The sequence below is a fragment of the Pteronotus mesoamericanus genome, unplaced genomic scaffold, assembly GCF_021234165.1.
Source record: "Pteronotus mesoamericanus isolate MK-2021 breed Mesoamerican mustached bat unplaced genomic scaffold, CSHL_Meso_final contig_26, whole genome shotgun sequence".
Taxonomy (NCBI): Eukaryota; Metazoa; Chordata; class Mammalia; order Chiroptera; family Mormoopidae; genus Pteronotus; species Pteronotus mesoamericanus.
Window position 1 is genome coordinate 12,366,238 of NW_026555109.1, and position 72,089 is coordinate 12,438,326.

The window sequence follows — 72,089 nt, forward strand, 5'->3', positions numbered from 1 at the left end:
TTTTATGATTGTCACACCATAAAAGTCCTAGAGGAGAACATAGGCAGGAAACTCTCAGATATCCCACAGAGCAATATTTTCACAGATATGTCCCCTAGAGCAAGGGACATAAAGGAAAGAATAAACAAATGGGACTTCATCAAAATAAGAAGCTTCTGCACGGCTAAAGAAAACATCAGCAAAATGAAAAGGGAGCCAACCATATGGGAAAATATATTTGCCAATGATACCTCAGAAAGAGGTTTGATCTTCAAAATATGTAAAGAACATACATGACTCCACTACAGGAAGACAAACAATCCAATTAAAAAATGGGCAAAGGATCTGAACAGACACTTCTCCAAGGAGGACATACACAGGACCCAGAGACATAGGAAAAGATGCTCAGCCTCACTAGCCATCAGAGAAATGCAAATTAAAACCACAATGAGATACCACTTCACACCAGTCAGAATGGCCATCATTAACAAATCAGCAAACAAGTGCTGGTGAGATTGTGGAGAAAAGGAAACTTTTGAACTCTGTTAGTGGGAATGCAGATTGGTGCAGTCACTGTGGAAAACAGTTTGGAATTTCCTCAAAAAGCTAAAAATGGAACTGCCTTTTGACCCAGTGATTCCACTGCTGGGATTATACCCTAAGAATTCTGAAACACCAATTCAAAAGAACCTATGTACCCCAATGTTCATAGCAGCACAATTGAAAATAGACAAGCACTGGAAGCAATATAAGTACCCATCAATAAATGAGTGGATCAAAAAACTATGGTACATTTACACAATGGAATACTACGCAGCAGAAAGAAAGAAAGAGCTACTACTTTTTGTAACAGCATGGATGGAACTGGAGAGCATTATGTTAAGTGAAATAAACCAGGGGCAAAAGACAAATACCATATGATCTCACCTGTAAGTGGAACCTAATCAACAAAACAAACAAGCATGAAAAATATAACCAGCAACACTGAAAGAAAAAACAAGCAGACAGTAACGAGAGGAGAGGAGGGAGGGGTAATGGGGAAAAGAAGGGAAAGGGTCAAATCAAGGAACATGTATAAAGGACCCATGGACAAGACGCAAGTGGGGAAGGATTGAGGGTGGGAGGCAGGGGTGGGTGGGCCAGGGGAAAGTGGTGGTGGGAGAATGGAGACAAATGTATTTGAACAATAAAAAAATAAAAATAAATTATAACAATGTATTATTTTACACTCAACTGCAGACAGCTAATCTGAAGGTGTTCCTTGCACTATGCCTACACGTCTTTCTATAATTCCTCCCAGTGTTCCTGATCCAACACTCACAGTCAACTGGAAAATCTCACAGCTCATCAGTCTGACAGGCTGTGACTACTCAAAGACAGCTAGTACATCTCCCCAAAGTTTTATCTTTTTAGTCTAAATATTTCATATCCTTTAAACATTCCTCATGTGAAACAGTCCCTAATCAAGTTTGTTCATGCCCCCATTAAAGTGGTGTCCATATTCAAATAACAAAATCAAAATAATAATAAACTAGCATTTAATGAGCACTGGCCATGTGTGAGATTGTATTCTAAGTGATTTTCGTTTTCTTTGAATATATGATCCCTTCTCTAAACTGAATTGTGTTCCTTCATACCTGTATGTTGATGCTCTAATCCACAATGTGACTACATGTTGAGATGGGGCCTTTAAGAGGCAACTAATGTTAAATAAGATCATAAGGGTGAGTCCCTGATTCAACAGAATTAGTGTCCTTACAAGAAGAGACACCAGAGACCTCTTCCTGGATATGGGGACACAGTGAGAAGGGGACCATCTGCACTCTTCAGCAGGAACTAAATTGACCTGCACCTTGAGTCTTCGAGACTTCAAAACTGTAGGAAAATAAGTTTGTGTTATTAAAGCCACCCAACTTATGATGTTTTGTTATGGCAGCCTGAGCACACAAAGACAGCCCCCTTTAATCTTAAAAGCAATCTCAAAAGTAGTTACTTTTATAATCCCCATATGACAAATAGGGAAACTAAGGAACAGAGAGGCTAAATTACTCAAGATCCTCACACAATTAGGGAAGAGTAGAAGTGGAATTCGAATCCAGGTAAATTGACTCTAGAATTCAAACTCTAAAATTCCATGTTGTATATACTGTCTCTTATCTCTAAACAAAATCTGTCTAGTCAAGATTAAAGATGGGCATCTCCCTTGGTCTAGAGTTAATACCTTTATTAATGCAGCTCAAGTTGCATTAGTTCTTTTGGCAACAACATTGCATAATGAACATACTTAACATTTATTCTGTTAAAACCTTTAAATTTTATTTCACATAAGCTTTAGTTAAGCCATAATTTCCCCACACTTGAAATTCAATTGGAGTTTTTGTTAGCAAATGTACTTACTACAATTGAATTCAATCCAATTATAGAATTGCCCTACATGTCAACATATCAACATCTTTTGGGATCCTGGTTCAAATTCCCCTTCAAACTCTGTGCTGCTACTCACAAATTAAATAAGCCTATTTTATATAAAGAAACTGTGCCTTATAACCCATGAAGTGCTGTGCATATTTGTCATTATCATTAAATATTTCCATCCAAGTCATTGATTAATATTCCTGTCTCAGAGCCACCAGGAACCCTGGATACAAAACAGAAAACTACCTTCTCTCTTAGCATTTTTTGCAACTTTTAAAACTCATTTTCCCCTTTGTTAGATATAATTTTGTGTGCCCTACCTTTCTTCTTCCTTTACTGAAGTAAAAGAATATCAGCATTATTTTTTAATAAAAACTTACTTTTCTTTAAAAGAGAAAACTTAGTTATACATGTGACATATAATAAATTGCACCATGCTTGCATAACACACAGTACATAAAACAAAGATTTTATTGCTCTTTGCTTTCTATTTTTGCATTACAAAAACAGTATGTACATGTTTTTGTTTCCAAATATAAATACTGCACACATTGCCTCCTCCCCAAGATGCCAGTGTTTCAGCTTAAATGGGGAGTTTCCACACTTCCTTTCTCCATGCTCCACTCCCCCTACCCTGCTGACCCACTGAGAACCACATTTCTCCTCAAGGTAAGCATCTTGGGTGAGAAAAACATTGTTCTAGACCAACTCATTGGCCCCTGCAGCATATCCCTGCAATAATATCCAAGTGTGGTCACTTCCCTTCAAGATGCCCCAAACAGTAGGGCTCTGGCGGGTGCTGGGCAAGCAAGTTTAGGGCAATTATATGCTGGGGCTCCCTAGTCCCAACATTGGGATCGCTTTCCTTTCCTGCTGTCCTCCAGGCATCTGAACAAGCAGAATTCTATTATCTCTGAGCTCCAAGTTCACCATTTCAGCTTCTCTGCCCACATCAAAGCCCTTACATTGCATTTCAGCAGATCCCCAGGGTCTGTCCCAAGGTTTTCCCGGCAAGTTTCTTTCTTCTGGCATGTGAACCTGATTCATGGCTTTAGTTGAGCCTCCAAACAATATCTTCACTTCAATCCAACTATTCCTTTTCTTTTTCTTTAATAGCCTTGAGCCAATGTTGGTTTCCAGCAGTCCAGTTTCCATCACAGCCCCCAGAAGACAGCTCACGTCCACCAGGCATTGACTTACTTATAAGTGCTTGTGCAACATGAACACTGTCCAGGAAGGTACATCAGTCATGGGCTCCCCACAGCATGAGGGGGCATGCCTGATCCCCTACACGTCACTGGATCACAAGCTCATCTATAGTGAAAATGCTCATTATGTCTGCAAATCCTGACAGGCCAAAAGCATTTTTAAGTTTAACAAACTTAATGGTGGCAGCTACACACCACCCTTCCTGGTAGAGATTCTGATTTCAGAACCCACCTCCACAGGACCTTAGAAAAGTATCCCCATGTCTAGGACAGCAGAGGGCTTTCCCTGAGGTCTCCATCTCTGTCTGGTCATTAACCTTCTACTCTTGCTGATATTTATGCATTGAGCTGTGTCCCCTTTAAACTCGTATATTGAAATCTGAACCCCAATACCTCACAATGTGACCATATTGGGACATAGGTTCTTGGCAGTGGTGGTCAAGTTAAAATAAGGCCATTAAGAGGTAATCCATTATGAACGATGTCCTTATAAGAATAGGAAGTTTGGACACGACTGGTGGGTGAAGATAGTATGAAGACACAGGACCACTACCAGCCAAGGAGAAAGGTCTTAGAGGAACCAACTCTGCCCACACCCTGATCTGGGACTTCCAGTCTCCAGGACTCTAAGAAAACAAAATATCTATTGCTTAAGCCACACAGTCTGTGGCATTCTGATGTGGCAGCCCAACGAACTAATGCATTGATGAAGTCTGGCCATATTTTTACCTGATGGTGTGATTTAATAGTGTAAATACTTTCATGCAGACTTTCATACCTTAATGGCCCCTGGACTCATATTATCAATAGTAACAGGTGGACACAAGCTTTGTTGTGACCTCAGGACCTTTGATTGTGACCTGAGCAACTGAACTTCTTGGTGGAAGAGCCTAAGCTGGGGCACTCACATCCATTTAAAGGCACCCAGAGAATACACTTGGCAGATGCTTCTCTGCACTCTCTGCCAGGGAGCTCTCCTATAAATCTCAGAGCAAGTCCATTCATAAGAAAAAGCAAGAGAAGCAGTGTTGTGACTCTTAAATCATGTGCTGGCAAAAAATCTTTATTCTTTTGCTGTGGAAAGCCTTGCCCCAGAAAGAAACTGTGACACACATTAGTCTCAGAAGTAAAACATTTGGAGGTGACAGGGCTCCTGCGGAGTGGAGAGGATGGCTTATGAAGCCAGGTCTCCCAGCTAGAATTTCCTCCAGCACTTCTGTCCTGGAAACATGCAAATGAATTCAGCCCTACTGATTCTCACCCACCAAGCCTCTGTCCCAGGAATATATAGAAGTCTCAGGTTCTCAGATAGGGTCTTATTTATATATGAAAACTATTTTTCCCCAAAAATGGTGGATTTTAAAAATCCAAACACTTATTTTCTCAGGAAAAGCCAATGCACAGGGAAAAAATAAGAAATGTGGAGAAGTGGGTCCCCAGAAACGGAACCCAACATGGAGTGAAGCCTGCAGACATATCGAAGAAGAACCCTGGGAACAGCATGGTCTAGGCACAGAGACATGGAGCTGCCATGCAGTGGTGCAGCAGCCTGAGTATCTGGGGCTCATGCATTCTTCAGCCTTCAGAGTAGAGTGGGGCAGTCCTGCTTCCCAGTCCTGCCACCATTGGTCATCCAACAGAGGGACGTGGGCATCCCAGGAGAGTAGCAAAGAGTGGACAGCTCAGGTTGTCTGCCACTGGCACCACCAGCAGCAGGGCAGCAAGTAGTCATTGACAGGGGCCTGGGCAGCTCTTAAGAGTGCCCACACTGGCAAATCTCAAAGTTGATGGTTTACATTCAGAAAGTGTTTACTGCAGGGTTTTCAGTTTTGAAGTGCAAAGTCCCATAGAATAGTGGTTTTCAAGCTTTTCCCTCTATAAACCAAAATATAATGGAAGGGAGCTCACTGGGGACTATGAGAGGAGGCAGTCAAGAGGGAAAGTGAGGAGGCACCAGCAGCTGGGAGCAAACCCATTTTCTTCTGCTTTTATACATAATGCTTTTTTCAATGGAGATATTATTGACATAATATATTAGTTTCAGGTATACAACATAAGGATTCGATATATGTATATATTGCAAAATGGTGATCACAAGTCTATTTAACATTCATCACCACACATAGTTAAAATTTTTTGTGTGTATGATAAGAATTTTTAAGATCTATTTTCTTAGCAACTTGCAAATACACAACAGAGTATTGTTGACTACAGTTGCCATGCTGTACATTATATCCCCAGGCCTTATTTACCTTATAACTAGAAGTTTATGCTTTTTGTATATTGTTTTTATATAAAATTTTATTTGAAAAACAGGATCCATGGCTTAAAAAAATGTTCAAGAACCACTAAGATTCATTTTATAAAACAGAAAACTAAAACCCCAAGAGGTGAGAAGTAACTTATCCAAAATCAATAGTGACCTATCCAAGGTCAAGCTGGACTTGAACCCAGAACTCATCTTGAGTCCTCATCTAGCACCAAATAAGGAATCATCAGAGTCTGAGCCTGGAGGCCTGGCAACACACAGGTGGCTGGCTCAGGAGATGGACGTGGAAAACAGGAAGTGAGGCTACCAGAAGGGCAGAGCATGCCTGGGCCTGGCACTCCTGCTCCTATTCTGGCTTTGCGGGTCATAACTGTGTTTCCATCTATCCCTCCCTTCAGACCCTACCAACAAGTTGGCAGGAGCCACAGGCAGGGTCAACAAAGACATATGGGTGTTTTCTAGACACACACTGGCCAATGTTAGTACAAAAGTGTGCCTTCATCTACATAGCTTTCTCTGTGCCCCTCACTGTTGACTCATCATCCCAAGCACACATACCCTCTTTTTTTTTCCCCCAGGGTGTAAAATAAAGTTCTGGGAAGAGTCCCCTCTCTCTCGTGCCTCATCCTAATCTCTTATCTGTCCCTGAAGTCACCTCTTTAACTTCACTCCACTTTAAAATTTCTATCTCATTAATCCCTTCTTTTTAGTAAAATACAGGTACAAGACCTTTTATACCTAATTTCAGTGAAAGTGATAAAGACAGCTCAGACTTCTGTAACAAAAATAACACATGTGCACACACACACACTGGCTGACTGCACTACAATTTTCAACAGGCAGCCCTTCCTAAGTCATACCAGGACTGACCTGTCAGGACATTGGCCCTAAAACTACTGACTGCAAAGGAGGGCTTGTCTCAGGGCAAGAGATGAAGTCAGAACAGGTGGAAGACATAAAAAAAATTAAACACCCCAAGTGCTTGAATCTTGGTGGTTCCCAGAAGCATCAAGGTTATAAAAACAAGCAGGCAAATAAACAAACCAAATCCCTCTCAGTGATGTCAGAGTCAGTGTGGGGGTAGCAATGAACACAGAACAAGAAGGAAATCTTCCTCAATTTACAAGTGTTTCCACGGTATCTCCTTCTGGATAATATTTTTAGCAAAAACAAAATGTGCTTGTTTTTCCCCCCAGGGCTTAGAGAGATTGGGGGTGAGGGAGATGAATTAACTCTAATTTAAAATTCTAAAGATATAAATATTGAGAAATGAATTAAGATGGCATTTTTAGGATCCTGACTAAAATGCCCCACCTGGGGAAACAGCCAAGGTGTAGAGTGGGCAGCATACATTAAACCTAGAAGGATATTCTCAAGTTATAGATAATTGAAAAATTAACAAAGATGTGCCTCGTAGTATAGAAGCTATCTTGTACTTTTTCAATAAAGAGATACTTGTGCAACTCTGAATACTGGGGATTTCTACTCCTCAACAGCCAAAGCTTTTTGTGCATGTGAGTGTTTAGTGTTATGCTGGCTGGGATGGGGACAGTCAGATGGCACTCCCATTCAAATGAAATTCAGCCATGTAAATGAGCATACATTCATTAGCTTAGGGTTGAGCACATTTTAGACCAAAGCTGCTTAAGTCTTGACAAAGTTAATTGTAGCTATTGGTAGTATTGATTGGCAAAGTGTCTTAAATATACCTAAGTCAAAAAGAATTTGACTTCCTTAGTCCCTTTAAAATAATAAATTAAACCTAAATGCCCATCAGTAGATGATTGGATCAAAAAATTATGGTACATTTACACAATGGACTACTATGCAGCAGAAAGAAAAAAAAAGAACTACTAAACTTCGCGACAGCATGGATGGAACTAGACAGCATTATGCTAAGTGAAATAAGCCAGGGGGCGAAAGACAAATACCATATGATCTCACCTATAAGTGGAACCTAACCAACAAAACAAAGATGCAAGGAAAATAAGACCAGCAACACTGAAAGAAAAAAGAAACCAACAGGAACAAGAGGGAAGGAGGGAAGGGTGGGTGGGGAAAAGGAAGGGAAGGGTCAAGTCAAGGAATATATAGCAAGGACTCATGGACAAAGCCAAAGTGGGGAAGGATTGAGGGAGGGAGTGGGGGGAAAGGTGCAGGGGAAAGTAGGGAGGGTAGGTGGAGATGAATTTATTTGAAAAAATAAATTAATTAAAAAATAATAATAAATTATATAAATTTTAAATTCAACTCTAAGAAAGTATGCATACATTTGTTTGCTAGGGCTTCCATAACAAATACCACAAATGAGGCTGCACAAACAATAAGAATAACTTATTATCTCTCAGTTCTGGAGGCTAGAAGTCCAAGATCGAAGTGTCACCAAGGTTGGTTCCTTCTGAGGTTGTGAGAGGAAACCTGTTGCAGGCCTCTCCTAGCTTCTGGCTGTGAGCTTGCAATCTTTGGTGTTCCTCTGGCTTGTAGAAGCTTCACCCCAGTTTCTGCATCCATCTTCACATGGCATTCTCCCTGTGTGCACGCCTCTGTGCAAATTTCCTATTTTATGGGGACATCAATCACATTGAGTTAAAGGGCCCACCCTACTCCAGTGTGATCTCATCTCAACCTAACTGATTACATCTGACCCTATGTCCAAATAAGGTCATATTCTGAGGTAGTGGGAGTTAGGGCTTCAACATATGAATTGTGAGGGTGGGGGGACACCTTCAACTGCTAACAGTAAATTATCCTATAAAATAAATTAACATAATTCTATCTTTACCTGTCATGAAAGCATCTATTTACAACTTGAAATCTCTATTCTCCAATGTCATTGTCATTAAAATAGGAAATGAGACCCCATTACTTTTGAGCATGTAACAAATTCTTAGAGAAGCTTGCGATCTTTCTTACAGGAACAGTTCTCTTCTGAAGGATAAGTGGAAAAGTATAAGCAGAAAAGACATTTTTTTAAAGGAACAGATACTAAGAACACATGTTTCTAGACTGGCCTCTGAAAGCTAACTAAGCAAACACCTGAGTTGTTCATTAACCATGAAGGGCACTCGGGCTCCACATGGAAGCTGTGGAAGGCAGGGCGTCATGGGTTTTCCCTCAATGCCTTTGGGGCCACTGGGCCTGGAATATCATTAGGCACAGGGGCTTCAGGCCACAGCTCTGTAAGAATTCACTCCTCTGTTTCAATGACACACTTCTGTATATCATTCTGCAATTTTAGAATAGCCCAATCTGAATCTTTACATTTCTTTTTGTCTTTTTGATTATATTCTCTGAACAAGTTTTGCTAAACTCAGTAAAAACAAAATGTCAGTGGTTATTATTCAAAGTCTTGAAAATGTAGACCTCATATTTCAGCTACAGGATAAAAGGCAATAATGGGTCATGTGAGAAGATAGTTAATTGAAAACTGGCTAACAAGAGCACATATTATTGTATAAAGCCATATAAGATTGTCATCCTATTCAGATAACAGTATCAGCATATAATACACAGAATTTCAAGATAATTATTTAGTAAATTGTTTCAGTTCAAGGAAAAAATGACTGAGTTATCACCAACTTCTCTGTAACAGGGAACTTAGTTAATTCACATTCTTTCACTTCTAGAGGGACATATTCTTTATTAATACAAACAAAGATGACAATAGATATTAGAACTGTTTTTGAACTTTTATGCAAAAAAAATGTAGTTTATATTATATTATAGATGTCATAGCTTCTTTTTCTTTATACCAGGTCTTTTTACATTTGGTTTCCTTTCTTTTCATTTGGTTTTTAATTTTAAAAATTGTTCTATTTGCTTTCCTTTGCTGGGGTGGAAGATTGGCAATCTGAATTTGTGTAGAACAAAATGAGAATACCAAAAACTAAAACAACCAATAGTTTCAGATAAATGTGTGAAAGGCATCTGGTTTTAAACTGAAGATGTAGAGAGTTGTAACAAGGGCTGCTTTCTTACAGGAAAAGACGGAGTATAGTAAACTGGAAAATCATGACTTCTCTTGAGCCTATCAGAGAGCTGAGGTTACAGGGCAAACAACTAACCTGCACTCTGGGGAAAGACTGGCACCTGCTTGGAGAAGCAAGACCTGAATATTTGTTTACCTGGGGCAGGGACACTCCTGGATACCATATGGATACAGACTAAGGTCCTTAAAATTCACATGCTTAAGTCTTTAATCCTTAATGTAATGGTGTTGGAGATGGGGACTTTGAGAGGTAATTAGGTTTAGATGAAGTCATAGGGTGGTCCTCATGAGGTAACTAGTGCCCTTGTAAGAAAAGACCCCAAAGAGCTTATTCTCTGACCATATAAGCACCTGATTGCAGACTTCCAGCTTCCATAACTCTGATTCTCAGCAGGTCAAAATGAATGGCATGTCATTGTAAGAAAATTATGCGCAATCTCTTTTCCAAATGATATCAAACATTTACTGGACATTTTAATGAATGGGCTGGTGAGATAGAGGTGTCTTGCTTTTTAATGTTATCAAGGAAAGTTAACTGAGTGTCACTTCAGGAGCTCATGTCATGGTGCCGTACAACAGTGCTTGTGGCAGATTTCTGGGCCTGGGTGACCCTAGAACTGCCATCAATCTTGAACGTTCTGCATAATGACAGAAGAACTTGTTTTCTTAGAGCCTGAGACAGCATGAGGAGACCTCAAGACATGAAAGACAATGGAGAAATCCCTTGTGGTGACCATCCATGAGGAATTTGGAAGCAGTGAGAAGCTTTTCTCAATTCACACTGAATGTTCCAGATTAAATTCCTCTCCCACTGTAATCTATGGGTCCAAACCCTGCAGAATTAGTTATACCTTAAGTCTTCCTAGTGGATGCTATTTTTTTATATCCAGTATTCACATATTCACATTGTTTTGGCCTACCTAGCTGTGTTTCACACTCACAGACCTTGGCATGAAACTGAAGTGAGGAAACAGCGAGTTCTGGCAAGCCACTCAGGCTGTGCTACTATTTTTCCCTTTTAGCACAGTCTACAGAATGGCAGTGCTTAAATATTAACATTGTTAATATTTTAAAATGCCTTGCTAAAAAGTAGTGAAAATTCTCAGTGAATCTAAACCCATACTTAGCACATACATACCAGTGCAAAAAGGAAGTGCTTGATAAATTGCTAATTTTTGATGCTGTAACTAAAAGGTAGGACAATCCACAGGAGAAAAGAAGGAGTGTGTGCTCTGACCAATAAAAAGAAAATCACAGGATACTAAGTGTGAGACCATGATTAGCCATATAGGAAAAATCATCATTAAGCAAAAGATGATCAGGTTAGATCTGAATCAAACATCAAATTTATACCTGAAAAGTATTTGATACATCTTCCAGCAAAATCATCCTTGAAGTATCCCCATTGATGAGATGTTACCATGTTTTAAAATATTTCCAGGGTCAGTGGTATCACCACTTCCTATGCTGGGGCCACAGCTCTCAAAATCAAAGTATATAATTGCTGGGGCTCGGTGTTGTCATGTCACTTCAGTTGCTGGCTACGAGCTGGCAGAAAGTGTTGATGCTTCCCTGTCAATCATTCCCCAGCAGGGTAAATGTGTTCAGCAGAATCTGAGATTTATTCATGCTGCTCTTTGAAAAAAAAAAATCAGGAGTTACTCTATTAAAAGTAACCACTAAAAATTTACTCAGCACTCAACATCTGCCAGTCATTGTGATTTATGCTTCTCAACCACAACCTAGCTTACACATCATGCCAACTTTCGCAGGAGGTATTATCATTACCCTAGCTTTATAAAAGAAAGAAACTACAACTTACAAGGCTTATATAACTTAACCAGAATCACAGAGCTATTCACTTAACTTCTTCCAAATCTCAGGTTCCCCTCCTGATAAGAATTCTTATCATACTAAATATTTTGAAGCGTTGTTATAGTGAAATCATGTATTAGAACCCTTTCCACAGCAATTGACACACATTAAGCATTCAAAAAAATGTTCAATAACCAGAATGTTTTATTAACTAAAATATACCATGCTCTCAAATAGAACACATAAAGATAACTCAAATAAATATATGTAAAGAATGTGGAAAAATCTGTTTTAAGGCTATCAAAGTCTTTCATTACACTCCTACAGAGATTGATAACTTGCTTTCACAATGCTTTTGACAGTAAAAAACAAAGTGCTTTTTTATCCTTCTCAAACCACAATGCTCTGTGTAAGGGAATGATATCTGAGAGCAAATGCTGAATGAAGAAAGAAATCATCAGAGTGCCCAGATGGAGAATTGTGAAAATAGGCCAAAAGCTTGTCAAAACTTCAACATGGTTTTAAAAAAATCACTTTACCGCACAACTTTAAAATAAATCCTGGCAATTTCTTTAAATAAGTGTTGTTTCTACAACAGACCTGGATTTAAATATATTTTATGAATTCAGTTGTCTAAAATCACCTTCATTCTGCACAGACTACCATATTTTTTTCATAGCAAACTACTATAGATAACATTTTTATAAAACACCACCATAATATGTTACTTAAGAAATATTGATTCCTTCGCAGAGTTTTATCATTTGTCTCATTCAGTTCATAGGCAAACATTCTAATTTAAGAGAATCAAGAAAGAGCCTAGACCTCATTTATTCCTTCTGCATATTTCTTCTAAGTAAATGCAACCACTAGGAAGAAACAAACATTATATTTGCACACTGACAATCAAGTAGGACAAATAAGAAATATTTGTCACAATTCCACAAATACCCTCAATAGGATCTAAAAAAAGAAGAAAGGGGTACTAAAGGAACTTCTCTAAATACAATCAAATGACAAATTAACCTCAAACTCAATTAAGAAAACACCAGTCTTGCTTCTTCAACACTCCCATTGAATTGATATTAATTGAACCCCAGTATAGCAAGGCTAGGGGTCCCGCAACTTCACTGCCACCAGGAGTGTTATGTGCCTATCGACTGTGGCAAAAACCTGAGAAGAAGGGCCATTTCTTTGTGGAAGATCAAATCTAGTGTGAAAAACATGAACATGTATTGCTAGAAAAAAATAATTAACCAAATTAACTTAAAATAAAACAATTAGGGTCCAAAGTAAAAACAAAATAAAAAAAATAGGGAAATGTGCATGCACAAATTCCAGATCAGCCCCATTATCTGGGCCTTATAAAATTCCTTCCTTCGGGAGAATCAAGATGGCGGAGGAATGAATGGAAGTCACACTGACCTCCTCCCAGGAAAAACCTGGAATAACAACTAAATTGGAGAGAAATCACGTGGAACAATCAACTGAACAATAGTGAGAGAGGAGCCTTGTAACGTAGGAGACAGAAGAATCGGCTTTAGTGCAATCTAACAGGTAAGGAGTGCGGTACAGACTCAAGAAGGCAGGCGGGGCGCACACGGGCGGCAGCACCAGAAGGATATTGAAATGGTAAATTGGATTCCCCTGAGCAGAGCAGGGTCTAAACCAAAAGCAAGGATCTCTAGCCCACAGCACCAGAGCCTAAAAAGTACACAGAAAACAGCCAGCTACGAAAAGTGGCAGGGTTGCTCTCTGCCAGACAGGTGATTGGAGACACAAGAGCCTTCTAAAGGGCCAATGCAAAATTTTTATTTGCAGCCACTTACCCTGGTATCCAGCAAAGGTGGGGACAGAGTGGGCTAGATATACTGGGGAGAAACTGGGGAAGGAGGCTTTGGGAAGAGAACTGAGAGAGTAGCCAGCAGGATTTCGGTGCTGACTCATCTCCCATGAGGCAGCAGCCATCTGGCTCAGGGAGACCACTCCCCCTGAGCGACGGCAGCATCAGAGGACCCAACTGCCCCACCCCAAGGTGGGATTCCACCCTGTCCTGTGCTGTCTAAGCTGCCTGCTGAGTATAGAGTGGCAGCCACAGATAGTAGATCCCTGGCTAACGGGGTTGCAGAGAGGTCTGGAGACACTTGAGGAGAGACTGGAGATGGAGGCTTTGGGGAGAGAATAGAGACAGTATCCAGCAGGATTCCAGTGCCTACTCCTCCCCCATATGGCAGCAGCTAGAGAAGACCCAGTAACCTTGCCCCCAGAAGGGACTCTGCCCCACCCTGAGGTGTCTAAAGCCTGCTGAGTGCAGAGTGAATAGATTAATAGCTGAAGGAGGAAGCCACAAACAATAGATTCCTGGAAGTCTCAAACTGATGGTCAGACAGGGACAACATCTGACATCATCAGAAGCAGATCCAGAAAATAAAAACAGTGGTCTCCTACCATAGAAATCCACACCACAAAGTCAGGAAATCAAGACAGATTAATTTAAGAAGCAGAAGCAAAAGACAAGAGTCTCACAAATAATGGGAAGACAAAGAAACAGCCCCTCTCCATCCAGTCAAAGGGAAAGGAGGAATCCCCAGAAAGAGAACCAAATAAAATAGAGGCAAGTAAACTATCAGATATTGAGTTCCAAACAACAGTTCTAAAGAAACTCAATGAGCTCAGTGAGCTCAGAGAGAACTACAAAAAACTTCAGGGAAACTATGAGGAACTTACTACAAACTATATCAGCATGAAAAAGGACATAGAAACTATCAATAAGGGACAAGAGGAAATGAAGAATACAATTTCTGAGTTGAAGAACACAATAGAAGGAATCAAAAGGCTAGATGAAGCAGAGGACCCAATCTTCAAGCTGGAGGACAAGGTAGAAAAAAGCTCCAAGAAAGAGCAAGAAAATGAACAAAGACTCAGAAAGAATGAAGAGGCATTGAGGGAAATGCAGGACAACCTGAAACTAAATAATATTCGCATAATAGGGATACCAGAAGGAGAAGAGGATGAGGAAGGGATAGAGAACCTGTTTGAAAAAGTAATGATGGGAAACTTCTCTAATTGTAGGAGAGAAAAAGCCACACAAGTCCAGGAAGCACAGAGGGTCCCATTCAAGAGAAACCCAAAAAGGCTCACTCCAAGACACATCATCATTAAAATGGCAAATAGCAAAGACAGAGAATCCTAAAGCAAGCAAAAGAAAGAGGTAGTAACATATAAGGGAGCCCTGGTACAGCTAGCAGCTGACTTCTCAACAGAAACACTGCAAGCCAGAAGGGAATGGCAAGGAATATTCCAAGTCATGAAAAGTGAAGGCCTGCAACCAGGACTGCTCTACCCAGCAAGGCTCTCAATTCAAATAGAAGGTGAAATAAGGAGTTTCCCAGACAAAAGATGGCTAAAAGAATACACCTCCACCAAACCAGCACTGCCAAATCTGCTAAAGGGACTTCTTTAAGAAAATGAAGAAAAAGAGTCTATGAATACCCAGTTCTTTTCACAGTCACCAATACTTGATATTACCAATATTTTTAATATGTATAATCTGATTGTGACAATGATGTGTTCTTTTAGTTGTTCCTTTATTTGTTGAAACTAAACCTGTTTTTGTATATTTCTTGCCTGTCATTTTTAAAAAGATTTAAGTGACTTTTTGGTATTCTTTATCTATTTTTTGATTAAATGTTTGTAGAGTTTTTTCCCTAAAAAAAAAACACCATTACCTCTTTTTTAATGTGTTGCAAATACTTTCCTATTCTATTACTTGTCCTTTAACTTTTTAATACATATATTACTGTACAGTCTTAAATGTTTAATATAGTTATATTGTCATTATTTTACTTTATTTTTTCTGGGTTTGAATATTTTACTTCAGGGTAAGAAAAATATAATTTTGTATTTTCTCCTAGAACTCCTTACATTCTAAATATTGATTTTTAACTCACCTGAATATATCTTGTATAATGTGTGAAATAGGGCTCTATATTTGTTTTATTTCCAGCAATAGTGGTCCATGTGCCTTATTTGTTGAATAAGGCTTATTTTCCCCATTGATTTGAAATCAACTTAATCATATATTACATTGTTAGACAGATATATATGTTTGTCTCTAGAATGCTCATTATATTTCATTGATCTACTTGATTATTTCTGTGCTGGTATCATGTTGGTTTAATTGCTGAGACTTTATAATGGTTTTCAATTTTTTAATATTTTATAATTAACTTTGACATTTAAAAAATATATAAAATCAATCTGTATTTAAGAAAGAAAGAGATATAGGAGGGAAAGATGGCGGAGGAGTGAAAGGGAGTCACCCTGACCTCCTCCCAAAACCAATCTGGAATTGCAACTAAATAATGGAGTAATCACCTGGAAAGCAGTGGAGCGATAGTGGGAGAGGAGCCTTGGTGCCGCGGACAGTGGATTCTACTCTCACACATCCCAACGGGTGAGAAGTGTGGTGGAGGCTCGAGAGGGTGGGCTGGGTGCGCACGGGCACTGGCACCAGAGGGACATTGAAACGGCCAGTTAGCGTCCCACCGAGAAGAACGGGGTCTGAATCATTAACAGGAACCCCTAAACTACAGCAGCTAAAGCCGAGAAAATAACAGACAAAACACAACCCCAAAAAGCTTAGGGGTGCTCTCTGCCAGAGACAGGTGGCTGGGGATGCAAAAAGACATTTAAAGGGCAAACGCAAAAGTTGCAGCGGCAGCCACCCTCCTTGATCGCTGGGTAGAGGTGGCAGCAGGGTGGGCTGATGCCTGGGAAAAGACTGGTGAGGAAAACTTTGTGAAGAGAACTGACACTGCGGCCGGTGGAGCCCGGGTGATAACGCACTTCCCACTCTGCCGCTACCATCTCGCTCAGGCATAAGGGAATCAATTAACCTGTCTTTTGTGCGCTCCGCACACAGCTTGTACGCGTGTGAGCTAGGGGGCTGAGTGCAGACTGGCTGGGAGAGCCTTGAGGAGAGACTGGAGACAGAGGCGTTTGGGAAAGAACGGGAGGAGGAACCGGGGAGTCCCGACTCCCTCCCCGTTCGGTAGTCTCCATTGTGGGCTGGAAAGGCACGACCCCAAAGAGGCAGAAGCAGGACGCGCATGAACCAGACCGCCTGCGATTGAAACGCAGTCCGCACAGGGGTTGGATCCCTGCCCAAAGGGGTCACAGAACTGCCCAGAGGCCCCTGAGGGGAGGCTAAAAACGGAGGCATTGGGGAAAGAACGGGAGGAGGAACCGGGGAGTCCTGACTCCTTCTCCTTGCCGTAGTCTCCATTGCGCGGGAAGAGGCCACACCCCCAAAGAGCCAAAAGCTGAAAAGCAAACATAGACACCCCCAAAACACCCAGAGCAGGCGCGCACACTTGCGCCAAGTGACCGGTGAGGGTTGGCGAGCGTGTGTGTGACCCACGCGGGCTGGTGAACGCTTGCACATGCCGGCAAGGCCTCACACAGACTGGCACCCATACGGCCTGCGACGGAGTGCACAGAGGGGCAAGGGCAGGCGTAAATTGACCTACCCGTCGCGATTGCGGAGCGGCCCACAAAATAAGTAGAGCTACCCAGAGTCCCTGGAGGAGAGACCAGAAACAGGATTAACCGGAGAGTCCTAGAGCTGATTTCCTCCCATTTCCGTAGTCCCCATTTGGCGAGGGCAAGCAACGCACCCAAAGAGCCAAAAGCGGGGAAAACACACAATAGAAGACCCTAAACGGACCAGTGCCGTGAAGCTCGCGTGCCAGGGAGGCCAGATGAGTACGGGAGGTCACGAATAAGCCCCCTGGTCTGGGGCAAGCACATGCGAGCCCAGGCAGGTGGGGGACCCTGCCGCACTGGGAACGCTCTCAAGGAGCCCGCATGAGAGCGCAGAGAGATCCCAAAAAAATAGCTCAGCCCTGACCGAAGGGGTCACAGAGCTGCTCCAAGCAGGAGTCAGACACAGGCATTAGACTCCTGAAAGACTCAAACAAACAACCCAAGGCTGTATAGGGTCAACAACTGACATCATCAGAGGCAAGCCCAGAAAGAAAAGTAAAGGACAAAAATACTTAACAGACTCTCACAAAAATGGGAAGAAAAAGAAGTTCCCCTCAAATGAGTGGAAAAGGGGACTCCCCACAGAGAGAGCTAAATGAAATAGAGGCAAGGGAACTATCAGATATGGAATTCAAAACAATGGTTCTAAGGAAGCTCAATGAGCTCAGCCAGCTCAAAGAGAACTATGAGAAACTGCAGAGAAACTATCAGGATCTTACAGCAAACTATATCAGCCTGGAAAAGAACATAGAAACTATCAAGAAGACACAAGAGGATATGAAGAATACCATTTCTGAATTGAAGAACACAGTAGAAGGAATCCAAAGCAGGCTGATAAAGCCGAGGATCGAATCAGTGAGATGGAGGACAAGGTAGAAAAAAGCTCCCAGAAAGAACAAGAAATGGAAAAACGGCTCAAAAAGAATGAAGAGGCATTTAGGGAAATGCAGGACAACCTGAAACGCAATAATATCCGTATAATAGGGATACCAGAAGGAGAAGAAGAGGAGCAAGGAATAGAGAACCTCCTCGAAAAAGTCATGATGGAAAATTTCCCTAATTTGAGGAGAGAAAGGCTCTCATGGATCCAGGAGGCACAGAGGACCCCACTCAAGAAGGACCCAAGGAGGTCCACTCCAAGACACATCATCATTAAAATGGCAAATGTAAAAGACAAAGAGAGAATCCTCAAGGCAGCAAGGGAGAAGGAGAAAGTAACATACAAGGGGGCCCCGATACGCCTAGGAGCTGACTTCTCAACAGAAACACTACAAGCCAGAAGGGAATGGCAACAAATATTCCAAGCCATGAAAAGCAAGGGCCTACAGCCAAGGCTGCTCTACCCAGCTAGGCTCTCCATTAAAATAGAAGGAGAAATACGGAGTTTCCCAGACAAAAGAAAGCTAAAAGAATACACCTCTACCAAACCAGCACTCCAAGATATGCTAAGGGGACTGGTTTAAGCAGATGAAGGGAAAGAATGAGACAGAGAGGAACACAAGTACAAAGAGAAAAGATGAGTAAGTTTCTATCAATAATATCTCTCAATGTGAATGGACTAAATGCCCCAATCAAAAGACACAGGGTAGCTGAATGGATAAGAAAACATGACCCACACATATGCTGCCTACAAGAGACCCACCTCAGAGCAAAAGACCTATACAGATTGAAAGTAAAGGGATGGAAAACAATATTCCAAGCAAATGGACATGAGAAAAAGGCTGGCGTTGCCATACTTGTATCAGACAAAGTAGATTTCAAAGCAAAGGCCATAAAGAGAGACCCAGAGGGGCACTTTATCATACTTAAAGGAAGAATCTATCAAGAAGACATCAACATTGTAAACTTATATGCTCCCAATATAGGAGCCCCCAAGTTTATAAGGAAATTGTTGGATGACTTCAAAAAAGATATAGACAGCAACACACTGATAGTAGGGGATTTCAACACCCCACTGTCAAAAATGGACAGATCTTCCAAACAAAACATTAATAAACATATCGTGGCGCTGAATGAAACACTGAATCAAAGAGACTTAATTGACATATATAGAACCTTACATCCCAAAGAAGAAAAATACACATTCTTTTCAAATGCTCATGGCAGTTTTTCAAAGATAGACCACATGATAGGACACAAAGCAAGCCTCAGCAAATTCAGGAAAATTGAAATAATACCAAACTTTTTCTCAGACAACAAGGCCTTGAAACTCGAAATCAACCTCAAAGAGAAACTTCAAAAACTTGCAAACTCATGGAGACTGAACAGTACACTATTAAACAATGAATCGGTCAATAATGAGATAAGAGAAGAAATAAAAAAATTTCTGGAAACAAATGAAAATGAACAGACAACTGTCCAAAACCTATGGGACACAGCAAAGGCGGTCCTGAGAGGGAAGTTCATAGCAATACAGGCCTAACTAAAAAAGATAGAAACATTTCAAATAAAAGACCTAACACTACAACTTCAAGAACTGGAGAAACAACAACAAATAAATCCCAGAGCAAGTAGAAGGAAGGAAATAGTCAAGATTAGAGCAGAACTGAATGACATAGAGACAAAAAGAACAATTCCGAGGATCAACCAATCCAGAAGCTGGTTCTTTGAAAAGATTAATAAAATTGACAAGCCATTAAGCAGACTCATCAAGACAAAAAGGGAGAGGACCCAAATTAATAATATCAGAAATGAAAGAGGAGAAATAACAACTGATACCACAGAAATACAAATGATCATCAGAAACTATTATGAACAATTATATGCCAAGAAATTTGAAAATCTTGATGAAATGGACAAATTTTTAGAAAAGTATAATCTTCCAACACTGAAGGAGGAAGAAACAGAAAGCTTGAACAGACCGATAACAGCTGGGGAAATTGAAGCAGTAACCAAGAAACTGCCAGCACACAAAAGCCCAGGGCCAGACGGTTTCCCAGGAGAATTTTACAAAACATTTAAGGAAGAGCTAACCCCTGTCCTTCTCAGACTATTCCAAAACATCCAAGAGGAGGGAAGACTCCCAGACTCCTTCTATGAGGCCAGCATCACCCTGATCCCAAAACCAGATAAAGACCTACAAAGAAAGAAAACTACAGGCCAATTTCGCTGATGAACATAGATGCTAAAATCCTCAACAAAATATTGGCAAACCGCATCCAGCAATACATTCAAAAGATTATCCACCACGATCAAGTGGGATTCATCCCAGGGATGCAGGGATGGTTCAATATACACAAATCAGTAAACATGATACAGCACATCAATAAAAGACAAGACAAAAACCACATGATCATCTCAATAGATGCAGAAAAAGCATTTGACAAGGTACAGCACCCATTTATGATCAAAACACTCAGCAAAATGGGAATCAATGGGGCATTCCTCAACGTAATAAAGGCCATATATGAAAAACCTACAGCCAATATCATACTCAACGGGCAAAAACTGAAAGCTTTCCCACTAAGATCGGGAACACGACAAGGATGTCCGCTCTCACCGCTTCTTTTCAACATCGTATTGGAAGTCCTAGCCACAGCGGTCAGACAAGAGAAAGAGATAAAAGGCATCCAAATAGGAAAGGAGGAAGTCAAACTATCATCGTTTGCAGATGACATGATAGTGTACATAGAGAACCCTGTAGACTCTACCAAAAAACTCCTCAACCTAATAAGTGAATTTGGCAAAACAGCAGGATACAAAGTCAACATTCAGAAATCAAAGGCGTTTTTGTACACCAGCAATGCAATAGAAGAAGAAGAAATCAGGAAAAATATACCATTCGATATAGCACGAAAAAAGATAAAGTACCTAGGGATAAATTTAACCAAAGACACAAAAGACCTGTATGCAGAAAACTATACAACATTGAAAAAAGAAATTAAGGAAGACACAAATAAATGGAAGCATATACCGTGCTCATGGATTGGAAGAATTAATATCCTTAAAATGTCCATACTACCCAAAGCAATTTATAGATTCAACACAATCCCTATTAAGATATCAATGACGTATTTCACAGAAATAGAACAGACATTTCAAAAATTTATATGGAACCATAAACGACCTCGAATAGCTGCAGCAATTTTGAGAAAGAAACACAAAGTAGGAGGGATCACAATACCGGACATCAAACTCTACTACAAAGCCACCATACTGAAAACAATCTGGTACTGGCACAAGAACAGACCCATAGACCAGTGGAACAGAATAGAAAGCCCAGAAATAAGCCCAGGTCTCTATGGACATCTAATATTTGACAAAGGGGGCAGAAGCATAAAATGGAGCAATAACAGCCTCTTCAACAAATGGTGTTGGGAGAGCTGGACGGCTACCTGCAAAAAATTGAAATTGGATCATCAGCTGACATCATACACAAAAATAAACTCAAGATGGATAAAAGACTTAAATATAAGTCACAACACCATCAAAGTCCTAGAGGAGAACATTGGCAGGAAACTCTCAGATATCCCACGCAGCAATTTTTTCACTGATATGTCTCCTAAAGCAAGGGACATAAAGGAAAGAATAAACAAGTGGGACCTCATCAAAATAAGAAGCTTCTGCACGGCAAAAGAAAACATCAGCAAAATGAAAAGGGAGCCAACCGTATGGGAAAATATATTCGCTAATGACACATCAGATAGAGGTTTGATCTCCAAGATATATAAAGAACTCACTCGACTCCACTCCAAGAAGACAAACGATCCAATCAAAAAATGGGCAAAGGACCTGGGCAGATGCTTTTCTAAGGAGGAGATACAGAGGGCCCAGAGGCATTTGAAAGGATGCTCAGCATCACTAGCCATCAGAGAAATGCAGATCAAAACCACCATGAGGTACCACCTCACACCGGTCAGAATGGCCATCATAAACAGATCCACAAACAACAGGTGCTGGCGAGGCTGTGGAGAAAAGGGAACCCTAGTCCACTGTTGGTGGGAATGCAGACTGGTGCAGCCACTATGGAAAGCAGTGTGGAATTTCCTCAGAAAGCTGAAAATGGAACTGCCTTTTGATCCAGCGATTCCCCCTGCTGGGACTATACCCTGAGAACACCAAAACGCCAATACAAAAGAACCTATGCACCCCAATGTACATAGCAGCACAATTTACAATAGCCAAGTGTTGGAAGCAACCTAAATGCCCATCAGTAGATGATTGGATCAAAAAGTTAGGGTACATATACACAATGGAGTACTACGCAGCAGAAAGAAAAAAAGAAGTACTAAACTTTGCGACAGCATGGATGGAACTGAAGAGCATCATGCTAAGCGAAATAAGCCAGGGGGCGAAAGACAAATACCATATGATCTCACCTATAAGCGGAACCTAACCAACAATGCAAAGAAACAAGGAAAATATGACCAGCAACACTGAAAGGAAAAGAAATCAACAGAGACAAGAGGGAAGGGGGGGCAGGGAAAGGGAAGGGAAGGGGAAAGTCAAGGAACATACCGCAAGGACTAATGGACAAAACCAAAGGGGAAGAGCTGAGGGAGGGAGGGTGGGAGGGGGCAAGGGAAAGAGGTGGGGGGGAGGCAGAGACAAATGTATTTAAAAAGTAAATAAATTAATAAAAAAATAAAAAATAAAAAAATAAAATGGGAAAAATGATAACCACCAAAGATCCCTAAAGTCATTCCCTCATAAAAAAATTTCAATGTCAATCAAACTCTTTGTAAAAAGCTATGAATTTATTTTACTGTGCTTATTTTTATGATTTTATCACTGGAGTTATTGTTTATTGTACAGTTCAGTCTTCATTTCAGGTGCATAGCAATAAAAGCAGCTGATACATCTTAAATATGTGTGGATTTCATATAAGGTTACCCTGATTGAGGCTAAAGTCTTTAATTATATGAATAATTAGCTTTGAGCATGAATGTTTACACAAAAAGAAAATAAGTTAATTAATTTGGATAATTATTTGCTTCTGTGAACACTAGCCTACCCTGGGCTTTACACAGCACCAGAGGTATGTAGTACAGTCAAAGAGTAAGTGGGGAAATGGCAGGTTCAGGACAGAGTTCCAACTGGGGGAGAGGCTCATGCTTCATTATTACTAATTAGTAAAGGCTCAACCTGTAAGTTAGCACCCTCTTTGCCATCCTTTACCCATATCAACATCTAACATCCAACCTGAAGGCTGACCTGCCTCCTCCCCTATAGGCTTTCACTACTTCCATTTCCAGGAAAATCTTATTCTGAGGAACTGACACTGGAACTCTTTGACTCATCACAATCCACATTTCAAAGGTTGATACTTGTTACTGAGGGATCATGAGAACCTAAGAAGAAAGAATTTTTCCTGTGTCTCTAATTTTTAAGTGAATCTTGCTAGAGGGGAGGTCTTAGGACATGAAATGACTTCCTATTCTCTTTTGTGTGTTAGAGTTCAATATTAGGGTGTACTTACAAATGTAGTGTATGGTACTATGTTCACAACACAATTTTTTACTTCCTCAAACTCATCCAGTGAACTGGGATTAATTTTGCCTACTTCTCTAACATGTCACTCAAGCTTGGTTAGTCCATGCTTTTCTTATTCACATCCTGAGATCTCTGCCATTGAGTTCAGACTATTATGATTCACATAAAAAGAAAATTTATTAACTAACTTCTGAGCTAGCCAAACACATCATTTTGGGGCATTTTGGAAAACCTCAAAATTCTATGATTCCTAGTGCATACAGAAACCACAGGGATACCTTCATCCTTTATTAAAGCACCATTCTTCAAACTTTGTACTCTGTTGTGAATACAAGATGGTTTTTAAAAGGCATAAGTCTATTTAAGTGATTTGAACGGAAAAATAAAAACTTTATAACGTATGGTTACTTAACAGCTCTTATTTTTAAGTCACAATAAACTTATATTCCATTCTACTCAGAATCTTATCCAAGACTCATGGTGGGTAAATATCAAATCCCCTTACTATAAGACAGAGGATCTTGCCATCTTCTGCCAAAATTTATTTTTCTATTATTTCCTAAAATATAAGCAGTAAATATGATAATTTATTAATGACATTTTATGATATATTTAATATGCTTTTGGGCATCTGGTCTTATATGAAGAAAGATAAATGTCCACCAAAATCTCCCACTTGAAGAAACATCAGCAATAGTTGTTTCTAGGGGTCAGAGAGGCTGGGATGAACTTGGAAGAAGCATGAAGGAACTTTGTGGGGTAATAGTATAAATGTTATATGCCTTGATAAAGGTTAGGTAACAAAAATGCGTTCACATATCAAAATATGTTAAAATTTGCGTATTTCTCTGAGTGTAAATTTTACATTAAAAATGAGTAAACAAATATTGAACTCTAGTTAATGATATATATGTTGAAGTGTGTAGGGGAAGGTGTACTAAAATCTAGGATGAATAAATATAGGTGATAGATAGATAGATGACAAAGCAAGTACAGTCTAATGTTATTGGCATAATCTAGGCATTGTCTAAATAGGTGTGGACTAAAACTCTTTCAATTTCCTATGTGTTCCATAATTTGTATAATAAAATGTTGGAAATAGTTACCCTACTTTATCACCACAGGTTTGAGCTTCGAGTTGCTTCTTAACACAAAAGCATCTTCCTATCACACAAAACAACATATTTATTGCCTAAAACATAATATGAAGTAAGTTTACAGAACATAGGTATATCCGAGTCTCCAAGAATCTTATGACTAGTGGAGACAAAATTTAAATATGTGCTTCTCTCTTTAAAATGAACAGCAAAGTTTGTGTTTGCAATCTCCTTCTGGAGTCCGAAGTTTCCAGTGTCTTTCCCCACCCCACCCCAAGCCCGAATGCTGAGATACCCTCAGTGGAGAAAACACGCAAGGTTTACTTAACTTAGAGAAAAGTCCACTTGGTGGAATAACTAGCCCTGGAGTTTATCAAACAAATATTATTCTCACTCTGCTTGACTCACTCTAAGATATTTGTTCAAGGTATCACCCTGAGTAATGCAATTGACCATATCACACACTTCAGTAGTTTTTCTGCCCTGCATCATTTTTTGTACAACAGCCTACTGAGAGTTTCTTCCTGGCAAGTCACCTATGAGATCACACCCTGCCCACCGTCCTTCCACCCCATCTTCTCTTGTTAATGGCCCTGTCACCAACAAGATGTGTTCAGTGAGTAATTCCAATACAAATGTGTATTGATGGCTTCCTTCTCCAACTTTTTAACTGATTTGTAAAATAGTTTCCCTGTTAATTAAAGATGAGAGGGTTTTATCTACTTGGGAAACTGGGAGTATATCCAAAGGCAACAGCAGGAAGAGAATATGTCTGGTCCTATGCTCTTCCTTTTCTGAGTCTATCTGTGGAAAACAGTAAACTTCAATCCCTTCTTAAAGCACTAAGAAATGCAGACATCAGTGATGTGTAATAAGTAAGTACTAACTCAAGATATTTTAAAGCAAAACTTGATAAATGTCCTGAACTTTTTCAACGCAACTCGAATTTCAACTTTATTTATTCTCTTTCTCTCACTCAAATATATTTTAAGAGAAATTTTGGTGTGCTCACCAAAATCTGCAAGGAAAAACAGATGCAAAGTTTGCAAATATTTACGCTCAATTATACTAATTCCTGGAGACTAGGTAAGAGAATCAACACCACTTTGTGAAAGGGTGTCAAAAGAGCTTAGGCTGGTTGGGTGCTGTCACTTTCACAGCTTGTTAGGCTACTCTCCATTGTTAATCAGTGGGCCCCTGTCTGCTGTCTCCTGAAGACCATGAATGAGTAAGTGGGTATGTTTGTAAAAGAATGCTGTAGCATACAACACAGAGGACATGTAATAGGATGCCCTGGCTTTGCAGTGATTCACTTCAGTGTAGTTCTGATATGAAATTGATAGTTAGAGACTGGGCTGAAGAGCTGTAGTTTCCCCAGTATTTCTCCAGTGGGTATAGAGGTTGCACAGCACGAAGGAACATCAGCCGAAGTGTCCCAGCGATTGTGCTTCAGGAGGTGAGCAAAGAACAGGGTAAATCAGCCTGGAACACCCCTGTGACTTTGGAGAAAGTTGAGTTGAGTCATTTGACACCAGGCTGTTGGACTGTATCATATCATTCTGTGTCTGGAAACGGTGTGAAGCAGGGACACATGCACACATTGGCACATATTCTAAATGTTTTCCCTGAAGGAGGAAAGTAGCTGGAGGAGCTGAGTGGAAATGCCTGTTCAGAAAAGGCTATTTTAGATGAGGACTTGCAGAAGAAACGCCAAGGAGTTTTAAAAAGTCAACACGCCTCACGGCTGCCTCCAGGCACTCATTTCCAAAGAGCATGGGGCCCAGTGTTCTCTCCAGCCTGGCACCCAGTTAGCTTTTCACCTGAGATAAAGGTCAGGGTCACTTCAGGCCATCCACCCAATGGCTAACAAGCCGCCACTCTGCTTCACTTTAATCATGTGTCCCCCACTAGACCTCCTGTGCTGTGGCGGGCAGCGGGCAGCAGGGGATAGTTCAGGACTCTGGAGTAGTTATACAATAGCACCAGGACTCAAGGACAGAAAACAAAGGGACACAAACTCAGAGTGAACCAGGAGTGCAGACACAGGAAACCCAACACAGGAGGCACTGGACTAAGTGAAATAAAATTGATTTATTTTAATCAAAAAGTCCAGTGGAATTTTACTTGCTTAAAACAATGATCCTAACTGAATGCCCTGTTGTTTTCCTCTGAAATTCTTGTCTTACAGAAATCTCAGGTGTCTATTTTAGTACATGTGTCTCAATGCCGTAGTACATGGAAGAGAGAGTTGTAGAATAGCCATTTTAAACTTTGTTTCAGTATAGATACATTACATTGCTGTTGCGAGATAGCTTAGCTGGAATGTAATTATTTGATAGACAAAGAAGCTGGGGTATATAAACTGACAACTCATCAAGTTCACTGTCAGTGACACAATGGAAATCATCACCTTGATGAATTGGTTTGAGTGCCTTCTGTACCAGCTCAGAACCAGAGTGCATGGGACACCTCTGAGTTATCCCATCCTGGGAAATGGAGGTATTAATACTCTAGCTCCTGACAATTGATGGTGTAGGGATGAACCAGAGTGGGCAGTGCCCCAGCATTTCTAACCTGTTATGGGCAGAGCAAGCTCTTGCAGCCAGAAAAAGCCACATGACAAAGAGATACAGGCGCTAGCTGTTGGAAATTAAACTTTCATGTACTAAACTAGTAGGAACCAAAGCAATCCAGCAGGTATACTCCTAATTCCAGTCTATTCCATTTTAATTAGTTAGAAATGTATTATGGCTCATAACACATAGCAAAACCTCTCTTCTTTCTTTGTCCACACAGACCCAGAAAAGGGAAAAACATATATTCATATATTCTTCCAATCTGCAGTTCACCTTCTTTCCCCTCAACCTTAGCTCTAACTCCCAGGATCTCAGAAATGTCTGTTTCTCCTCAAAAAAAGATATTGACTAACGGCATCCATTGAAATCACCCAAGTAATTAAAGAAAGGACAATTTTGAAGGGGAAATCAAAATGACTTTGGTTTCATTGTTGTTATAAAATACTCTGTTTCCAAACTCCCCAAATATGAGTTGGCCTATGTGTGTACCATGAACTACTATAAGAGGGCACACATTGATGCCCTTTCACAGAAAATTCCATGGGAATTAAACCAGATAAGTTCCCAAGAGACCTGAGCCCTGGGCTCTGTTGTTGTTGTTGTTGGATATGGAAGAAGGAGAGAATGTCTCATATATGCCAACATTGTACAGGGCCTGTGTCCTTTCAGATCAGTCAGGTCCTGGAGTAAAATCTGTCAACATTTTTACACATTGCTTAATAGAAAAGAAGAGGTGGCCATTAGGACAAAAAGTAGTATAAATTTTAGAGTAAAAGTGGAGAAGATGGTCCAGAATGATAGAAGAAAAAGGGTTTTGTTTAGGTCTTGCAAGCAAGGGAGATTGTGAAATGAAGATTTGAGAAGCATCCAGGAGAAATTCCAGAATTACTGAGAGAGAGGAATAGGCCTGTGAACATGAGGCATAATAACTTGGAGTTGCCATTTCAGACAGAAGTGTGTATGGTGTTGACCATGGACTGTGACCTCCAGGTGGTAGAGGTGCTAAATGTAAGGCAGCAGACCCAGTGTCTGAGGCCACGTGCCTGCATGTGCCAGGTTGTTTCACAGAAAAACAGCTGGCCCTTACAGAGTCTCAGGTCTCATTCAGCAAACTTTCAACCCATTTAAGTTTTCCTTTCTCTTAGCCCTGAGAGAACACATTTGATTTCAGAGCTAAGGTTTGCACTTGCAGTAAGCTCTGACTCCCACATCCACATTCTTTCAAAATAGTTGCAAGTCCCACAAGGGGAAAGAGTAAGTGCTCAGAAATGAGAACAAGTAGGTTCAGGCCATTCAGTTCCCTGCACACTCAGATCTTCCAGCCTCTGTACAACTTTTACTACCTGTTTGATATAAAAAAACAATGTTTGCCCCTGTATTTCATTCCTATAAAAGTACAACAGCACCATTTCCCAAACAGTTACAATTTGTACTGCATGTACAAAATGGAGTATTAAAGCATCATATTTTTGTCCCTTCCAGCATCCATAAAATCTCAGAAGCATATCATAACCAGCAAAGTGTTCTCTCCTATCATAATAATTGATTATGTTATTAATAGTCTGTAAATGTGTGGCAAAGTGTCCATCCCCTATATAACACAATCTTCTGATTTTCCTTAATCAAAGAATGGATAACAAAAAAAAAAAAAACCCTTCTTTTCTTTATATATCTGTCACTGTGAAGTTGGGCCCCATTGTTATAACTTAAAATTTCCATTCATGGGCCCCATTGTTATAACTTAAAATTTCCATTCATTTCTCATCCAAGACAAAGTTTTTCCATCAGAACGATTGGTTCAAGTATCACAAGCATTGTGCGTGTGTGTGTGTGTGCATGTGTGTGTGAGAGAGAAAGAGAGAGATTGATTCTACTGTTAAGAGTCACAGAACTTACCCCCTGTCTACAAAGATAAGTTCTCCATTTTATGACCATATCATCTCTCCATTTGAAAAGCCCAATGGTCATCCCAAAGGGAATACTTTCTTAATTCCATGACAACTTAAGACTGGAAAGAGTGATTTTGGCCTGAAATAACTCATATCAGAAGTGTGAGGGTACAAGGGTCCTGGGTGAAGAATTAAAGCATGTATGACCTCCAGTTCACCTCAAAGGCCCAGTGTTATTGTTAATTTTATATGTCAACTTGCCTAGACCATGGTACCCAGATATTTGGCAAGAAATATTTGGATGTTTCTGTGAAAGTAGCTTTTACAAGAGATTAACATGTAAAATTAGTAGACTTTGAGCAAAGCAAATTACCCTCCATAAGGTGGGTGGGCCTCATCCAATGAGTTCAAAGACCTGGATAAAATAATAATGCTGACCCTTTCCCATCACAGCATTTTCTTGTACTGTGCAATTCATCACATCAGTAAAGACAACCTATCCACTGAATCAAGGCAGGGCCCAGCTCATTGCAATGGCATAAAGAGATTAGGAGAGGCCCAGAGAAAAGTCCAGCTACAGATGCTCAGAGAATTATGGTCCTGAGGGTGATTCTGCAGACAGGAGGTTCCCACAGTTGCTGCCACAGAAGTCTACGCTTGGTTTTTAAGAAGGCAAATCTCAGACATTAGAAGATATAATAATAATTGCTGATATTGAATGTTGCCCATGGATCAGGTGCTGTTATAAGGAATTTACAAATCATGCCTCATTGAATCTTTCCAACAGCCTCTAAGACACATGCTTATTAGGATTTCCACTTTATACATGAGGAAAGTGAAGCACAGAGCAGTTAGATAACTCCCTTAGGTCACAAGCAATTAAATGGTGAAACCAGGAGTCCAGAGACCCCATTCTCAACCACTGGACCAAAACCAGGTGATATTAGAGGCCTAAGCAGGTAGTTGAAAACCAGACCACTTGTTAGGGAGTGAGGATCAGACCAAATGAACTAATAAATGGTTCCTGTGCTAAAGGAAGACAGAACTCCAGTGTTAGGAGTGAGTGGGATAATAAAAAAAAACAGGAAAGGGCCTTGTCCCAAAGAGCCAGCCATCAGAACCAGATACAAGAGATGGCTGGATCTCACACTAAATTTAAGCCCTGGATTCCCCACTAATAGCTTTGAGACTTAGAGCAACTTTCAGAACCCCTCTGAGCTTCATCTGAATATCAAAGATAATAATAGCTACTACACATGGCTACTGTGAAGATTAAGTATGAAAATGGGATGGTTCCAGGGAAAGTGGGTGCCAGGAACAAAATATAATCCAGGTTATGATGAATGTGACATCAAATCACAGCCAGACACACAGTGAATGTCTTTTGGCTGGGTCTCACAACCACACTGAGTTCTTAGAGCATCTGAGGTCCAGTTGGCCTTGGAGTCAGAATAAGGCTGGGACTGGGTGAGGTGAGAGAGCTGCCTGGATGGGCAAGAATAAGATCAGCACCAAAGAGAGAGTGCCTCCTCAAGTCTCACTCTCTATACACCTCACTCAGCCTCGCCCTAGTCTGGGTCTTAGACAGGGTAAGCCTGGAGTGAAGTTGTGTTGGATGGAGAGGGAGATGCCTATAGGGAGGAACAATCTGTACAGAAAACAAATTGAGGAGACCGAGTCCCGGCCTTATCCAAGGAGTCCAACAACTTCCCTCTGAGTTTAGCTGATATATATGGTCAAAACAATCCATTCATGCCTGAGAGTAAGATTTTTTGGCTTAATCCTTTGGGTGGTTATCTGTACTGCCCTAAAAAATCAGCCAACTATTTAGATTTATGCTACAACATTAATAGGTTGACTTGACTTATGAGTAGATCTATTGATAATATAAAACATGGTATCTTAAAGAGAATATGAGAACAGCTTTTGAGATTGGGATTTCCATATTATATGTTGGTCCATTGGGTACCTTCCTGACACAAATAAATCTTACACACTACATGCTCACATGAAATCATCTTAAAGTCCACTGATGAGTACAAAACAAACTGGAACTAACATACACAACTAAGTATTTGTAGCTACACATCAATTAAATGTCACTAAAAAATCTTGTGCTTAAGCACAAACACGTCATACCACATTCTAAATTATTTCCACTCAACTTCCATAGCACTAAATCACTTTAAAACACAAGGAAGTTTTTACTACCAGGAAAATTTTACCAAGCTTTAGTTAAAAAGGAGTTGAAATGTCTGAGGTAAATTGGGTTGTATAATGGAACAACTAATAGATCCTAAAATGAGATAGCACTGCCAATCCCAGCCATAATGGTTTCTATTGTAATCATCCTAGACATGCTCTATAACACCTAATGACTCAACAACTCCATGCTGGCAGCACCTGAAGGAGACTTTCTCTCTGCCAGAAAGGCTGTGTATTAAGTATTATGTCTGGTCTAGCCAAGGAGATGACATGCTTTTCCTCATTTTTAAGCAAATCAGTTTCTTAGTGTCTGTGTCACACACACAGTTCAGAGGAGCACAGTCTCAGGCCCTCTCCAAAGCGTTACTTTATGTGCCCTTAGATTTCTGTCTCTAGTTTCTACCTCTTCCCATACACTCCCCAACTCCATGCTTGCATGGCAGAACTAATATTCCATTCACACTCCAGTGTCTACTCTTCTCAACTCACTGAAGAGTGCCATCAACCAATTCAGTGGGTCCATGGGATATGTAGATTTGATGAACCTCAGATCAAAATAAGTATTTCAACTGTATTTATTCCACAAGGCAAACTGGTTCATGTAAGCTCCAAGGGCTCTTAAACATCTTCTTATTCAGGCAATGATTTTGCTTTTAAGTCATGTATAACTATTATGATTACTAAATTTAAAAATACTTTAACATACATGGATCAAATAATTATTGTGAAATGAAAACTGATTACAGACAAACTGTATCTAGCATAACAAGATCAAATCACATGACAAATGGTTTACACAAGATTGCCACAAGTGTTGGATTCACAAAACAAGAACTTTTTGAAAACTGGAGACTTATTGGAATGCCCATTGAATAGTTTCCCCAGGTTTATATAAGAGTTCGGGAAAAGAGATCAGGAAGAGTCCAATGGGAATATGACCCCATGATTATATCAATGGCTGTTATTACTATCATCAAAACTGTTAATTTTATTTGTGCTTTTTCTAAAATATACTCTTAACTGTAATGGTGAAGAAGTCATATCCAATGTGGTTCTCAATGCCTTATCATTTTACTCAACAAGCATTATTAGAATTCAGTGGTAAAAAATATAGGTCTTTCAAATAAGTAGACAAAATAAGGTAAATATAGCCTAGTCACTATGACATTCTAAATTTCTAATAACAATTCTAATAGTTCAAAACAGATAATATCAAGTCTTATCACATTAATTTAAGCTATTTTATTATATTAATAATTAGCTAAGAAATCATCCCAATTAGATGTGGTGAATCAATTGAGAGTTGAATTATCATAGCTAATCTTTAAATGTCTTCTCAGATACACTCACAAAAATAATTTCTTTTTAGTTTTATTTTTTATGAGAAATATGGTAAGTTATAATACCTGCATTTTCCACTTCATAACAAACAAGGAATGCCACTTCATAGAATAAAAAAAGAATAATGAAGGCATACTGAGAAGTCCCAGAACATCCTACTCAACAGTTAATATGCCAGCTACTATTAAGGAAAGAGTAAATGTATAATGAGTAGCACAGGACTCAAGAGTATTTTTTTCCTTTTAGAAGTAGTGGGTGGAAAGTTCCAACAACAAAAAAAAAAATACCAGGGTTACATTATACTGTAACATTTTGTTCTTCTAAGCAGTCTTTTAAAAGCATATTCTTATTCCAGGGCTCATTGCTCATGGAATTTCAGACTGATTTGCTTCTCTTTATGTCTGAAATACATGTGATATTTTCAATTTTTAAAATGTATTTCATTCCTGCATTCTGAGAAAAGACATTGTTATCAGAATCTTTTGGACACTCTGTTAATGATCCATAATAAAGTCCCATTATCATTCAGGTTTGTCCATAGTCAACCTTATAAACAACTGATAGAAATCTTTGTTTGTTAAAATCTGGTATCAGGCTTAGTCACTTACAATCCCTAATAAAGGAAGAAGTAACCAGTCTCAGGTCTCAAATAAGAATATAAAGCTCTAGAAATCCTGAGAAGGTATACTTTAATCTAATATAACCCATCCATCAACATCGTCTAATTGGGAATTTCTCAGTGGCCTCATGAGAGTTTGTATTTCAGCCTCTCCTTAAGTGCCATAGATCAAAAGCTACTTGCCAGTTATTTCCATTGTTAAGTTATTGTGTTTTCTCTCCACTTCACTATTTTTATGCCAGAATGGCCTCTGAGAACTTCTGAAATTGGAATGTTACTCAGAGTGGTGGTGCTTGAGATGAAATAAAGATAAATCTGCTTCTTAATTATGGATGCTTTTGATTATCACTCATTTCCTACTACTGCCACCAGCTCAGTTCTACCCCATGGCTAAAATGTGTCCTAAATATCAAGAGAATATGCTTTCGATTTCAATTAGAGGTCTTTACTCTTTTAACATTCTGGAACCTTATTTGAACAGATCATCCTTCATGGACAAATCACTTTAATGAATAAAGAAAAGAATGAATATATTTAGAGACATGGGATGGATATAAATTCAGAGGGATCTTAAACATGGTAGCACTTTACCAGTTATTGTAAAGACAGAGCTATGAAAATCAGCTTATGAATTACTAGAGAGCTGATAGGTTCTTCTTTTATTTTAAAACCTTGAAGCTATATCATCATGTGAAATTGGAACATTTTTAAGATAAATTTTGTGGTCTTGGTGGTGTCTGCATGGTGATAGTCACTGGTCCTCATCATGTAGCTGACAATGGGAAGTCGTTTAAGAAGTGAATTCAATGATGCTTAGAGAGTATTCAGTTCTGTTCACCTCAATGTGCTGGAAGGAATTTACACTCACTTCAATTGTGAGAATTAAAGAACACAGTAAGTATGAGCTATCCACCAAAAGACCAACTCCAGCCTAGCAGAGGACAGGTCAATTAGAGGAGGGCTAGGTTCACTAAGGGATTTGAAAAAGTTTTCTTGATATGATTTCTGATATGTTCAGGGCTATTAATCTCTTACCTTTGAAAAGCAGTCATTTATTTCCATTTTTTCCTAATTATTTTTCTGTGGTCCCTTAAGAATGCTGAAACTACCTTGATTTATTGCATTCATCCGTCAAAAGAATAGTAAGAGGACACTTGTTCAGCTATTGCTCTGAGGCCATGGATGTCAAGTCATGAGTACTCCTAATAAGGAGAACACCTGTTTAAAAGGCATCATTTAAAAGACATTGCCACAACACAGAAGCAATTTTAGGAGCCTCAGAGTAGGTTTTCTTTAAGTATGCTCAACTCTCACAACAGTTTGGAGGCATATGCCTTTAAAATCACCCAATAATTGTTCTCTATGTTGGCAACAACCCAACTGCTTAGCAAGGCAGCAGGCAGGTAGTAAGAAGACATTATGAAACCAATTCACTGGGAACCCACAAAGGACAGTTCAAAAGGAGAGTTTGGTCCAATCTTTTGAGAAAAAAAAAAAAAGCACTTCCTCTCTTCTTACAATGGATGAGTATTTTACACACTTGATGGTGTTTTGCAAAGGTTTCCAAGGTTTAAATTAGCGTATCTTCCTCCCTACTGGTACCCTTGCTTAAATTAATGGAAATGTAATTGATCTAAAATGGTTTATTCTCTTCAAAAGCCTGTATTTATTTTGAATTGCTTTGGACCAGAAAATACTGTGAGGACAGACTGTCCCGATTTTATTCTTCATGTTCAGGAAACAAGCCATTTGAAAGAACAGTTTTCTTTTTTTTTTTTTTTCCTAAGTAATAAAATATCAACACACTAAAGGAAGTAATGAAATGAAATGTGGTTAAAACTCTTTTACTATTAGGGATATAACTTGGAGGGTAATCTTCATGAGGTTTATTTGCTTTTAAAAATGAAAGATTGGCATTTTTACAAAAATTAGTAATGAGAGTAAAACCAAATAAATATCTTACAATGCCAAATGAAAAAAAAAAAACTACACGATATAGAAGTGATTTGGAGGGCGTGTACTTGCCTATAATAAAGAGGGCTTCGGTCAATCTTCTTTGATCAGTAAAGACTATAAACTCAGGAACATGATGATCCCATGACATTAATGGTAGTTATCATCAAGAAAGCCATGAAGAAGAACCAAAACATATCAAAATGCCATGGTAAAATTGTATGCAACAGGTTTATTTGGATGGCAAAGACAGTTACTCCACCAAGACTAATAGCCAATGGGTTAAAACATTGGTACCCTTGGAAATGGGCTGTGATTGGAATTCTCTCAGCAACTTCAGTTTAAAAGATCATCTCTTGCTCTCTCAGCAGGTGGATCCTCCAATTGACAACATTTTTCCCAGGCATATCTGAGAAGCATTTTCACAGGTTCTGACTATGTATGACATAACCTCCCACTCTACCAGCAACTCTTGCTCTGTAGCTGGCCTATCCTGAGCCACAGAAGCAAAGAGAAGTAAGGAAAAGAGAATTATTAACCCACAATATAAGTCACTAGATCATGATAGTTTAAGAGTTTTTTAAAATCTTTCCTGTGGTTGAAGTGATTGGGCAAATCACAAACAAATTGTCAGTGTGTTCTTTTCTTCATCTTCCTGAGTTCCTGGTCAGAACAGGAAACATTTGGCATAGTGCTCTTCATTCTTAATGCCGATAATGAATCCTGATGTTTGGAGACCATGAAATCCCCTCCCTCTAATTCATATTTTTGGTACAAAATGAACACATCTCAGTAGAATCCGTGACAAATATGACCCCATAATAAGGGCTCAGGGGCACATTTTTAAGGGATTAAATGTAGCTTTATTTACAATATAAAGCATTCCTTCAGTGTAAAGCAGAGAATTTTAAAGGGGAAGAAACCCAACCTCACTACAACTTTTCTTTCCCTGGTCAGAATTTGTTGGCCCTTTTTCCCAAGTGTCTTCTTGAGGATTTTCTTTCCCATAAATAACTTTCTATAGAGCTCAACACTCAGAGTACTTACTCTCTCCTTTTAAAAAGGATTAAAATTAAACCTAATCATCATTTTCACCACTGTATTCAAAAAACAGGATTTTTTTTTCTACTTTGATATTCAGGAGAGCTTAATTGAAGATGACAATCACATACACATGAACAGTGCCTGAGAAATATTGCATTTCTTGATTTCTGATGAAGCCCAGCCCTGGCCATAGCTCCCATCATTTGGCCCATTTGTGGCCTACACTTAGCAGTATTCTCTATTCAAGAGATAATTGAATAACAAACTGCATATGTATTGTTTTCCACCAGGAGTATACTCCAATGAAGAATCTGCAATGTTTTGGAAATACTACGCTATTTTCATGCACTCAGTGCCATAATCTTATGGAGGATTAAAGAAGATAAAAATAAGCATAGGTGGCTTCAGCTATGATCTCATTTGTCTTCACAACAAACTTATGAAATAAATCTAGAAGGCCTGAGAAAAATTAAAAGGCAGCCCTTATTCACAGCCAAAGAACATCCACTATCAGCAAAAGAGGCTTTAAAAACTCCAAGAGTGATAAACATCAAAAACTCTAACTGGTCAGGATACGCACACATCTGAGAAAACAAAGGCCTGGGGAGGAGCATCTCTACTGTGCGGTCATACATCTGGCTGAAATGCAAACCTGCTTCATGATCTGGGCAAATTTAACCCAACAAAACAAAATAATATTTTGGGATTGCTAGATGAATGAATGATTGAGAGTTTAAATTAATATAGGAAAATAATATATGTAAAAGTATTCTGTAAACTTCTTAAATAACTAGCTTATAAATGATGTTTATTGTTATAATAGCTATTTTGTAGAATATTTCAATGCACTTTTATTCTACAAACTATGGAGGACACACTGAACTGGGATCTTTCCCAAGCGGGATCATAATAAGAACATCCACCATATTCTCTTCCAGTATCCTTTCTCCATGTCAATATTTTAGGGTCTCCTTTTATTATTTTCTCTGGATTTCATCTGCACTTGGTGCCAGAAGGCCATACAAATTATCTCATAATCTTTCAGTCCTTCCAGCACGGTGGTCTCTTTCACCCCACCGACCCTTCACCACACTCTTTCCTCTGCCTAAATTGCTCTCCCTCCAAATCTTTCCATGCCTGGCCACGTATTGTTGTAAACTCAGTCTCAGTATAACTTTCTCACCAAGACTATCTCTGCTTAATCCTGCCTAAAGTCACCATGCCCACCACACCATTCCAGAACTCCTCTTCTCTCCCCAATGCTTTCTTCCTCTTGGTCCACCTGTTAGAACTTCAAATCATTTTGTTTCTGTTTTTCCCCATATCTTAGCTCCACAAGTATGGGGGGGTGGTGTTGGTTTTCTTTGGTTTGTGTCCCCAAATCCTGGAATTATGCTTGGCACACTGAAAGTGTTCAATTGTTATTTATTGGATGAATAAATACATCTTGAACTCCAAAACTAGTGATCTATCCTCTGCCACACCTAAAATAAGATTTTTCTGACTCTACTTCATGACTCTCTCAGCTAATAAAAGGCTGCCTACACATGGTGGCTTGTCCTTTTGGGCCTCTTGTCTCTCTATATGTCATATGGTACTTTCTCTTTTCTACCCCAGGAGTATGATGGGAAATGGACGTCGTAACTAAAAAAAAATGAATATGAAAAATAGCCCAGCATGGTGCTAGAAAAGCTTCACCCTTTTATTTTTTCTCCTAACCTACAAAAGAGATAAATTTTATATTGAAAAAATAAGGCCAAAAACTGGGGTTCCCCAGGGTGAGTTATCAATCTCCTGACCTACATACTGGAATAAGCTGGCCCAGGCTCTCAGGACCTCTTGTTTTGGTTCACAGGGCTATGTGCTCACTGGGAGGCCTGCATCTGACAGTGAGTGAGCACAGACCCAGCAGCACCTGTTAGACCCGTGCGAGGTGGTCCTTCTCAAAGTGACGTCAGTAGCACTTTAAATGATTCCAACAGAAGGGTTCCAGCTGGTCATGGAGCTATAAGACACCCTTATTAGGAGGTGAGTCATATAAATATAGATGTGTACATAACATAAATATAGATCCCCTTACAGCACACTCGAACTGTATCCTCTGCACAGGGATAAAGAACTCACTCATTTTAGTAAAGAGGATTTTGCCCCAGGAAATACAACTTTTTTGCAGTTTCAGTTACAATTGGAAAAGATCTCAAATAAAAAGTCTTTTTTTAAAAAAATCACCATCATTTCATTGGGAACAATGAACTTTAAGATTAACACATGGTGGTTTCCTATGTTTTCAGTCCTGTATTTCTATTTATTTTGTAGCATTCCATTGTTTTAACTGTGTTTTAAAGGTTAAAAATATTAAATTTTCAATGAAATATGAAAGTAATACTAAATAAAAAACAGATCAAAGAACATTAATTTTCATCTGTTTACCTGTCTTGAAAGCAAACATGGATGATTGGGAACAGCTGGCAGGAGGCCAAGTGATTGCTTACCACAAGTCAGTCCTGAACTTCTTCAATATAAACTATCCAAATCCAGAAACCAGTTTTCTGTTGCTCTGGCCGAATTCCATAACACGACTCATTTCTTTGGGACTCCATCAGGAAAAGTTAAACTCAGTCCTTTTTTTTTTTCACAGCTTTCTATTTTTAGATTACAAAAGTAGTATCTGTTTATTTCAGAAACCTTGGAAAACTCATAAAAACACGAAGATATATTTATGATTATCTGATACTCATAATTCTACTCCCCAACATTATAATTACCATTGACATTTTGGTTCAGCTTTCTGGTTATATTTCTGAGCTCATGTGCACACATCAATTTTTCTCTTCTTAATGGTATCTTTCTATACATACCATGTGAAGTGCAGATTCACTTAACAATACCTTATGAAGTTTTGCCAAGTCTAAAATATCCTTCTGTGGCCTGATGTTTACTGATTATATGGTATTCCTTTGTTTGTATTATTACCATTTCTCTAAACTCTTAATTTTGGAATCTTTTGGTTGTTTCCCATTTCATCTATTTATCTGTCTATGATACATCCTATATACATTACAGGCATAGTCATTTTGTTGCACTTTGCTTTATTGTGCTTCACAGATGTTGCATTTTTCACAACCTAAAGGTAAAACTCTGTACCAGCAAAAAGACTATCATTCCCTTTATCCTGACACTCACTTTGTTGCAGTGATCTGGAATTAAACCTGCCATATTTCTGAGGTGTGCTTGCATATATAATGTATACATAAAATTTATGTGCAATCTCTATTGTCAAAGATACTATTGTTTGTCTAAGTGAAATCTATTTTTCTCTTCTTTCTTGCTAATATGGCTCTGATTTCATTCAATGTGGAAATATCCCTGTCTAATATGACAAAGTCTGATGCATACAGCATGAGCAGAAGGTTCTGTGTGGTACTTCTGAGACACCTTTTGAAAGGGAGCAGATATGTGATGCCCATCATTTCCATGGTCTTGTACATTTGCTTTGTCCATTCCTGTTTTTTTGCCTGGGAAATAGACACAATGAATGCAGGTGGGCAGCCATCTTGAGACCATGACCTGAAAAATCACCCGCTAACCAGAGCGTCGTGGAAAGCAGGAAGAAGACCAAATCCCAATGGCGCCATGGGGCCAGCAACCAAATCCTTAACTCTTTACTCCAAATTTTATGTTATACAACAAAAATAGTTTTTTATTGGAGGGAAACCATTGCTTTTTTTTTTCAACTTTCTGTTTTTCAAAACAGAACATAATTATCTAATGAATTTGTTTAGTATGAAATCTTGAAAATGGAATTGTGAAGTCTAGGGGTACAAATGTTTTATATATGTTGAGTCTTAATATCAATTTTCCATTAAGTTTTTATCAATATTAACTCTGACCAGCCATGTATGAGAGTCCACATTAGCCACAACTGCCATTTATTCCATAGGAATAAACCTATTGTTGCTTTCATTTCAACTTCTTTGCTTACTGATGAATTCAAGCATGTTTTGATTCCAAGTGGTTTCTTGAACTTTCATTACTTCTTCTGTGAATTTGTCATTTTGTATCCTATTCACTCTCCCTTCTATTATTTTAAAATTTAAGATCAATCAGCCCTGGCCGGGGAGTTCAGTTGGTTAGAGCATCATGCTAATATGCCAAGGTTGTAGGTTTCAGCCATTGTCAGGTCACATACAAGAATCAGCTGATGAATGCATGAAGAGGTGAAACAACAAATCAATCTCTCTCTCTCTCTCTCTCTCTCTCTCTCCCCTCTCCCTCCCTCCCCCCTTCCCTTCCCCTCTCTTTAAGATCAATAAAAACAAATAAATAAATACAATTTAGGATCAATCTAGGACTTTTCAATTATAAGAATTATTAGAAGAAAATATGAAGACAATTAATAAGTTTACATAGAGGCTTACAACTGCTGGTAATCTCTGTACTGAGTGAAAGCATTCCGGGCTAAAAACAGGTGGTAGGTAACTAAAGTTGGTGACACATCCTAAGTAAATTCAGCCACCCTAACTGGAAATGCTGGATGCTTGCTAAAGAGGGAAAACTCACAACCCTGATCAAGCCTATGCTGCTGGTGGTTATATGCTACTTATAATCCTTCTTCAAGTATGTGGAGAAGTTTCCCCAAATATTTAGACACAAGAACCACCACACTTTTTTACTGTCTCATTCCTGAGGTTCCAGATCTTTTGCTTGCCTCACATTCTTATTGTGAAACATTTATATCATCTAGGCCATGATTGGGACCTTTTTTCCTTCAGAAAAATTGAAATAACTGTGTGGCTTTCCCCCTTACCTTTTCAATGTTCAGGGCAGCTTAAGTAGCCAATGTCAGCAAAAGATTTCTTGGATTGAAGATTAGAGAGTGATCATTCCCCAAAACTTTAGTTTATAATTGTCAAATTATTTTTGTGGCAAGTTTTAGGGAAACCATGAAGGATCATTTGTATTGTATAGATGGAGACAAAATGCCTGTTGCATAACTCAACTCAGTGAGTCAAATTTAATTTTTTCTCTTATTTTTTCCAATAGTGCCTAGGTAAGGTGATTTAGGCAAGCATCCCAAACAAAAGAGACGCAATTGATAATTCATCAATTATGGAAGGAACCCAGAAATACCTGGGAACGGGGAGAGATTGCCATTATATTGAGCACCATGTGTAGTGGTACCTGTGTTGATGCTACTCCATCACTTATATGGCAATGACCACACTAGCCACCAAGTACTTTCTCAGCATCAGTTATTACCGTAGTATACAACAAAAGGGGCTGAAAGCTCTATAATGTCTCAATATCACCAGCTTCAGCTGAACACCTACTCTGTGCCCACCATCAACCACATACTGAGCAACTACAATATGAGCATGTGGCTTCTGACCCAGATGCAACAACCGGTGGCTCTTGGAACTGCTTCTTTCTCCCCCTTCTCTCCCCATCTCTTATATGAATTATTGCAGCAATCCCCCATGCCCAGCCTTAACGACAACCACCTTCTTCATTATATTTTTTAGTTTTATTTCTATAGTACTGTACCATCCTCATTGGAGACAGTCCCCTGGAAACAAAAGGATAAGCAAAAACATAAGCGAATAAGTTCCTAATTCAGAGATGTAAGGCCATCGGTTTTGTTCCATTTCTTTATCATTTCACTAACCAATTCTCCTCCTCCCTTCTTTCCAAATTCATTGAAAGATCCACCTCCAAGAAGTCTTTGGAAGTGAAACTAGCCTAATGTCTGTCATTTCAGTACTTTTTATTGGGTCTCCTAAAACTGCATTGCTTTTGAATAATTACATATTGGACCCTTACAGAGGTCCTTTGCCTCTGTCACAGATAATCTCCATCTTCTTATTCACTCAAGTTCAGTATCTCCAAATCACCATTGACTCTTCCTTTGTCTTTTTCCTTAACATTTACCTCTAGAATCACAAAAATATGCACTGCTAGATTTGGAAGATTCGTAGGTACTGCTCAGTCTGTAGCTTAGTACCCTGCTGTTACAGATTAGAAACCAAAGCCTGAAGAAGTTGAAGGTCTTGTTTACTATCTCACTGCTAGAGGAGAGGAGAGTTGTCACTGCAGAGAAGCTCACAGATCTCATGCCCCATGCTCTTAATATAGCACCTAGATTCTAATTGACGCTTGCTGACACCATCACTGTGCTCGTCCCCAAGATGTCCTCAGCTCCCAGGGGATTTTATTCATTAATACCAATTCTTTAAAAATATGAACTTTAGTTATGTCACCTTTAATAGCTATTTAAACAGGGTAGAATTTAGGCCTAAGTTTAGTATTTTAGGTCCTATACTATTTGCTCATAATATGTATCCCAATCCTTTGATCTAGTCAAATTAGTGCACTCATCTTACAGTTTCTCCCTATTTTGTTTTCTTCAAGACTAGAATGCTTCTCAGATTCTCTCTATCACCCCAGTCTTCCAAATCTCCAAAAACTAGCTCAAAGCTTTGCATACTTCACAAGAACAAACCTCTTCTCTATTTACTGCTCATAGTGCATCTCACTAGGTACTTGTAGCACACACTGATTGATTATAACTGAATTATAACTTCTTGCATACAGGACAGAGACAGCTTTTTTTCTGAGCCCTTCATTTGGAGATTTTTCTTGAATCATATTTGCATTTCTGTCTTTAGAGAATTGAATTGATATGGTATATATTGTAGTGACCAAGCAACTCAGACCAATAACCTTGTTAATGACAATGATGATGATGGTGAGAAGTAATAACTACTGCTAGGGGACAAGTATTGAGTGGGATAATGGCTCTGGAGCTCATAGCTCATATAACTAATGCTCAAGGTTTCCTAATTCTTATTTTCTGCTTTTTCAAAACAGTTTCTTTTCTGACTGTCACTTCAATCTCCCATTAGAATCAGTCATAGATAGAAAACATTGTTGTTTTTCCTGATGACTGTATTCATTGAAGGAGTAAAAGGAAAATTTTCTTTTAAAAAATAGTCAAGGGATAAAAAAAAAAAGATGATCCCATTATTCTTATCCTTTCTGTTTTTTTCTTGGGATGACAGAGATGGTCCGTTTCCTCTCATTCTTTCTGTTTGTCCACCTCTAGGCAAAATGGCCCTGACCCGCCCCCATCCCCAGCCCTCCCATTCACAGAGCCACAACTCACTCAACACAATTTATGGAGAATTTAGATGTTTACAGACTTGTGCCAGGTACCAGAGAAATAAATATGAATGAACAAGTGATTTATGGCCTCAAGGAATTCACTGTAATAGAAACAGAGCTGTACGCACATTATGCAATGCTATGTAGTAAATACCATGAGAAATATTAGACCAAATTTCAGCATGGTCACAAAAGAGAAAAAATAAACTCCCTCTGAGAAAGTAAGGAAATGCTTCTTGGAGGAATCGAAGCTCAGCTAGGTTTTTAAGACTGAACAAGTAGTCACTTGTTGGACATAAGTGGGAAATACACAAAGGAAGGGCTTTTGTAAACACACAAAATTATGATGAGGGGACTGTAAGTTGGGGTTATGCATAGAACATCAAATGCAAATCAGGGCAGTGGGGGCCTTGAGTAGGCCAGAGTGTCAGGGTCCAAAGTGCAGGCAAAGAAGTCTGGACTTGATCCTGTAAACAAGGAAGAGACATTGAAATCTTTTAAGTTGAAGTAAGGGGATCATATTTGCATTATTTAAAAACTTCCCCAACCACAGAATGAAAAATGAATTGAGGAAGCAGGACAGCAGGCTGGAAAATCATTGTGTGGTCAAGAGCAAATAGAAACAGGCGGCAGTGGAACCACGTAGACACGTTTATAATTGGAGCCTAGTGGTGGTATAAGGCTATAACTTAATCAGATATATTCTTCTGGCTTGATGGAAAACTTGGATGTAGTGCAAACATTTGTGACAAGGAAATTGAGTGAGATACTAATTTACATTTGTTTTCCTCTGTTACGGATATACATTTAAGGGGTTTTCCCCTCCCATTTGTGTTCTGAGTCTAGCCTTCCTGGTCTGAGGTGTGTCAATAATAACTTTGTACCACTAAGGCAATTGGGAAACATATAAAAGACCCTCACTCTTCACTCAGGCATGGGTTGTGGAAGTATGTGTTGATTGAAGAAAGCTGGGATCAGAGCAGTGTTGGCCCCAACACCTGGGGATGGAGAGAGAGAGCAGTGGTAGACGTTTCCAGAGGGCTTGATACCTGCATTCCGCTCCCACTCAGCAGCCTGAGAGGGTAAAGACCCTCTGATGAGGTATTATACATTGATGTGGGTAGAAGCAGGTGGAAGGATTGGAGAAACCTGAAAATATTTGGCTTTGGGAAGCCCAGGGAGCAATCCCCATGCCCACATGTGATGCTAAGGAAATGGAACCTCCTGCTTCAACTGCATCATGTGGGCCTGACCAGGAGCAACTCAATGGCAACCATAAGAAACTAAGATAAAGGCTCTTCTGCTGTTACCAGGCATCCCCTTTAAATGTATAATCTTAGCGATAGAGAAGAAGGCTCCAAAGCCTACCCAATATGGGTAGCTTTGTCTGGCAATCAGAGTCCTGTCTTCTCTATTTCATTTATTTTTGTTTTTCTAACCCCACATCAGCATTCCAACTGTTGGGTGGGGTAGAGGGAGAGATTCTGAGAACAGAAGGACATTTAGGTATATTCACAAATGACTTTTCAACCAGTGTTTCTTTCTCCATTCTGGATTCTCAGCCCTTCGTACTTTTCTAAGTAATGATGCTTTCACTTTGTTCTATATTTTGGAAACTGCTGAAAACCTTTATACATTCTCTAGAGATCTCACCACAGACCTTTTTATTCCTGGTTTTTTCTATTGTCCCTTTGGAGAAGGTCAGCCTTGAAGGTGAGAAATGAAAGGTAACATTGTGTGGCAGTTAAGCATGGACTGTAAATTATCTATGTTTGAAAACTGACTATGCCTTACTAGTGTGTGACCTTAGATAAGTCGCTTAATCTCTTTGCCTCAATTTCTTCACGTATAAAATACTAGTTCTTCCTTCTTGGGCTTGTTGCCAGAACAAAGGACACAGTGCATGACAAGTTCTTATCCTAATGCTTGGCCCATGGTTGTAGGAAATGTGAGTAAGCAGTTAACAGTAACGAGAATGCTCTACCCCGCATTGGTGGGGGTCCCTGCCCACTGTGGTCCCTGACACACTGCTTCACATCATGGAATACATTTCACTTCCACTCAGATAACAATCTTCATGCAAAACCTGCTGAGAAAGAAGAGAGAAAAATCCACACTGTTTTCAGTTCCCAGATACACACAAAGGCAGTATCTACAACTGAGACTCTGAGACTCCAAGGGATAGAACTAATCCAGGGAGCCAAGAAGGTGCGTTGCAAGCTAGTTTCAGAATTTATCAGAAAGCTCCCAGAATTCTCAGAGGTACCCACTGCTGATGCAGGAGACTGCTTCCTAACATTACTGGATTCATTTCTCATTTTGTTTCTCAGAAAAATTGTGTGTTTCCTTTGCAGTTTCCCTCTTTTTTTTTTTTTTTTTTTTTTTTTTTTGTGGGCCAGAAGCTTTACCATTGATTTTCTGAGAAGCTAAGTGAATGCTCTTTCTGTCAATCTGAAATTGTTTGGTGGGTGGGTTATTTTTTTCCCCTTTGCTCCTTTTCTTCTTTATGAAAGCTGACAAATGGGGAAGAAAATGAAAAAGAAAAGAATAAACCCAGTATCATAGGATGCTGGGAAAATAGCTTCTATTTATAGCCTGGTACATTTTCAGACATGTAAACACCTCAGTTAATAGCTGCCCCTGCAGCAAGACCCTGGGGATTATTGAACTGCCCTGGAAAGCTGGCAACCATATACGGCAGAGGAGTGAAAGGTTTGACAAGGCTAATTGTGCTCCAAGTTGTTTTCAGAAACAGTGGGAATGAGGTCGGTGTCCCGCCTGAAACAGCAGAGGGCCGCATAGGCCTCAGTCCCTCTCAGAGAAAGCAGAATCTTGGCACAGAGAAAGTTTGGCAGGGTGTAACCAAGAATGGCCTGGCCAAAACACCTCTAATTGAGCAAATCTAGCTGACAACATAATAGCAGAAATTCTCGCTTTGAGTGGCAACTTCACCACACATTAGCTGTGTAATACTGGGCAGCCCCTTTGTCAAGTATGAGGTTCAGTTTGCTCATCTATAAGCTGGAACAATTATAGTGATCTCAGGAGGTGACCATGAGAATTATATAAAGAATAATATAAGTGTAAAACATCATCCAGACTCCCCGCAAATGTGGTACTAGCCACAGTTTCTGTCATCCAAATGCAAAGTTTCTAGACCTGAAAAGAAACAGTAAAATCTGACTTCTAATAAACAGTAGTAAAAACAGACCCCTGAAATGACTCAGAAAGAAGGACTTTAAAATGACTGTTATAAGGATGCTCAAATCTTAAAAGAAAATGTTACTACAATAAGTGAACAATTGGAAAATCTCAACAGAGAAATGGAAACTATAAAATTTCAAATTCTAGAATTGAAAAGTGCAAACTTTTCCACTGATGGGCTAAACAACAGACTGGAGACTACAAAGAGAAGCAAACTTGACTACAAATCAATAGAAATTATTCATTCTGAAAATAAGAGAAATAGGCTTTTTAAAAAGTCTTAGGGGTCTGTGGGAAAACATCATGCAGTTTATCATACATACAGTCTTATATACATGGAGCAATGCTGAAGATATGAGGACAATCTTCAAATCAACCAGCGAACAGAGACCCATTGCCTGCAAGGAAGCAATGATATGATTGGTGACAGACTTCTCCTTAGAGAAAGCGAGAAGCCAGAAGTCGATGGACAGTAACCTAAAGTGTAGAAGGAAAAAATGTCAACTTGGAATTCTATGTCCAGTGAAAATAACTTTCCAAAATAAAATAGTTTTGAAACAAGATATTTTCAAAAAACAACAACAAAAAAAATGCTGATAGAATTCATTACCATCAGATTGGCTGTAGAAAGAAATAGCTCAGGCAGTAGCCAAGTTAGACCCCTGGAAACAAAGACCCACAGGAAAACACAAAGAGCCCAAAGATGTCTCTACAGTTTTTCACCTTAGGAGGCCTGCTCTGATCAACATAATCCAACATGTCCTTAATTTTCTGGAATAAGTTTTCTGCAAAAGATAAAGACAATTGAGACTACAATTAAATAAATTAATAATCAAACAAAAAACAGTCTTGGGCTGGAATGTCCTCTAGCATGGCCATGAGCAGTCTCCCAACTCTACTTCTAAGGCAAAGCCAGTGGATTTGTCACCTTTCAATACTTTCCAGAGAGAAAGATTGACTTCATTTTTACAGTCTTCATGGTCTCCAAATGAGAAAGAGAAAAATTCACCTCTGCTTCATAGGCTAAATGCATATTCTGTGGATATTGATTCCACCTGTCCCCTTATATCATTAATCAGAAAAAGTATATAATCTGAATACCTCTCCTATCCGAAGGCTAGTTGCTCAATATCACTCAGGAATGACAGAAAAATCTTTGTAGTCACTGAGGAGTCAGAATATGGCTTGAACAATGAGGAAAAATAACTGGCTGTACATTTATATTATCGGCTTAAAATTCACTATTGGAAATCTTGCTTAATCACCACAAAGTATCACCGCAAGTATCACTACAAATATGCCAGATTTCACCTAGAAGAATGAATTTGATGTCATTACAGTAAGTGTGTATCTCTTCAAAGTAGGGAGAGGGCCTATAAACAAGCAAGAATGATGATGTAACCAGAAAAGAACAATAGCACCTGACACACACCCTGATGAATACATGGCGTGGAGTAAGCCAAATGGACTTAGAGTTCTTCTCATGCCAAGTTTTTTGTGACCTACTTTAGAATTTGTCTTTCTAGACAAGTAAAAAAAAAAAAACCTATTTCTCCATTAAAATACAGATTTTTTTATATATCCATCAGAAAGAGGCAATCTTTTAATGTCTACTGCTGGGCTCACCCAGAGAAAGCAAAACATGTTCCTGATGAGAAAGATGACAAAGAGGATACCATCAGAGAGTGAACTGTAGTCTACCAGCCCAAGAAAGTCTAGCTTGTAGGCTTTTTTCCCAGCCAAGCTGAGTAGTGCTTTGCCTTGGGTTCTAGTCCCTGCGTCTGTATATCAACACTGGACAGGAAGGTGGCCTTTACTCATTGATTTACTGATGAAATATTTATTTTGTCCCCGTGTGCCAGGAAAGCTCAGAACTCCAGGGATATGTGGTGAAGAACACACAGCCCCTGAGACAGTGAGAAGACAGCACACAAGAGGACAGACCAGTGAACTCCAAACCACAACAATATGTTTCCTGCAGGTAGCCATGCAGACAGCCCGAGGCCATTACCTTCATTGTCATTTGAGGGCCTGGAAAGGTTCTGCAGATAAAGCAACACATCATGTAGACTTGAAGAGCATTTAGGAAGAAAGCAGGAGGCCAAAAACATTGTTCTTTCCATCACTTTATTTTGTGTTAAATCAAATTATGTAGAGATATCACCTTTTTAGGAATCATGCATAACATACTTCTGCTATTCCTCCCAACTGGTGAAATAAATTCATCCATTCTACTTTCTGGATGCACCAGGGGAAAAATATTTGGGCGGTTTTCAATGCTCATGCCTAAATGCAATAATAAGTGAACCATAAAATTTCATTAATCCAGAGTTAAAACCAGTTTTCAAAATGTCCCTATTTATATGGAAAAACAAATATTTGTTCAATTTATTTTTGGTCCAAGAAATAGAGACATGACTTAAGCGTAGATAAATCTGGTTAAAAAAGATTTTTCCTGGTATTTGATATGACAAACAGTAGCATTACTGGGTTGATATTCAAAGCTTTAATGTATAGAACCATGCTTTTGTTCTCAGAGCATTATTCCTGACTTGGCTCCAACCATTCTTTTTAAAAATCACTTTAAAAAGTGACAAGGCTGAATAGTTGACTCAAGGGCAGTAGGACAACCTCAAAATCCTACTTCATTTCCTGGCTGCTGCCTAAAGTTCACATTGTGTTCCTACCATTTATCTTAAGGATTTGACCCTATTAACATGCAAAATCTCCACAAAAGAATAATGTTTTAAAATTCCACATCTTAGTGAAAATTCAGTTTCAAAGAACATACTCCCAAAGTGGGAAGTAAGAAAATAGAGTATGAGGACCCCAGAGGGTTAGGGTTTATTCGGATACAGGAAGATGAGACTGGGGGATTTAAAAGATGACTTCTGTTCCTTCAACATGTTCCCTCAGATTATCCTGGCTTCCAGCATGGGTTTGGATAACATTATACACATTCCTCCCCCCAACTCCAATATATTGGGCGTCAAATCACATTTCACCTTCGTTGCACTGTTGGGTTTTTTTTTTTTATCTCAATATGGAAATACAGCAGTAATAAGGATGGGAATTAAGCATTACAAAAAATAAAAAAAAACAAAGTAAATGCCCTGAAATTTCTCATGTATTTAAGCTACTACAAAGTATGAAGCTCTCCATAAAAAATAAAAAATAAGAAAAAAAATAGCTTTATATTCATGACAAGTAACATTAGCATTGCATGATTTGGCTACTGTCCAAATAAATAGACGAAGTATGTAAGCGAATGATTCACAAAAGAGGAATTACAAATGACTAACAAATATAGAAAATATTTGACCTTGTCACACATTAAAGCAATGAGATAAGTATCAACTTTTACATACAACATCAGAAAAGTTGAGAGAGAGAGATTGCTCAGTGCTGTGAACCTATGTAGTTGTGTATATATCATAACTATACAATCACATTTTGAATGTGCTTCATAAAGCTTTGTAAATGTCGTTTATAAGCATTGCCTAGAAATGGGGAAATACTTGTATGTAAATACATATTTGAATAGAGCAAACTACTGGTAGAACTACAATAAAATGTAAACCATGTTGTCTCTGAGCCTTGGAGTGTTTTTCCCCCTCTTTGTGCCTTATTCTATTTCCCCAATTTCCTATAAATAGCATTATGTTTGTTTATAGGCAGAGAAAAAATAAAATGATCTCAGTGGTATAGTTCTAAATGTTCGAGTATCTTCATTGTCACTCCCAGGACTTCCATGCTACCATCTTTCAGCCTAACCAGAATGTGCTAATCAATTTTTATTCCTATCAGTGGAACAGTCTGAAAAATATTATCCACAGTTAAAATAATCAAGAGCACTATTTTCACTTTTGTGTTTTATCAGATGACAGTTTCCTCCATTGCTTTGCTAACATTTAGAGATTTGGAAAGTATATTTAGGAGATAAGGCTAACTTTTTTAATCAAAATTTTAATGACATAGCTGCAGATGCACATGCAGTTGTAAGAAATAACAAGAAGAGGGTCCATGTGCTCTTTACCCAATTTCCCTCAATGATAACATTTTTTAAAATCATAATATAAAATCACCACATGGGTATTAACATTTTACAACCCACCTCTTTTATTCAGATTTCCCCAGCTTTACTTGTATGTGCATGCACTTAGTTCTATGCGATTTAACCCATATGCACCTTTGTATATGCACTGCTATAGTCAAGATGCCGGGCCCTTCCATCACCACAAGAATCCCTGCTGTTGCCCTTTGGCTAACATGCTTTAACTCTCAAATTGCAGGTTATATAATCTATCACTAGCCAACTTGTGAATTCACCTCTATGGTTCCTATTTTTACATTATGCATGTAAGTTTTACAGAGTTTGTCAAATGGACAAGATGTATCCAATATCCTAAAACATTGTACTGAATTTAAATTACTCTTAAAGGACAAATCATTCAGGGCAGAGGAGGTAGGGAGGAAGGTATGTTGGGGGAGAGGTAGCTACCCTCCCTCCTTAGCTGTAAACTACACACAAAGGAATAGACCCTGATTTTATGAAGGCATTTCTCTAAATACCAGCTGGTTGGGCTAGAAAATGATGGTTTAGCTTAAGACAGCCTTCCTATAAAAAAAAAGAAAAGAAAAAGAAAAGAAAGAAAATCAGGAAGGATTTTTTTAAATGCCCATTTTATGAGGCTTAGTTTTATAAAATTATCTAAGCAGAATAAATAGCCTCCGCTATGCTCTGAATGAGTTCAACTAGGTGTCCATTTCTTCATATTACAGCCTTAGTACTTCCTGATAAGAAAATAATGTTTTTTAGAAAGAAAGAGGAACTAAATGCTCAAGCTCTGTATAAAGTTTCTAACTACTCTGTACCAGAAGCATGTTGACCATGGTTACTGGTGATAAGCAGGAAAGTCAGCAATTGGACACAACTCATCATCCAGAACTTCCTGAGCTACCAATACATGACAGGTGGGCAGTGCCAGGATGAAAAGCTCAAGAGAAGATCTAGGCCAAATACAAACCTTTCCCAGGATCTGGGCCAGACATGTCCCCTGCTATGGAATAAGTTAAAAGGGACACGTGTCACTAGAAAGCATCTTCATTATTCAAGGACAGTCAGGCCTGAAAATTCTGGAGTTTCTCATTCATCTAAAAACCCAGAAGCCACTATCCATGGGTCAGAGGTGTCTCACTTAATTGACCACTGTTGACCATGAATGTGTAATGAACATACACAGTTGTAAGGAAATGCAAAATGGGAGAACTTCAAGAAACAGCTGCACAACAAAATGTGGCAGGTTAACAGTCACATATATAGATAATTATCTTTTTTAAAAACAAAATAAAAATAGTTGCTGGGAATGTAAGTACAGCATCAGAAACTCAGGAAGAAGTTATCTCCCACAGAGCAGCCCCAAGCTCTTGGAAAACACCCCAGTAAGAGAAGCTCAGGAGATCCCTCTGTCCACATCTGAGCATAATGGTGTAGAGAGCATAATGGTGGTCTGCTCAGGGGTGGGGGGTGTATTAGTTGGCTAGGGTCGCCAGAACAGAATACCACAGATAGGATGGCTTAACAGAAACTTATTTTCTCACAGTTCTGAAGGTTGGAAGTCCAAGGTCAATGTGCTGGCAAGGTTGGCTTTTAGTGAGAACCTTCTCATCGGCTTGTAGACAGCCATCTTCTTGCTGTGTCTACTTCCCACTTTCCCATCCATTTCTCCTTAAGGATGCTACACAAATTTTCATCACATCATCCACCCATGTTCTACAAAGCCCATAGACCTTAGGGGAGGCTGACTCTACCCCATGGCAGAGAGTGACCAGGGCATCACCTTTCCTTCCCTGGCCATGGCACCATTTGACACAGCAGTTAGTTGGCATTACTATAAAGAATGTTGTTTGGAGTTATAGGATAGTAAACAAGGGAATCATCTTTTAGATGAAGCACAACCCCGAAAGGCAGAGCTCTACCAAAGAGGGTCTTGACATTATCTAGCCTCTGAATTGACCAACTCTGAAATTTATCTAACTTTGCACTTTCAGCTGCATGGAATCAGCCAGTTTGATATGGCTTATCTGTTATTTGTAAACCTAAAGAGTCCTAATTCATATGCATATATAAGAGGAAAATCCCAAGAGATTAAAATTATTGTATGTTTCTTTTGGAAACTTAACCTCTTGATAAAAACGGTGGTATTGAGAGGCCTCAACTTGAAGTTTCTATGTCAGGGAAGAATGGAAAGGAGCTGACATCTGAAGAACTTAATTATCTGGTATTGTTGTTGGGAAATTTAATCTTAGGAAGTTGCTTATTCATTTTGAGCCTCATATTCATCAGCTGCAAAACTGAGGAGATGATATATACCTGGAGTTCTCATGCAGTGTCAGCCCAAAGATGAATGTGACTGACTCAGTTAAAGTATAAGGTAAAAGGTAGATACTAACAACCGGGGCTAATATTCACTTAAGTAGAATAATGGAAGATAAAACCCATTTATCCCTTCACATAAAATTGTTTTGCTATATTTGGCAAAGAATCAATAACTTTGCAAAACTTCCCATATAAACAACAGATGAGGTCAGTGGCACAAGTTTACTTCTCACTCCTCCAACATAAGGAGCCAGGTCTGAGACCTGCCATGAAAACAAAGGGTGGCTGAACAACCCCAGCCTCCACTCTCCCCACTTTGTGTTATTTTTTTTAATTACAAATAAATCAAAAACTCGTGTATTTTTTAATCTCAAATAAAATCAAATAAATCAAGGTTACAACTGTATTATTCATTCTGACATCTAAGTAAGGTAGGAAGTTATGAAAACTTGGAATTCTCCTTTTATGGAGGTATGTTTCCACTTGGTAAACATTTTCAGACACAGTAACCATAGAGTTTATGGAGAAGAATGTAAAACACGTGAGATGCCTCGACTGTGTGTTTTCTGCATTCTTGGCATTCAATATCTCTTATCCTGTTTGATTTTATTTTGTCACTAATGCCCAATGTTTAACTCAGAAAGATAAGATTCAAGAAGATGATGAGGGCTGCTTTGTTCTCCTACACATGTTCATTTCTTTTTGTTCCAAAGGGGATCACAACATATACATTAAGGGGAGAATGCAATCCCTTGTGCCCCAAGTAAGATTACATACAACTAAATCACAAAGACATTAAAGCAATAAATCTTCCTTTGTGTGGAAATCAAACCATCACACAGTTGTGATCCCAAGGGAAGGCAGGGTGGATAGAAGAGAGGAAAGAAGGAAAACAGGGGCAGTTGATGGAGGGCATTAATTTTTTTTCCTTACAAAAAAAAAAAGCCATAAACCTGCTGTTTCTTCTATTGCTCATTCATTGCTGACCATTAAATTATATTGCAAAAATGTGCCCCTTGGGTGAATCTGCCTTAAAACTAAAAATTGCCCAGATAAGATAATGCAAATTCAGAGCTTGAAAGATAAAACTTCTAAAATGAAATACCAAAAATATTGGTAGCAATCTCCCACAAAAGTGAAAATAAAATGAGAATAAAGAAGAATTTTACTCCTTACACAGTTTTATATCCAATGGCTTTCAGGTATTGTCATGGAGAAAGGAAAAAGTCCTTCTTATAAGAGAAAATTACCATCTTTATATCCTTTGCCCAGAAAATAACAGGCAATAAATAAACTGAGGTAGAAAATTTCAATAACCCAGTGCTGAATATTAATCTCCAATGGAACCATCCCAACATTAAAATATAACATGCCACTTTAAAACTATCAGTGCTGGAATGAATGGCATCCTCTCTCCTAATATATTTAAAACATTTTTCAACAGATAGAAGCAGAGGGCACAGGGTCATATGCCCCTGGATGCCGGCGCCAGCCTCCCCAAGGATCTAGCTAGACCCAAGCTTCACGTGGCATATGTCAGGGAGTGTCCCCAAGACAGGGATTCTACAACTCTACATGAAAGTTTAGTCAGAGGAAATCATCATCTAATAAAGTCACCAATAGTTAATGTTCCAGTAAACCCACAGACCCCTTTTATAGCACAGAGAACTCCTCCACTACTTTCCCCATCCAGTATGTATTCATCCACTGTTCATTGCTGTAAACACACTTTGATGTTAAACAAAATAAAACGCAAATGCAAAGCCACTTTATTGCTACCCCTGAGGACATTCTGAAGCCAAAAATGTCTTCTTAAATACTTATTCACTTTCTTTACTCTTTATGTTTATTCTTTATACACAGTTAAAGAGAAATTAACTTTTTAAGTACCATGTGAAGAATTAAAAAACAAAAGGAATGAAAAAAATAAACAGCTAGAGTCTGAGAACTTGCTGGTGTTCAAGATTAAAAGATGTTAGAATCTTGTTTAAAAATATTGAGATAGTTTGGTTTTGTGATTTCAAGTCAAATAATTTGACACTGGCACTTTGAGTGTATTAATATTCACAACATGCCAAAATATTTGATATATGGTGTCCCTTGACAGCTCTTAAGGGAATATATATAATTTTTTTCACATGTAAGCTAGCTGTGTATTTAAGACCAGAATAGATAAACTCAGTGCTTTGATACATGAACCAGATTCATCTGAGGTTTCTAGGAATTGAAGTTAAATTAAATATTGCATAAAAAGTATCAGAATTCCACTTCAGTCCCTTCTCTTAGCAACCTTTATTTTTATAAAGTCTAGTGAAAATATTTATCATGTTTTATAAAGTACAAATAACCTTGAGTAGAGATCAAATAAGCAGCTTTATTTACCTCATTCTGTTTCATTATAAAATTCTGATTCTTTTCAAGGGACATGGATATTGGTCAATTAACTGTTTTTTCATTACATTTCATTTAAAACACAGTTTAAAATGCTCCAACAATAAGATAACCATACATCTCAGGTCATGTGGTTTTCCTAGCACCCGTTGAGTTTAGCATTTTAGCACTCTCAAGAGTATACTGATTTGGAAGATAAACATACATGGTTACTCTGGAACATCCACTCAGCGAAACACAGTGAAAACAAAAGGTTGATCAGATGCAAACCTCAAAGAATTACCAGGGCAAGAGTTGACAAATGCCTAGTCTGTCCACGGAGGAGGCATTCACATGAGCACAAGAGAAAGAAGAGGCAAGAAGGCACCAGCTGCACAGCAAGGGCCCTGAGAGACGTAGCTTAGTTCTGCACACTTGAGCAATAGACAAAAAGAATTCATGGTTCATTTCAATCTAACTAGTGCTGTGAATTGAAGTCATGCCAAACCAAGATGATATTATCTTTGGTATTTCTACCTATTGGTCCACAGAGAGGATTCCAAGACCCTTTGAGAAGTCTTTGGGGCCTGATCGCACCACATCCCTGGCCTCTGTTTCCTGGATTTGGTTAGTCACAGAGGGACTCCTGGCACACGGACTATTCAGGTAATCAAGTAAAAATTATTGTGTTCTGGTCAGAGTGATTGGAGAATATTAGATGAGAACTGTTATCTAAAGGGACCCAAAATATCTATATCAAGCCTTTTTAGAATGTAGATGCAGAATGATTTTTCTAAATAATATGTAAATAAAATTGATGGTTGAGTGTTTAAATCACATTTACTTTCATGTGCACACAAACTACTTTTAAAGGAGGCTAGGAAAAAAGTTCATTGTCTTACTTAAAGTGAATAACAATGAATTTTAAAATACCTGAAGGGAGAACTTAACAAGGGGACAATTAAAACATAAGAAAACAAAATTCTTTTCCTGAAGTACATTCCCCTCATGAGAATGACCAGTTGGCAAGAAGTACCTCCTTTGATTAGAAAGGGAAACTGAACTAACCTAAAAAATGAATCCATCCAGATTAATTCCTAGCACATGTGTGCAAGCATGAAACACACACATACACACACAGAGACACACACACACTTCCTGGGTATTAAGTCTCCATGCTCATTTTGGCTTAAAAGTGCATTTGCTCTGCATTAGATACAAGAACACTTGATGACCCACAGTAAGTGAAGGTTATCCATGGGCAAAAATATTAGGCATACTTAAAGTAAAGAAATAACACCTTCATGATCGACCCACCAATATGCTCCTTCCTTGAGTCATTGGGTGAGCTGTGTGCCATGTAAATTTTCAAGTGGAGTTAAAAAAATAAGCTGGTCTACCTTCTGTTAACAAATGAGCTGCAAATTTCTCCTGATAGTATAAAGTATAGCTAAGTGAGCCATGTGTCTTCTGTGGACCTTCAGGTGTATTTCTAAGATTGAAAAGAGAAGAAAAGCTAGTGAGCTCCCAAGTCCTCTTCAGTTCTAGAGTGCCTTAAGAATTTAGATTTTCTCAAAATTCTAACTCCACATAATTGGTAGCTACTTATATATGTAAATACAAATACATGTGTAGCTGCCATAACCTTTACATATTTTATTTTTAAAAAACTATTTAAATGTATAAAAGTCTCAATGGGACAGTATAATGAGCTCTCCTGACAATCAGAACCCTCACCTTTATTATTATTCTTGTTTATAGACTCATGGAAAGTCAGTGCCTTCTAGGACATTTGTGTTCCACGAGCTCCATCTTATTAATTAAAAAAAAAAAAAAAAAGATGAGGATGCTGAGAGTCAGTGACTTGCCCAAAGTTGCACGGGTGTCAATGCAGAGGCAGGACTCCTATAGAGGACCTGTTACTGTCACTGCATCCAGCATTCATGAAATGCTTGCTGCATGTCAAGCAGTGTTCAACAGTTTTACCTAAATATCTCGTTGAATCTTCATGATTAATCCAGGAATCAGGTATTTTATTATCCTCACTTAACATATAAGGAGAAGGAGGTTGAGAGCGTTTAAGGGCCTCAGAACTGCTAAATTCTAGAGACAAGAACTGAGCATAAACAGTCTGACTCTGCCACCCAACCTTGAACCACTTCTCGGATTTCTTCTGAATACGGAGAGCGGTGTTCCATTCCCTTCTTAAATGGGATAACCCAAAGATCAAGGAGTTATCCTCTTCTGGGTACTCTCGAGGCCAAGGGCAGAGATGCTATCATTTTAAAGCCTCCATCCTTGCCTGAGAAAGTTTTTATTTGTCTGCCCGACTCAGACTGGAAAAAAACACCTTAGCCTCTGCCTCCCAAACAGGCAAATATAGTTCCTTCATGTGAACCAGCTGCTCCCTGTGAGTTCCTCACTCAAGTACCCCTGAGGAATCATTTATATCCCTCACTTCTGTTTCTGTGAAGAAAGAAAGAGCGCTCAGCTGAAAGAACTCAGAGGGCTGGGCAGGAGGGAGGTTCAGCGTGGCTGCAGTGACTCTGTAGCTCTGGAACACTCACCAACCCCCATTCCCCCTGTGCCCCTGGAGGACACACCCACCTCTCCATGTGGGCAAGAGATGCAGTCCTGACCCTATTCTCTACCCTGGCCCAGTGACCCAGGGCTTTTATAGTAGATTGTGTCAGGGCTGCTGGCTGGAGGGCTGAATCAATTCCCACAGCCTCAACATCTTCAAAAACCATTTCTCCTAAGTGTGGGCAGTCCACACATTAAAGGACAAGCAGGCCTTCTCATTTCCAGACTCCTCAAGGGAGAATAGCGACCATTGTAAACCTTCCAAACACTCTATTTGGGACTGTTAGCCCCTTAAGGACCCTGTTATCCCAATTTTTTTGTATTTCTTTCTTTTTTCTTTTTTTTTTATTTTTCACATGCATTTGTCTCCATTTATCCGCCACCACTTTCCCCTGCCCCACCCACCCCCACCTCCCTGCCTCAACCTTTCCCCATCTTGGCTTCATCCATGTGTCCTTCACACCTGTTCCTTAACCTGACCCTTCCCCTTCCCCTCCCCACTACCCTCCTCCCTCCATCCCTCCCGTCCCCATCAGTTTCTTCTTTCTTTCAGTGTTGCTGGTCATATTTTCCTTGCCTGCTTGCTTTGCTGATTAGGTTCCATGTATAGGTGAGATCAAATGGTATTAGTCTTTCACTGCCTGGCTTATTTCACTTAGCATAATGCTCTCCAGTTCCATTCATGCTGTAGTGAAGGGTAGTAGCTCTTTCTTTCTTTCTGCTGCGTAGTATTCCATTGTGTAAATGTACCAGAGTTTTTTGATCCACTCATTTACTGATGGGCAATTAGGTTGCTTCCAGCACTTGGTTACTGTAAATTGTGCTGCTATGAACATTGGGGTGCATAGGTTCTTTTGAATTGGTATTTGGGGATTCAAAAGGCAGTTCCATTTTCAGCTTTTTGAGGAAATTCCAAACTGTTTTCCACAGTGGCTGTACCAATCTGCATTCCCACCAACAGTGTGCTAGGGTTCCCTTTTCTCCACAACCTCGCCAGCACCTGTTGTTTGTTGATTTATATATAATGGCCATTCTGACTGGTGTGAAGTGATCTCTCACTGTGGTTTTAATTTGCATTTCTCTGATGGCTAGTGAGGCTGAGCATCCTTTCATATGTCTCTGGGCCCTGTGTATGTCCTCCTTGGAGACATGTCTGTTCAGGTCCTTTGCCTACTTTTTCATTGGATAGTTGGTCTTCCTGGAGTGGAATCATGTGAGTTCTTTATATATTTTAGAGATCAAACCTCTTTCTGAGTATCATTGGCAAATATATTTTCCCAAACAGTTTGCTTCCTTTTCATTTTGCTGATGTTTTCTTTAGCCATGCAGAAGTTTCTTGTTTTGATGAAGTCCCATTTGTTTATTCTTTCCTTTATGTCCCTTGCTCTAGGGGATATATTGGTGAAAATATTGCTCTGTGGGATATCTGAGAGTTTCCTGCCTATGTTCTCCTCTAGGACTTTTATGGTGTGATAACTTATATTTAAGTCTTTTATTCATCTTGAGTTTGTTTTTGTGTATGGTGTTAGTTGGTCGAATTTCAAGTTTTTGCATGTAGCTCTTCAGCTCTCCCAACACCATTTGTTGAAGAAGCTATTTTTACTTCATTTTAAGCTTCTGCCCCTTGTCAAATTTTAAACCAGAGACATGGGTTTATTTCTGGGCTCTCTATTCTGTTCCATTGATCTATGTGTCTGTTCTTATGCTAGTACCAGACTGTTTTAATAACAGTGGCCTTGTAATATAGTTTGATATCAGGTATTGTGACCTCTCCTACTTTGTTCTTTCTCAAAATTGCTGCAGCTATTTAGGGTCTTTTATGGTTCCATATAATAGGACACAAAACAAGCCTCAACAAATGTAGGGAAATCAAAATCATAACAAGCATTTTCTCAGACCACAAGGGCTTGAAACTAGAAACCAACCTCAAGGAAAAAACTCAAAAATATTCAAACTGATGGACACTGAATAGTACACTATTAAACAATGAATGGATGAATAATGAGATCAAAGAAGAAATCAAAAACCTTCTGGAAACAAATGAAAATGAAAACACAACAGTCCAAAACCTATGGGACACAGTAAAGGCAGTCCTGAGAGGGAAGTTCAAAGCAATACAGGCCTACCGAAAAAAGATAGAAACATTTCAAATAAATTACCTAACCCTCCAGCTTCTGAGAACTGGAGAAACAACAACAAACAAAGCCCAGAATGATCATAAGGAAGGAAATAATCAAGATCAGAGCAGAACTGAAAGACATAGAGACTAAAAGAACAGTTCAAAGGATCAATCAAAGAGTTGGTCTTTGAAAAGATAAACAAAATCAATAAGCCTTTAAGCAGACTCATCAAGAAAAAAAGGGAGAGGACTCAAATAAATATCAGAAATGAAAGAGGAAAAATAACTGACACCACAGAAATACAAAGAGTTGTAAGAAATTACTATGTACAATTAAATGCCAAGAAATTTGAAAACCTGGATGTAATGGACAAAATTCTAGAAAAATATAACCTTCCAACACTGACTGAAGAAGAAGCAGAAAGCCTGAACAGACCAATAACAGCTGGTGAAACTGAAGCAGTAATCAAGAAACTCCCAGCACACAAAAACCCTGGACCAGACAGTTTCACAGAATTTTACAAAACGTTTAAGAAAGAGCTAACCCCTGTCCTTTTCAGACTATTCCAAAAAAAAAAAAAAAAATCCAAAACGAAGGAAGACTCCCAAACTCTTTTTATGAGGCCAGCATCATCCTAATCCCAAAACCAGATAAAGACACAACCAAGAGAGAAAACTACAGACCCATATTGCTGATGAACATAGACACTAATATCCCAATTTTAAGTAAAGTCCACCTCCTTTTCCCACTGGCTCAGCTCCTCAGAAATGTGCCAGGATAGCCATTTACACTTACACACACATAATTTGAACTTCTTCAGATGTGAGCAAGTCACATTAGTTACAGAGGAGGAAATGGGCTACTGTAAATATATTATATGAATTGTAAATGTTTCCAAAATCCAAAGAAAAGTAAAATTGATTTTAAAACTTGCATGTCAATTAGATTTAGATATTATTTAGAAAAATAATTCTGAGTCTACACTTGAAAAAGTCTCTGTATAGATATTTCAGGTCTCCTCAGGTGACAATTCATTATCTAATACTCTCCAGGTTACTCCAACCAGAACATTATAATTTTCACTCAGCCACCTGAATAGTCTGTGTGATAGGTAGTAGAAAATAAATGCACATTAAAACTAAGTCTTCCCCTGTACCTCCTGACCCCTCCATGTTTGCCCCAGGCCACAGTAGAGTGCGAGTAAAATTTTAAGGCTCTTCAATTGAGCAGCATTGGGAAATGGTGTCCAGGAAAGCAAAAAATACCTTAGGATTCCTTGGCAAATAAATAAATAAATAAATGGAGCCATCTTATTCATTCTTACCTTTTTAACAGGATTCTTTTAAAGAAATCTATCTCTAAGCATAGTGATCGCACACTTTTTCATTTTGTATGTTTAAGAAAACTAAAAATAAAACTCTGTGTCCTCTGTCCATATACCTCCTTGTTAATCATTGTTGTTAAGTCTTATGGTGGTTCCTTTAAAGTTGTTTAGTCTTTAGAAAAAGCAATTACAGATGTGAGAGTTCTGGACTTTTTAGAAGTTGATCACATATCATCTTGTGATTCCTTATTTCTCACCACCAAACAGATTTGTGGCCCAGTTGGTGTGGAAACAAGGACCATCAAACATAGCCATGTGTAGGGTTCTGAAACTCTCGTGATGTTTTCATTCTACAAGATCCCCTCCTTATCCCCCACTTTCATCCCTCCTAGTAAAAAATTTCCAACAGCATTCATTACCATTGGGGAATTTAACTCACAAGCAAATGCCACTTTGATTGAGCATTTAACTTACCTTAAGAACCAAATAGCACTGTTTATGTTGCATGAAATCTAACCAAAAACAGACTCATTTAAAATTCTCTGCTAAACCTCTATTATTTGGGGGGGGGGGTCTTTAGTACAAACTGGCTTCTAAAACTTATGACAGTCTCCTCCATCACTTTGTAAATTAATGGGATGTTGAGAGCATGCAACATTTGATATCTACACTAAGTTATGTATCTAGATAGCAATTGTGCACCTAATTATGCCCAGGTGACTATTTCCCCAGTCTCTTGAGCTGAATAATAATCATTGCCAGTCTCATTTCACTGCCTGTGATAGGCAGTAATTAAAGATATGATATGTTCACCACTCATACCAAATCCCACACTTGGTTTCCCTGAGAGTTTCTGGGCCATAAAGGAGAAAGTACAAACAAAGCCTAAAACCTGACCTGCTCTAGAAGAACACCCTTTAAATATTCTGATCAGATTCTAGCCTACCTCCCCCAAAATGAAACTATGATTGTAGGAAGAATTAATGGCCTTGGTTTTCTTGATGAGAGGATGATTTCATGATTGTTAGTTTTAGGATTAGGGAGCTGTGTTAACACTTTTAGGCTACATTACTGTGCTGGAACACAGCATGAGAACCAGTGCTTTGTAATTATAAACACAGGCAGAGCACAGCCAACTCAGCCTGAGAGAGCTGGCCGCTGAGAACACAGCTGTCCTGTGCTGTCCTTCGATTCATCTCTATGCACTATCCCCAAAGACATCTCCCATTATTCAAAGTGAATCTGTCTACTTTTGTTTTTCTCTAGGATCCTTCCGTACACAGTACTTTCTAGGAATCCATTAAAGACTCTGGAATCTCTCTATACCAATGCAGAATGCATTTTACTTATGGCATATTTTAAAGAGTACATTAATTTAAGCACAAGAAATTATTTAAACAAGTTTGCAGCTCTGGTAGCTGCACAGATGGAAGGAAGGAGAAACCCAGAAGACCTGTCTCCCCTTCACCTGAGCTAACCTCCTGCACCCCTCCCTGGCTCCTCACAGAACTGCTGAAACTAATACAAAATAATGTTGAATGTAAACTGCAATTGAAAAATAAAATTTTAAAAACTGCTGAAGATATATGGGGAAGAAAAGGAAGGTTAACCATGTCTCTAAAAGATGTCACTCAAAATTTAATGTAAACTTCATAGAAATAGATTAGAGGTCCACAAGATTGATAACACAAGGGGAAATACTGAAAACTGTTGGATTTTTCCTCAGGTTTTCACATTCTCCCTTTTTTCACATCTTCCTTTACTGTCATTCTTCCCAGAGGCGCCAAATCCCTTCTTAACCCCTAAATCTGTCTGCCTGGGTGTTCTACTGAACTCCAGAGAAAAGAGCTTCAATGTCTCGGTTCAAAACTTTTGGATTGCCTCAGTTCTGGCCAAGATGGAGGCATAGGTAGAAATGCCTCACTTTCTCACACAACCAAAAGAAGGACAAAGAACATATAGAAAGAACTCATGGACAAAGCCAAAGTGGGGAAAGATTGAGGGAGGGAGATAGGGGAGGGGGACAGGGGAAAGTGGTGGGGAGAAGGTGGAGACAAATGCACTTAAACAAAAAATAAATTTAAAAAAATTAAAATTAAAAAAAAAATTTGAAAACAAAAACAACCAGAACAGCCAGAAAATCAAACTGCATGGAAATCAGACAACCAAGTAGTTAAAGAAACATTCATCCAGACTGGTAGGGCAGAAAATGGGCAACCAGGTGGCAAGGACAGGTGGCAAGGCAGCAGAACACGCAGGTGAGGCAGCGGCTGGCTGACAGGGCAGTCCCACATTCGCATGTGAATAAGCCAGGAGGAACAACTGGGAGCAAGACAGATGTGCAACCCAGGGTTTCAGTGCAGGAAACTAAAGATGCAAAACCTCTGGCTGTAAAAACCAGTGTAAGTTGTGGCAGTGGAAGAAACTCCCAGTCCCACAGAAGAGTCCATTGTAGGGACCCACGGGGTCTTAGGACATACATAAACCCACCCACCTGGGAATCAGCACCTGAAAGGGCGCAATCCACTTGTGGGAAGCAAGGGAATTGATGGGAAGTAGAGTGAAAGCAGTGCAAGAGGCATTGTTCCCTCTCTGACCACTCCCCCACATGTAGCACCACACACAGCGAAGTGGGTTGCCCACCCTGGAGAATACCTAAGGCTCTACCCCTTACAACATAACAGTTGTTCCAAGACAAAGAAATGTGGCCCAAATGAAAGAACAGATCAAAACTCCAGAAAAAGAACTAAGTGATGAAGAGATAGCCAACTTATCAGATTCAGAGTTCAAAACAATGGTAGTCAGGATGCTCACCTAGGAAATTATTGCATTCAGTTGCAAAATGAAGGGGTAAATGAAGGCTACACAAAGTGAAATAAAGGAAAATATACAGGGAACCAACAGTGAATGGAAGAAAACCAGGACTCAGATCAAAGATATTGAACAAGAGGAAGAAATAAACATCCAACTGGAACAGAATAAAGAAACAGGTATTCAAAAAAATGAGAAGAGGCTGAGGAATCTCTGGAACAATTTTTAATGTTCCAACATCTGAATCATAGGGGTACCAGAAAGAGAAGGCAAAGAACAAGAAATTGAAAATTTATTTGAAAAAATGATGGAAAATTTTCCCTATCTGGTGAAGAAACTAGACTTTCAGGAATTCCATGAAGCTCAGAGAGTCCCAAAGAAATTGGATCCAAAAAGAAACACACCAAGACACATCAAAATTATGTTACCCAACACTAAAGATAAGGAGAGTATCTTAAAAGCAGCAAAAAACAAGAAGAGAGTTACCTACAAAGGAGTGCCCATAAGACTATCAGCTCATTTCTCAAAAGAAACCTCACAGACAAGAAAGGGCTGGAAAGAAGTATTCAAAGTCATGAAAGGCAAAGATCTACATCCAAGAATACTCTACCCAGCAAAGCTATCATTTAGAATGGAAGGGCAGATAAAGTGCCTCCCCAATAAGACAAAGTTAAAGGAATTCGTCATCATCAAGCCCTTATTATATGAAATGTTAAAGAGACTTATCTAAGAAAAAGAAGAAAGTCAAAAACTATGAACAGTAAAATGACAGCAAACTCACATCAGCAACTGAACCTAAAAAACAAAAACTAAGCAAACAACTAGAACAGGAACTGAATCACAGAAATGGAGATCACATGGTGGGTTATCAGTGGAGGGGGAGGGGGAGAACGGTGGGGAAAGTACAGGGAATAAGAAGCATAAATGGTAGGTACAAAATAGACATGGGGAGATTAAGAATAGTATAAGAAATGGAGAAGTACAACCCATGGACATGAACTAAGGGTGGCGGGGGGAAATGCAGCAGGGCGGGCAGTGCAAGGCAGAAGGGGATACAGGGGAGAAAAAAAATTGGGACACCTGTAATAGCATAATAAAATATACTTTTAAAAAACTTGTTTTTTAAAGGAAAAGTTCTGAGAATGTCCTTCACTCTAGGGCACTGATGACAGCTAAATATAGTTGCAATTTCACAGGATTTACCCAAAGCAAAGGACATTTACCGGTCATCTACTACTTTCCATGGACCATCTTAGGATTCAGGCATTGACTCTGGGAGTGAAATGTCAAGCATCTGTTCTGTGAAGAGGCAGTTTGAGGAGGCAGTACAATTAAACAACGTTTAGGAAGGAGATGGCCTTCCTCCAGCATTTGGTGGTCATCCACTCATAGGCAAGCTAGATGTTAGGCTCCAAATTCATCAGCCCTCAAGGCTTAGTCTTGGTTTATAGTGGTGATAAACAAACAGATATTCATATTTTAAATAACTACATGGACTCTAGACATCACTTGGCCAACTCCCTCCAACAACACTGTACATACATATGTCCAAAGACCCAACAGAAGGAGTTTGTCAATTAAGAGCCACATGGAAAAATAATGACTCTCATTTTATATGAGTGATTAAAACTTAAGCTTAGAGAAACTCACGGTTTGAATAAAATAGCTCACTTAGTAAGCTACCTCCATTTCAGCATTCTATTTGTCCCCATACTGACCTAGCATAAAAACATATAGCACATTGCTACTCATAATGACATTCGAGTCACAAATCATTTCTTTTGAAATATATGTATATATCTAGAAATATTTTTGTGTAATGTGGTATATCATGGTCTCTATAATTTTTTTAAAAGGAATAAAATAGCTTTTTCTCCCTAACCAGGTAAACTCTGTTTTACCCCCTAAAGAAAGAAATATTCAAACCATCATTCCAAGACTTCTTGGTCTGAGAACCCTCAATATATTGAAATGGTTTTGCACCATGTAGATTGAAAGTATTAGAAGAATTCTTTCACTTCTTAATGATGGTCCTGGAAAACTCTTGTTACAAATTGATAGCCTAGATTCTACCTGGTATCTGTAAAATGTATTCAAGTGGCAATGCTCTCAAAGAAATATCTTCTGAATAACCACAAGTGATACTACTCACTGATCAAATTTGATAAATCAATTTTAATTATCAAAACTCAACCCTATAAGTTTCCCAAGGCACAGTCATCATCATTATAAATAATCTTGTGTGAGCATGGATGGAACTGGAGAGCATCATGCTAAGCGAAATAAGCCAGGGGGCAAAAGACAAATTCCATATGATCTCACCTATAAGCGGAACCTAACCAACAATGCAAAGAAGCAAGGCAAATATGACCAGCAACACTGAAAGGAAAAGAAATCAACAGAGACAAGAGGGAAGGGTGGGGCAGGGAAAGGGAAGGGAAGGGGAAAGTCAAGGAACATATAGCAAGGACTCATGGACAAAACCAAAGGGGAAGAGCTGAGGGAGGGAAGGTGGGAGGGGGCAAGGGAAAGAGGGGGGGGAAGGCAGAGACAAATGTATTTAAAAAGTAAATAAATTAATTTAAAAAATAAATAAATAAATAAATAAATAATCTTGTGTGTATCATAGTTATTTGCAAATGAACAAAATGTGACTTTTGAAGCTTACTTTCAAAAAAAATTTGTCTTATTGTCGTCTTCTACTTCAGCAATGGAAGAGGAAATGTAGGTGAGATAATTAGTATATAGACCACTATGCACAGTGTACACATGAACTAGAGGGTCATTTCTGCAGGCTCTCTGCACCCATCATGCAAAGGAGTTTAATGTAAAAGATTCTTGGAGTGCTTGTGATCTTGTAAGAGATTTTAAAATCATACACAAGCACCTACACAGAGTCAGTAACACAAGCTTTAGAAACTACGTAGAGAGGAGTATACAAGACCACAGATTAAACATCAGGTTTTCACAAAGGTCTACTGGAAATAGTTGTTAATATGAATTTGTTTCCACACCTCCCCTGTGCAATCTGGTCTCTTGCTCATGACTTGATTTGAGCTGGTAGTTCTTCCCTCCTTCTTGATATCTGTGATGAGCTTCATGCTTAAGCTCAGTCAATGGCTCTTAGGTGACCTGACTGCAACTTCCCTTTGGTTGCTCTCTCACTCCACTCTCAACAAATCCATTGTGCACCAGTAACCATGGTCTTGCCAACTGAACCATTGATTCCCTCCCTCTGTAAAGCTTTGTTACAACAACTTACCTTAAAATGATAAAGAGGAACTCCTAAATGACTCCCCATGAGGTGTCAACAATGAACCTCAGAGCTTGAATCTCATACATTTAACATTTATTGAGCACCTTGAATATGATATGCTGGACTTGCTACTGTGAGTAAGGCATGTCCTGCACCCTCAAAGGGGTCGTGGTCCAGTCAGGAGCAGACAGAAATTTGAATGTTCCTGTTGCCCCATGTCTTCACTAATATTTATTGCTTGAGGACATTTTTTCAAATTAACCCCCTTAGTGGGTTTATAGTGGTATCTCAATGGTCTTTTTAATGTATATACCTGATTATATTGAACACTTTTTCTTCTACTTACTGGACATTTATATTTCCTTCTTCATGAATTGCATGTTCAAGCCTTTTGCTGAGTTTTATTAGTTTGTTTTTTTATTATTGAGTTGTAGACATTTTTTAATTTAAATTTTATTTTTCAATTAAAGTTTACATTTAAATTATTTTTTAGTAGTGTCAGGTGTACAGCATAGTAGACAATCATACGCTTTACAATGTGATCCCCCAATATTTCCATTAACCATATGGCACCGTACACAGTTATTACAATATTATTGACTACATTCCCTATGTTGTACTTTACAACCCTGTGACTGCTTTTGTAACTACCAATTTGTTTATCTTAATCCCTTCACCTCTTTTACCCAACCCCACAATATCCCTCCCCTCTGGCAACCATCAATCTGTTCCCTGTACCTATGAGTCTGTTTCTGTTTTGTTTATTCAAATCATATGGTATTCTTTATATATTTATTCTAGATACAAATCCTTTGTCATATATATGTATTACCAACATTTGCTCCTTGTATGCCACTTGCCTGATTTTCTTAATAGTGTATTTGATAAATAGGAGTTTTTGACTTTGAAAAGTTTATTACCTTCTTTTATGATACTCAGAAATAGCTGCCTACCCTCAAGATGTTCTCTATTTTTTATGGAAACTTGATAGTTTTGATTTTGTGACACATCTCAAATTATTTATATGCATGACGCAGTATTATTTCCTAGGCCTTCCATAACAAATTATGACAAACTAGGTGGCTAAAAACAACATAAACTTACTCTCTCACAGCTCTGAAGGCCAGAAGTCTGAAATCAAGATGTTGCCAGGGCCACACTCACTTCAAATGTTATAGGAGATGGTCCTTCCTGCTCTTCCAGCTTCTGGTCCTGGTGTTGTTTGGCTTGTGGTTACATCTCTCCAATCTCCACCCTGTCTTCATGTTCCTTTCTTCCCTGTGACTGTCTCTTCCTGAAGTCTTCCTCTCATTTCTCTCATATGAACACCAGTTATTAGATTTAGTGTCCATTCTAAGTCCAGGATGATCTGCATTCAAGATTCTTAATTATATGTACAATAACCCTCTTTCTAATTAAGGTTACATTCTGAGATGCCTAGTAGATGTGAATTTTTAGAGGACACTATTCAACCCACTATAGGTATGAGGTAGAAGTTCAGGTTTATTTTTCTCCATATGGATACTTAGTTCCAGAATAATTTGTGAAAATGACTTTCTTTCTCGCATAGACTTGTTTTAGAAATCATATGTTGTTTGATAATGATGTTCAAATAGTCTGTATTCTCACTGAATTTTTACTCTTCTGATTGTAACAATCACTGAGAGAAAAGTGTTGAAGTCACTGAAATACATTCATGGGTTTGTCTATTTCTCCCTTTAATTATGTCATTTTGTTTCATGTATTTTGACGTTTTGTCACTAGGTGCATACACATCTAGAATTATTGTGTGTTCCTGATTTAAGTAACCTGTCATAACTATGAAATGTCTATATCTCTGATATTTCTTTGCTTTGAAGTCTGTTCTATCTAATGTTAATATAATCTCTATAGTTTTTTCCAGGCTACCAGGAAGCTCAGAAGTGAACCAATAATTAAACATAACACAATCTGCTTATTTGCTTGTCTTTTTTCCATTACCTTATTTTATTTTAATTATGAAGTATGTAGGCAATGCATCTAAAGAAAACTGTGAATCCACAGAAGCCCAATTAATAGAATCAATTCCTTCCATTTGACTCCTATCATCATCATTAGACTTCATATCTCTGTCTTGTCTTAACTGGTCTCACTGTGACTATCAAATCTTCCTTAGCTACACTCTGAATAAAGTCAACTGAATGGATGCTTCTCTAATATTTGCACAAAAAACACTTTGCTCATGTTTTTAACAAAATGAAAATTCCATTAGAGCTTCCATGTGCCTTATTCATGTTCTATCTTCTGCAGGGCCCAGCACAATGTCCTCTATGTAAGCAGACAGTCAATATTTATTCAATGCGCTGTTGTGACAGGACAGACTTTAGATTAAAACGCTGGCTCAGTGAGGAAACCACAGTCTCACCAAAATGGCATTTAGTAAGCTTGTTCCATTTCAACACAGCCCTTCACCTCTGCACAAGGAGAGGAAACAGATAAATCAGTTGACCCTCTCTCCTATCATGAAACTCAGCCAATGGTTTGCAGCAGGGGACTGACCACAGAGTAAATTATCATTTATTTGGCAGAGATATAGTCAAGTGGCTCATGCAAATGTCTCTCCCTGCTGAAATTCTGTGTGGGAAATCTAGACCCTGGATCACTGGTATTTGGCACAGAAGAAATTTGTTAGAATTGTGAACTATTGTACTTGCCCTTTCTGTACATCCAGGTCATTTTTCACTTCCAGTGGCAGTATTTAATTTAGATTTGGGAATGGTTAAGATACTGGCAGCTCTTTGTTCTCTGAGCATATAAAACAGAAAGCAATTATGGTAGAGTACTTTTGAACAAGGGAGTCTACTGGTTGATATGAAGATATGAGCAAGAAATAGCAGATAGGTTTTAGCGTCATCACTAAAAGATATTCCAAAACCCTAATGTTTTTGCCAGATTTGAGGGGCCATAGAGCTGCTAACCCTTGTCCATAACTGTGTCAGTTAGCTTCTCAGAAAAACAGAACCAATAGGAGATGATAGATAAACAGACAGACAGACAGATAGATAGTTTAAGGAATTTGCTCACATCATTGTGGGGGGTTGGTAAATCTGAAAGTCATAGAGCAGACCAGCAGGCTGGAAACTTAGGCAGGAGCTAATGCTGCATTATTGCAGGGCAAAGTTTATTTTTCTGGAGAAACATCAGTTTTTGCTCTAAAGGCCTTCACCTGATTAGATGAACCCCACCCATCCAACAGAGAGCAATCTCCTTTGTTTAAGTCAATTGATTGTAGATGTGAAGCATATCTACAAGAATACCATCACAGCAACACCTAGGTTAGTGTTTGATTAAATAGCTTAGGGCTATAACCTAGCCAAGTTTATACACAAAATAAGCCACTGCAGTAATCTTCCAAAACACAGAAGTAGCAAAGAAGTGGTAGCACCTAATAAAGTAAATCCTAGTATTCTATTAATAATGAAATGCCAAAAGACAATATTCAGTTTTTATATAGTCAGCAACATTTACTAAAATGCAAGGCCTGTAAGCTAAGAGAATTCAAAGAGAAATATCCATTTAGGAAGATTCTTCATGGCCATGGGGTAGTCTTGAGCTTCATCTTGAAGAAACCCTAAGATTCAGAGTAAAGTTATAGGACCCTTCCTTAGGTAAGCTGGAGTTTAGAATCAGCATGGCGACTTAGAGCAGGAATAAAGGCTTAGATTTTGAGTTTATAAAAATAGGAAATATTTTGAAAAGGATATTTCTTATTCAACATAATCATTATACTGAACAGGAGGAAATGGATCATGTTTTCTGATGATGATTTTTTACAGCATCAATATGTGCCTTACAAATTCAATAATACTTCCAAGTCTGTGATTGCTTTTGTTCCTCAACAAAAGCTTGTAATAGCATAAGGCATATGTCATGAATGGCCATTATGTACATGAAGGTGTTCCCAATGTCATACAGATGGTAGTGCAGTGGGGACCTGATCAGGCCTCTGAGTTTGCATACAGCATTTACTCTTCTCTGCCTGCACAATGTACTACATAAGTAACACCAACATAGTACTGAGTGAAGAATTGCCAAAGCACGTGTCTATGAAAACAAGCTTTAAAGGCATTGGTTTTAACTGTCCTGGCAAGAAATACAAAAGGACAATAATATTAAAAAAAAAAAAAAAAAAAAAAAAAAAAAAAAAACCTTAACCTTGCTAATCATCAAAGAAATGCAAATTGAAACAAAATCTCACTTTTCAAATTGATGAAATGTTGCTCTTTGTCTGGTATTTGTGGGCTCAGTTGCTGCCTCAAACATCAACTTACATGGACTATCACTTTTTTCATAACAACATTTCATTTAAAGATTCTTAAACATGTCATGACATGGTGTCAGACAGGCTTATTCTTGCATCTAAATTTATCTTAAATAGCCAAGAAAAGAGGGAAGGATTTCAGTCATCTATAGGAACAAGGAAGCAAATAACAAGGATGCAATTGACCCCTCTCAAGTCAGCTGG